Below are 72,089 nucleotides of genomic sequence, written 5' to 3' on the forward strand. Positions count from 1 at the left end.
GCATAGCCTGTTCCTCCAAGCAAGTGCCACCTACTGACAGGGACGGCATCCTGCACAGCCTTTGCATGGCACCCACTGACTCATTATACAGGGAGTGGTTGAATCTCACCCACAGACACCACCTAATGGCTCAGAAACTAAACAAGGTGTGTGAATACCCAAACAAAAACCTAAAGGAAAGAAACAACAACTGATCAAATGGGGAAGAAATCAGCGAAGGAACTCAGGAAATATGAAGAACCAAACGGAAAACACACCCCCAAAGAGGAGCACCAGCCCCCTAGAAACGGACACCAACCCAAATCAGCCAACCAATAAAACAGAGGAGGAATTTTGTATGTGCATCATAAGAACACTCACCCAGCTGCAACAACAACTCAATAACCAACACAAAGAAACCACAAAAAGCCTCTAGGACCTAGAAGAAAAGTTCAATAAAGAAATAGACACAATGAAGAAAAGTTTAACCGAACTCCTGGAAATGAAGAATCAATTCAGGGAACTACAAAATACAGTGGAAAGTCTCAAGAACAGGGTAGATCAAACAGAAGAAAGAATCTCAGAGATTGAAGATAACACCCTCCAACTAAATAAAACCATCACAGAGATAGAGCAGAGAAACAAGAGAAAAGAGCAAAGCCTACAAGAGATGTGGGATTATGTGAAGAAACCTAATGTGAGGATCATAGGGTTACCACAAGGGGAAGAGGACAACACCCAAGGGTTGGACAAGCTATTTGAAGATAAAATAGAGGAAAATTTCCCAGGCCTTGCTCAAAATCTCGATATATAAGTTCAAGAAGCTCAGAGGACCCCTGGGAGATTCAATGCAAACAGGAAGACGTCACAACATGCAGTCATCAGACTGACCAAAATATCAACTAAGGAGGCCCTTCTAAGAGCTGTAAGACAAAAGAAGCAAGTGACATACAAGGGAAAGCCAATTCGAATAACACCAGACTTCTCTATTGAGACTTTACAAGCAAGGGGAGACGGGGGCTCCATTATCACTCTTCTGAAACAAAACAATGCCCAGCCTAGAATCTTATTCCCTGAAAAACTAAGCTTCATATATGAAGGAGAAATAAAAACATTCTCAGACAAGCAAAGCCTCAGAGAATTCACCAAGAGAGGACCAGCCCTACAAGAAGTACTCAAAACAGTGTTACGCACAGAAAACCATAACAAAAACTCACAAATACAAAAACAACCAAAACCCAAAGATTAAAGGCCAGATAATACAATGTCTCAAGAGAGAAATCAAAGCAATAACATCCAACCCAACAGAATAAACAGTAATCTACCTTACCTATCAGTTCTCTCAATAAATGTGAATGGCTTAAACTCTCCACTCAAGAGACATAGGCTGGCTGAATAGATAAGAAAATACAGGCCAAGTATATGCTGTCTTCAGGAAACACATCTAACCTGCAAGGATGCATATAGACTAAAAGTAAAAGGGTGGAGATCAGTATTCCAGGCAAGTGGAAGCCAAAAGAAGGCTGGCATGGCAGTTCTAATTTCAGACGACTTAGTTTTTAAGCCAACAAAAGTAGTAAAAGACAAACAGGGTCATTATATAATGGTGAAGGGCACAGTTCAACAAGAAGAGATAACAATTTTAAATATATATGCACCCAACTTAGGTGCACCCAGATTCATAAAGCAAACCTTACTGGAGCTAAGCAAATGGATTAATAGCAACCCCATAATCACCGGAGATTTCAACACCCCACTGACAGCACAAGACAGATCTTCCAAACAGAAAATTAATAAAGAAATAATAGACTTAAACAAAACCCTGGAACAACTGGGTCTGACTGACATCTACAGGACATTCTACCCAAAATCCACTGAATATACGTTCTTCTCATCAGCTCACGGGACATTCTCTAAGATTGACCATATCCTAGGACACAAAGAAAATCTCAAGAAATTTAAAAAAATAGAAATCATACCATGTAGCTTCTCAGATAACAGTGGAATAAAACTAGAAATCAACCCTAACAGAAACTCACATTTCTACACAAAAACATGGAAATTAAAAAACCTCCTACTAAATCATTACTTCACAAATGAAGAAAACAAGATGGAAATAAAAAAATTCTATGAAGAAAATGACAATGGAGAGACAAGTTATCAACTCCTCTGGGACACAGCTAAAGCAGTTCTGAGAGGAAAGTTTATTTCCATAAATGCCTATAACCAAAAGCCAAAAGATCACAAATAGACAATCTAACGAAATGACTCAAAGAGCTGGAAAAAGAACAGACCAACCCCAAACCCAGCGGAAGAAGTGATATCAACAAGATCAAATCAGAACTAAACGAAATTGAAAACAGGGAAGCTATTCAGGAGATTAATAAAACAAAAAGTTGGTTCTTTGAAAAAATAAACAAAATTGACACACCATTGGCTAAGCTAACAAAAAGCAGAAAAGAGAAATCTCTAATAAGCTCCATCAGGAACAAAAAAGGAGATATCACAACGGATCCCAAAGAGATACAAGATATAGTTTATGAATACTACAAAAATCTTTATGCACACAAACTGGAAAATGTGGAGGAAATGGACAAATTTCTAGAAACACACAGCCTCCCTAGGCTCAACCAGGAAGAAATAGATTCCCTGAACAGACCAATCTCAACTGCTGAAATAGAAACAGCAAATAAAAATCTCCCTATAAAGAAAAGTCCCGGTCCAGATGGCTTCACACTCGAATTCTAACACACTTACAAAGAAGAACTAGTACCTATCTTGCAGAAACTATTCCACAACATCGAGAAGAACGGAAACCTCCCCGACACCTTTTATGAAGCGAATATTACTCTGATACCAAAACCAGGAAAGGATGCAACAAAAAAAGAAAACTACAGACCAATATCCCTAATGAATATAGATGCAAAAATTTTCAACAAAATCTTATCTAACTGAATCCAGACGCTTATCAAAAAAATAATCCATCACGACCAAGTGGGCTTCATCCCAGGGATGCAGGGATGGTTCAACATACGTAAATCTATAAATGCAATTCACCACATAAACAGAAGCAAAAACAAAGACCACATGATTCTTTTAATAGATGCAGAAAAAGCTTTTGACAAAATTCAACACCCTTTCATGATACGAACACTTAAGAAAATAGGCATAGAAGGGACATACCTAAAAATGATACAAGCCATATATGACAGACCCATAGCCAACATCATACTGAATGGGGAAAAATTGAAAGCATTTCCACTTAGAACTGGAACCAGACAAGGCTGTCCACTATCTCCACTTCTGTTTAACATAGTGCTGGAAGTCCTGGCTATAGCAATCAGACAGGAAAATGGAATTAACGGTATCCAAATAGGGGCAGAAGAGATTAAACTTTCACTGTTTGCTGATGATATGATATTATATCTAGAAAACCCCAAAGATTCAACCAAGAAACTCCTGGAACTGATCAATGAATTTAGTAAAGTGTCAGGATACAAAATCAATACACAGAAATCAGAGGCATTCATATACTCCAACAACAATCTAATTGAGAACCAAATCAAAGACTCAATTTCCTTCACAATAGCAACAAAGAAATTAAAGTACCTAGGAATATACTTAACCAAGGACGTAAAAGACCTCTACAGGGAGAACTATGAACACTGAGGAAGGAAATAGCAGAGGATGTAAACAGATGGAAATCCATACCATGCTCGTGGATCGGCAGACTCAATATCATCAAAATGTCTATACTACCCAAACTGATCTACAGATTCAATGCAATACCTATTAAAATCCCATCAGCATTCTTCACAGATATAGAAAAAATAATTTTACACTTTGTATGGAACCAAAGAAGACCCCGAATATCAAAAGCAATTCTAGGCAACAAAAACAAAATGGGAGGCATTAATATGCCAGATATCAAACTATACTACAAAGCTGTAGTAATTAAGTCAATATGGTATTGGCACAAAAATAGGAATATGGACCAGTGCAACAGATGTGAGAATCCTGATATAAAACCATCCTCATATAGCCATCTAATCTTTGACAAAGCAGACAAAAACATACACTGGGGAAAAGAATCCCTTTTCAATAAATGGTGCTGGGAAAACTGGATAGCCACCTGTAGAAGGCTAAAACAGAATCCACACCTTTCACCTCTCACAAAAATCAACTCACGCTGAATAACAGACTTAAACCTAAGGTATGAAATGATTAGAATTCTAGAGGAAAATGTTGGAAACACTCTCCTAGACATCAGCCTAGGCAAAGAGTTTATGAAGAAGTCCCCAAAGGCAATCACAGCAGCAACAAAAATAAATAAATGGGACATGATCAAACTAAAAAGCTTCTGCACAGCCAAAGAAAGTCATGAAAGTAAACAGACAACCTACAGAATGGGAGAAAATTTTTGCATCCTATGCATCCGATAAGTGACTGATAACTAGAATATACTTAGAACTCATGAAAATCAGGAAGAAAAAATCAAATAACCCTATTAAAAAGTGGGCAAAGGACTTGAACAGAAACTTTTCTAAAGAAGACAGAAGAATGGCCAACAAACATATGAAAAAATGCTCAACATCTCTAATCATCAGGGAAATGCAAATCAAAACTACAATGAGATATCACTTAACTCCAGTGAGAATGGCCTTTATCAAAAAGTCTCCGAACAATAAATGCTGGCGTGGTTGCGGAGAGAGAGGAACACTCCTACACTGCTGGTGGGACTGCAAACTAGTTCAACCTCTGTGGAAAGCAGTATGGAGATACCTTAAAGCGATACAAGTGAATCTACCATTTGATCCAGCAATCCCATTGCTGGGCATCTACCCAAAAGATCCAATGACACTCTACAAAAAAGACACCTGCACTCGAATGTTTATAGCAGCACAATTCATAATTGCAAGGCTGTGGAAACAGCTCAAGTGCCCATCAATCCAAGAATGGATTAATAAAATGTGGTATATGTATACCATGGAGTACTATTCAGCTCTAAGAAACAATGGTGATATAGCACATCTTATATTTTCCTGGTTAGAGCTGGAACCCATACTATTAAGTGAAGTTTCTCAAGAATGGAAAACAAGCACCACATATACTCACCAACAAATTGGTATTAAGTGAACAGCACCTAAGTGGTCACATAGGTACTGCAGTAATAGGGTATTGGGCAGGTGGGAGGGGGGCAGGTATATACATATATAATGAGTGAGATGTGCACCATCTGGGGGATGGTCATGCTGGAGACTCAGACTTGTGGGGGGGGGGCGGGAATGAGCATTTATTGAAACCTTAAAATCTGTACCCCCATAAGATGCCGAAATAAAAAAAAAAGGAGGAAACAATAATCCAGGAAATAATAGCACAGCTCTCCTAATGCACCATCTTCCAGTGGATTCCCTTCTCACTCAGAGTAAATGCAAATCCCTGCCCAGCCCATGAGGACATCCACAATGTGGCCACTGTTTCCCCACTGGGCCCAAGAGCAATGGTGCCCTCATGCATGGGGACCACCGAGCTCCATTCATGAGCACCTTCCCTGCTCAGAGACCCTGCACTGCTCATTCCGTGACCCACTCACTCGCTTCCTCCTGGTCTGCCCCACTCCACCCTGGCATGTGGGGCCTTCCTAGGGCCCCTATTCCACCACCTGCTCTGCTTGTCTCCACAGCAGTCCTCTCACAGAACACACTGTGTATTAATGCATTTGCTTGTTTTACGTGTCTTAACTACCCCATGAAGATAGGCACATTGTCTGCTTTATTCCCTAGTGTAGTGGTTCTCAATTGGGCAAAATTTTTCCTCAAAAAGGGAATTAGATGATGCCTGGAAATATTTTTGCTTTCTACACACAACTTGAGGGGAGAGGGGATGCTGTTGTCATCTAGTTGACAAAGGCCAGAAGTGCTGCTGAACATCCTACAATGCACAGGACAGAGCCCCACCCTGAACAATTGTCCGGTCCACAACGCCCACAGTGCTGAGGTGCAGAACCCTGCCCTATGGCATCTCGAGCATCTAGAATGTAACAGGTGCACAGTGAATATTGTTGGACGGGTGGGTGGGTGGATGGAAGAGTGAATTGAAGATAACTTTTCTGAGCTTAATATAGCCTATGAAGATTGAAAAAAGATAACTGACAGTTGATTTCATAACAGAGGAAAACAAATATATTTTCATAGATATTATGGCACTTTTTAATTGCATGTTTAAAAAAGAAATCATAGAAGTGAGGTAAAGAAAAATGTTACCAGTAAATAAACAAATAAAATGAGCCACAGCCTCTTCTGGACACTAACTGTCCAAGACAACACATTTATGTCTCTAGAGTTTTGTGAGAAACGACTGGACGCAACATATTTTATCCCCAGATAATGTTGCCATGTGTGGCCATGTAGGCAGGAATAAAAAGTTTTAGCTTTCAAAGTGAGTAATTATTCAGATGCACTTTGGTTCAATGAGTCAATAAAAGAATTCAAAGCAGGCAAGGATTGGCAGAGTAGACTGGCCCACAGCGGTAGTATCTGTGTAGCACCGAGCTGTGTAACTAGATATTGTTAACATGTGAATGAAACTTAATGCAAATATAAAAAGTAACCCTTGTACAAAAAAATAAACAAAATCTAAAATAAAATCTGTAAATAGCAACAAAATTGTGATAAAATAATCTAAACATAAAAGTAAAAGCATTACGAAAATAAGAAAATATGGCCAATATTAAACTGATCACAGGGAGGAAAACAGCTATCTAAATATTGATACAAACAAACAAATTAAAAAGGAAAAATTACAAACTCAGCTAGTCGAAATGTTAGGAACTGTGTGAATGTAAATTTTACAAAACAAGAGGCCAATTACAAACTAGAAAATACATGAGCAACATGTGGGTTATGTGTTTGTCTGTTTGTGTGTCTGTGTACGTACGTGTTTCAGGGACAGAGAGAGAGAATCTTGATATTCCTTAAATAATAGAAGTAAAACTTCTCAAAAATGAATAAGATGGCTGGGAGCGGTGGCTCACACCTGTAATCCTAGCACTCTGGGAGTCTGAAAAGGAGGTTTGCTGGAGCTCAGGAGTGCAGATCAGCCTGAGCAAGAGCAAGACCCTGTCTCTACTAAAACTAGAAAAAATTAGCCAGATGTGCTGGTGCGCCTGCAGTCCCTGCTACTCAGGAGGCTGAGGCAAGAGGATTGTTTAGCCTGAGAGTTTGAGGTTGCTGTGAGCTGTAATGACACCACTGCACTCCAGCCAGGGCAACAGAGCAAGACTCTGTCTCAAAAAATAAAAAATAAAAAACAGAAACAAAAACAAAAATGAAACAAATAGGATAATGAGCATCTCAGAAGAAAGTTGAACAGAAGAAATAAATACACACAAATTCAAATGATCAATAAATATTCTTAAAATGTTCAACATCTTCTAGTAATAATTATACTTATTCCTACACAATTTTTCTACATAAATAGAAAGTTTTATACCAATTGCAATAATTATTCTCAGCATCATGGCGCACAAGGACGGGCACGCCTGTACTGCGATGAAAGTGTAACTCAGCATGCACGGCCTGGAGGGCAATTAGGCAGCACAAGGAGAAAGCCTCAAAAACAGCACACGCTTTGATGAAGGAGTTTTATTTCTAGCAATTTGTCCTAAGGAATCAATCACGGATGCTTAAAAAGATGCATGTGCAACTCTGTTCTTTGCAGTATAATTTATAATAGTGATAAATTGAAAACAACCTAAATGGCTGCCAATAAGAAATTGGTTTTTAAGATATGGAACATATAAACTATGATGAAATTCAACAGAGTGATTAGCAGACATGTGTGAGAATACCAAATGAAATAAAAGATCAATAAAAAAAAAAAGGCTCAAAATAATTTACACTGTGACCTAAATTTCTCTAAAATATGTGAAAATATAATGTTGTTTTATATGTGAAAAGACATGCAAGGAAAAGGGCTGAAATTAAAGATAACATTGTTAATGAAAACTCTCTAAATCAACCACTCCAGAAAAGAACCCATACAGCCAAAGAAACCTTAAGCAAAAAGAACAAATTGAACAAAGCATCAATTTATCAGACTTCAAGCTACACTACAAGGCTATAGTCACCAATACAGCTTGGTACTAGCACAAAAACAGAGACATAAATCACTGAATCAGAATGGAGAACCCAGATATAAAACCATCCTCATATAGCCAACTGATCTTTGAAAAAGCAGACAGAAACATACACTGAGGAAAAGAATCCCTATTCAGTAAATGGTGCTGGGAAAACTGGATAGGCAAATGTAGAAGATTGAAACAGGATCCACACCTCTTACCTCTCACCAAAATCAACTTATAATAGATAACAGATTTAAACCTAAGATATAAAACTGTAAGAATTCCAGAAGAAAATATTGGAAGAACTCTTCTAGACATTGGCCTAGGCAAAAATTTATGAGGAAGAACCCCAAAGCAATCACAGCAACAACAAACATAATTTAATGGGACTTGATCAAACTAAAAAGCTTCTGCACAGCCAAGGAAACTATCACAAGAGCAAACAGACAACCTACAGAATGGGAGAAAATATTCTCATGCTATACATCTGATGTAGGGTTGATAATTAGAATCTATACAGAACTCAGGAAAATCAACAAGAAAAAAATCAAACAAACCCATCAAAAAGTGGGCAAGGGACATGAACAGAAACTTTTCAAAAGAAGATAACAAGCATATTAAAAAATGCTCAACATCTTTAATCATCAGGGAAATCCCAACACAATGAGATATTACTTAACTCCAGTGAGAATGGCATCTATCAAAAAGTCCCAAAATAATAAATATTGGTGTGGATGCAGAAAGATAGGAGCACTCATACATTGCTGGTGGGACTGCAAACTAGTACAACCTCTATGGAAGGTAGTAGGGAGATACCTCATAGAATTAAAAGTAGAATTACCATTTGATTCAGCAATCCCACTACTGGGTGTCTATCCAAAGGAAAAAAAGACATTCTATAAAAAGGAAAACTGCACTTCCAAAGCCGGCACTCCTGTTCCCCAGAGACACGTGCGTGCATCTGCCAGTGCTCACAGAAAGTCAGGCTGCGCACTGTTGTGGGATAGTAGGGCTATCTTCCTCCAAAGGCCTGAAGCTGTCATCCTAACTCACTGTTTTAATCTCTCCTACAGAGCTAGAAGCTGGTGAAACGATCACAGAGATGCATTGCTGTGCTCAACCTAGATGGCTCTGAAACAATCCGCACAACTAGGGAAACTGGGACCATCTGGGTTTCGTGGACAAAGAAGCTTCCATAACTCTATGTATCTAGTTTCCTATCTTTTCTCTTGGTGCCCAGCACTCTTGTTCTGTCACTATGCACTTTGATTATTTCTGAGACTTCTGGATTGAATTTAAATTTATCTATCAATTCTATTTGTGGCATTGCTTTTAGATTACAGGGTATCCACACAGACACAAGCTTAAGCCAAAATTCAAACCAAAAAAGTGCATCTGAAAACGTTTCTGCATCAAAGATCCCACTCACCTAGGTAAAGAGGAATGTACAACTGAAGACAAAATTCACAGGGCAAATCCAGCTGAGAGCAGAGAGGAGGGTGCGTGCTGGGCAGGGTTGCAGAGGAAGTGTCTGCGTGGATTTCCACTGGCAGCAATGAAAGCAAAACAAGCCAAAGCCAAAGCCGGCCATCTGCGCTTGAGAGGAGGATAGTGACTTCAAGCTGAGAGAGGAAAGAGAGAGGAAAAACTGGCAATAAAATGTTGAAAACTGTGGAAGCAAACAATCAAATCGAGCTTATAAACCAAACTGCATTAGGTCTAAAGTGCATCTTTTTCTCTCATCTCAATTTCACTCTCCCTCTGGCCTTTAAGTTGAACTTTTAAAATTTAACCATAATTAGATATTTTCATATTTCTGTAATCTAATTTTTCCATAGTTCTTTAGAGCTTCTGAACAACTGTTCTGCCATGCACTACAGTTTAGAGCAAACTACTCACAATCTCTCCCCACTTACTGGCACAAGGCTCCACCAGGCAGTGTTCAGGCGGTCGTGGTGACCCCTCGGCCTCCACAGCCACCGGCCGAACCGTGGGGCACGGGTGTCAGTGGGAGGAACGCTGTGCCATGGTCACCCCTCCACACCCCTTCCATGCCTGGCACATGCTGCCGTCCTCAAGGTGGACCGGGTCCGGCTGACTCAGGGCTCTCCACAAACACACGCCTGTATCCTCCAGCGGCTCCGAACCCACTGCCGGGGAACACTCACCGCAGCTCGTGGCAATTCAGAGAGGCAGAAGACACACCACTCACGCAATGGAAAGCAGTGCCCTCCCCCCAGCTGAAGTCAATGAAATTATTTGTCAGCATTTTCCCAAACACCTATCCCCTCCCTGAACCCCAGTCCCTCCTTTCTCAGCCATCGACTTCGAGCCCCACAACGGCCTCTAAGCTTATTCCCCAGTGTGTTGGGAGTTCTGATCACTGTTCTCATCTTAACATTTTACTAAGGTCATCAGCCTCTTTCATTAAGGAGAATACCTAGAACAGCACTGTTCAGTAAAAGCACACATGCCACATAATTTTAATTTTCTATCAGTCACATTGAAACACAGAAAGAGAAATTAATTTAAATAATATATTTTATTGAACCCAATATATGCAAAATATCATTCTTTCAATATGTAGTCCTACTTTTATTTCTAGTGATCAATGGCAACATGTGGCTAGTGGCTACCATATTGGTCAGGGAAGACCTAGAATATAATGAGGCTTCACTGTGTATGCAGGGGAGGGATATTTCACACTCATTATCTCAGTTTTTATTAATTCCACTTCATCATGAGAAAATGGGAAGTCAATGAAGTTATCCAACCTTACACAGCTTGTAAACTGAAGAGCTAGAATTTAAACTCAAACTTGACACCAAAGGGCATGCTCTTTCTACTGTACATCCGTACATCTCCCTACTTTCAAAAACAGAAAGGCTAGTCCCTTGGCCAGCTACTTCAAAGATGCAACAGCCCTGGGAACCCTATTCTCTCAAAATATAAATATACACCAACCTCAACACCCCCTCTAATCTCTCTGCTCCTGACACACACTCATACACACACACATGCGTGCACAGAGACAGGACCTCTAGAAATTCATTCTAGCCGAGTTCAGAAGCACTCTCAGAGCTCCTTGACAAGTTTGCTTTATCACATTGACCTCACAAGTCTTAACTTTTCTTAGTACTCCGAGTGCCTGTGTCATGTGGTTTATTTTTCTGCCACTGTAGTAAAACATTTTTTGAGGTCTCTGTTCATCTTTTTATGCCAAACCAAAAATTGTCATTTCTCAGTCTTCAGTCTCATGGAAACATTTTCACTCTCGAAAAACAATCTCATAGTTTTTTTACTCCCACAATAACGAGCACAGTATCTTACCAATAGGAAGTGCTCAATAAACATTAGTTGGCATTTTTTGGTACATTTTATGTACATGAAGTTCTTATTACTTCTAATGAAAGATGCGTGTTATGCTTCCACTTCAATTTCCTGAGCTGAAACTGGGCCAATTAGTGACAAATCCTGAGAGGATTTCTGGGGGTTTTTTTGGAAATGTCCCCCACGTTTCAGTGGAAATTATTTACTAATCTGCTATAATCTGTAAACATTTATTTAGAGAATGAACTAAATGAGGGTTCATTGGCAGTTTGTCTAAGTAAATGGTATAATTATTTTTTGTCTTAAATGTGGCTATTTCAACTATGGTTACACAACAGATGAATTTTGATAGAAAAAGATGGAAAAGTCCATTATAAAAATAGTTCCTAAAGCACCATGTTTTCCTTAAAATAGTCTTATACATACAGATAACTTAATTTTAAAAAGTGTCCTTCATTGTCTTTGCCTGGCTGCGTGTAGCCTTATGACGGCCTCATTACTCATCTGGAGCCCTGTGTTCTCAGAAAGGGGCAAGACTTCCATGCTGACAGGAAGCCACATAATTCTCAATGAGGACCACCTCATGGTGAGCGTCCTATACTTATCCTTCAGGAGAAAAATGCATGATCATCTTCATACCCAAACTCTGCTGTACACTTCAAAATGCCACTGTACTCTCATCAACTCAGTGACGACCAGGATAATGTGTCTCTATTTCTTCCAAAGGCAGAACTCCCCCTGGATTTGTTCTCATATAGCCTATAGTGTTGCTCCCATCAGCTTCTCTCTCTCTCTTACAACCTCAATCTAAATTTCTGTGATATTTTTAAGCCATTTATTTCCTTCTCAAAGAGCTTTTAAAAACGTTTTCTATTTTTAAATAAAAATTGTCTATATTTAAGATATACAACATGATGTTTTGAAGTATATATATGCGTGGTAAAATGATTACCAAAGTCAAGCAATTTAACATATCTGTCTTCTCATATAGTTACTTTTATTGTGGTGAGAGTGAAATCTACTCTTAGCAAATTTCCAGTAGGCAATATAGTGTTATTATATATAGTTAATATGTGGTGCATTAAATCTCTAGACGTATTCATCCAACATAACTGCAACTTTGTAACCCCTGGGTAACCACTGTTCTACTCTTTGCTTTTAAGTATTTGACTTTTTTAGATTTCACAGATAAGTGAGATCATGTAGCATTATTCTTTCTATGACTTCACTTAGCATAATATCCTTCAGGTTCATCCATGTTGTCACAAATGGCAGGATCCCATTTGTTTTTAGGGCTGAATAATATGCAATTTCTTTATCCACTCATCTGTTGATGGACACATAGGTTGTTTTCACATCCTGACTATGGTGAATAATGTTGCAGTGAACATAAGTATGCAGATATTTCCTCAAGACACTGATTTCATTTTCCTTGACTATATGCCCTGAAGAGACATAGTTGGATCATATGGTAAAGCTATTTTTAGTTTTGTGAGGAAACTTCATAATGTTTTCCATAATAGTTGTGCTAAGTTACATTCCTACCAATAGTGTACAAAGATTCCCTTTTCTCCATATCATTTGACTTTTGGATAATTGCTATCCTAACAGATGTGAGGTGATATCTCATTGTGGTTTTGATTTGCATTTTCCTGATGATCAGTAATATTGAGCAACTTTTCATGTCCCTCTTGGCCATTTATATGTCTTCTTTTTTTAAAAAAAATGACTATTCAAGTCTTGTGCCCATTTTTTAAATCAGGTTATATGGAGTTTTGCTATTTAGTTGTGTAAGTTCCTTATATATTTTGGATATTAACCCCATATCCAATATAGGGTTTGCAAATACTTTCTCCAAGCCTCTAGGTTGACTTTTCATTTTGTTGATTGTTTCCTTTACTGCGAAAAAGCTTTTTAGTTTGATATTGTCCCACTTACTTATTTTTGCTTTACTTGCCTAAGCTTTTGATGTCACATTTAAAAATCGTTGTCAAGACCAATGTTGTCAAGTTTTCACCCTATGTTTTTCTTCCAGGAGTTTTATAGTTTCAGGTCTTCAGTTTAAGTCTTTAAACCACTTTGAGTTATTTTTTGATATGTTTATTGTAAGGTAAGGGTCTAACTTCATTATTTTGCATGTGAATATCCAATTTTCCCAACACCATTTATTGAACAGACTGCAAGTATGATATACTTTCTCCATTGTGTATTCTTGTTGGCCTTGTGGAAAAATAATTGGCCATATATGATTGGGTTTATTTCTGGGCTTTTATTCTCTTCAATTGACCTATGTGTCTGTCTTTATATCTATCTTCTTTTGGTTACTATAGCTTTGCAATATAGTTTTAAATCATACTTCCTGATTTCAAACTGTATTGCTTTAAATTTCTTCTTTTTACTCAAGATTGCTCTGGCTATTCTGGGTCTTTTATAGTTTCACATGAATTTTAGAATTGTTTTTTCTTTTTCCATGAAAATGTCATTGGGATTTTGGTTGGAATTTCAATGAATCTGTAGATTGCTTTGGGTGGAAGACATTTTAATGACATAAATTCTCCCAATCCATGAACATGGGTTATCTTTTCATTTATTTGTGTTGTCTTCATTATTTTTCATCGATGTTTTATAGTTTTCAGTATAAGATCTTTCACCTCCTTGGTTAAATTTACTCGTTTTTGATGTTATGCTATTGTAAATGGCATTATTTTTCTGATTTTCTTTTAGCTAATGTGTTGTTATTATAAAGAAAGGCAACTGATTTGCACATGTTGATTTTTTATCCTGCAACTATACTGAAGTCAAATATTAATTCTAACAAGTTTTTTATAGTCTTTAGGTTTTCTCCATGTAGATTCATATTATCTACAGATAATTGTATTTCTTTCTTTATTATTTGAATGCTTTTTATTTCTTTTTCCTGTTGTATTTCCCTTGCTAGTACTCCTGTACTTCATTGAATAGAAGTAGAGAAAGTAGGCATCCTTTCCTTGCACTGGATCATAGCAGAAAAATTTTCACTTCTTCCTCATTGATCAGGATGTTAACTGTGGGCTTTTTGTAAATGACATTTATTGCATTAAAGAAATTTCCTTCTATACCTATTTTGTTGATAGTTTTATCATGAATGGATATTGAACATCATCAAATTCACTTTCTGCATTTCTGATATTGAGATGATCATTTTTCATTCTTTTTGTGTGGTGTAGCTCACTAATTGATTTGCATATGTAAAACAAACCTTGCATCCAGGGATAAATCCCATTTGGTCATGGGGTATAATCTTTTTGATGAGTTATTCAATTCATTTTGCTAGTATTTTATTGAAGTTTTTGCATCTATGCTTGTCAAACATATTGGCCTGTAGTTTTCTTTTCTTGTGGTGTTTTTGTTTGACTTTGGTATCAGAATGATGCTAGTATCATAAAATAAAATTGGAGGCATCCTCTCCACTTCTGTTTTTTGGAAGAGTTTGAAAAGGATAGGTATTAATTCTTCTTTGAATGTTTAGTAGAATCCATCAGTGAAGCCCATCTGGTCCTGGCCTTTTCTTTGTTGAGAAATTTTTAATTACTATTCCAATGTCCTTATTTGTCATTCGTCTGCTCAGGGCTTTCTATTGCTTCTGATTCAGTCTCAAAAGGTTATATGCTTCTAGAAATTTATCCATTTCTTCTACATGTCCAATTTTTTTGGCATGAAATAGTCATAATAGTAATGTATGGTCCTTTTTCTTTTCTGAGGCATCTGTTGTAATATGTCCTCTTTCATTTCTGAATTTATTTGAGGAAAACCTTATGATTCACATGGTTCTCTAGAAGGTCACTAGCAGCCTATGGGTTTCTTCTCGGCCTTTGATAGGCTTGCACTCTGCTTACCACAGTGTTCTCTTTGTGTTCTCTCCAGGGCCTTACTGAGTGAGTGCCTGGCACATAATTGGTACTCAAAAAATAGCTCTGGCCAGGCACGGTGGCTCACGCCTGTAATCCTAGCACTCTGGGAGGCCGAGGCAGGCGGATTGCTCGAGGTCAGGAGTTCGAAGCCAGCCTGAGCAAGAGTGAGACCCCGTCTCTACTATAAAAATATAGAAAGAAATTAATTGGCCAACTAATATATATAGAAAAAAAATTAGCCGGGCATGGTGGCGCATGCCTGTAGTCCCAGCTACTCGGGAGGCTGAGGCAGGAGGATTGCTTGAGCCCAGGAGTTTGAGGTTGCTGTGAGCTAGGCTGATGCTACGGCACTCACTCTAGCCTGTGCAACAAAGCGAGACTGTCTCAAAAAAAAAAAAAAATAGCTCTGGAATGAATCAACAAATAAATGGATAAGTAATTGATTGAATAAATTTATGAGATACTTTAAGATAAGTCTTTTATTTACCTTATGAGATACTCAATAATGAAGGGTTTCATAGACAAATGATTTTGGGATTATCCATCCTCACCATGCCATCTTAGGACAATGCCCAGTAGCATAATTGACAAGTCAGAACAGGCGGTCCTGGGTCAGTACAATTCAGCCAGTAAGCCACCAGGACCAAGACATAGGATGCTACAGTGTCGTAAGCACAGTAAGGGACAAACGTGGAAGGTGTTAGAGGTGCGTCCACAGGGCGTCCATCTATCCTCCACACTGATGCAGGAACGCCGAGGTAGATCACGCATCTTCCCTTTCAAAAAGTGTGCTTATCCCCCAGGGCACACAGACATTTCAAATCACCTCCAAGTTGGTTTCAAGACCTCTGTCTTCTGACCTAGCCTACATGGTAAGTCATGATACATTGAAGATCCACTGCATCATGTTTTAAGCTGCCATGTTCCCAGATCTGCCATCAGGCTACACAATAACACCAAGCCCAGAGAGCCATCCAGGGGTCACGCTTGCTGTTATTTGGAACGTCTGCAGTATGAAAGCATTAATTTGGAATTTTTTCCTTCACAGAAATAAGCAGTATATGTGTACAGCACATATGTCACAGGGTACATTATATTATACATATGCTATATGTGTATAGTGAGCATACATATGTGGGTACATATGTGTATATCTACATAGAACGTATTCTTAAAAAGCAGCATCCGCAAGGAACATTCTTCCCACTCCCTGTTTATTCTCATTTCCAGGATTAGACAATTCTTTTGACATTAGCAGGAGTCCTAATAGATGCCATTTTAAAAGAAGCTGAAAACAGGAAAATTTGATTTTACCACATTATGGTTTAATTCTTTCATGAAGATTCTATTGATTTAAGAGTATGAAATGAACTGAATAATTCTAATATTAAGTTGATAGGGAAAGCACTGAAGAAATACTTTTCAAAAAGCACCAGAAGTTTGATCAATTTAAAACAAAAACCTAAGCAATATAAGAAAACTATAGTCAAATCAGGCCACCTATAAGTTCCTTTCCTTTGAGAGATAGGCTAGGCCAGGGAGAGTGTCCACTTTTCTAAGAATTCAATTTGTAAATCAAAATGTAATTATTTTGGTTGTTCTCTGCAATAATATCTAATCATGGCTAAAAACAGTGATATCACCTACATGAAAAGATAGAGAATGAGAGGGTTAGAGAAGCTAGTCTGAGAAAAAAAAATAATGGAGAGGGTAGAGAGATAGGGAGAAGGAAAGAGAGGGAGAGAGAGAGAAGTCCTCAACAAGAAAAAAAAATTCATTTTTTCAATCTCTAGAAAATGCTAGACAGTAACTCTCAGGAAATAAAGAATATGGTGATACAATCAAGACAAAAGATTTTAAACAATGTGATGCATCTTTGTAGTTGGATGTGGCTCAGTATGATATTAGCTTAAAAGAAAATGAGGGAGAAAGTAACTTTATTTTTATCCTTAAGATGTACTTTTAATTCTTTCAATTAATTGATTCGAATGACAGTTGTGGATAACTAATGAGCTACAGATGTCCAACTCCAAAATTGCAAGCAAGAAACACATGGCTTATCAGTTCTTTTCAAGAAAGATAGAAGCTTATCTCCTTTCTTTTCCCATAAGCTCTGCTGTCTTTGTGAAATATCTCTGGCTCCATCTTCAGAGAAGTAATGTGTGTGCAGCCTTGAAAGGGAGGCTGTGGTCGGTGAAGGCGCAGAGCAGTTTATCAAAGCTGTTGGGCACACTGCCTCCCTGCACCAGGCAGCCCTCTGCCGGACTGCCTAGACACCAAGATAACACTTTATTTCCTAAATGTGGTTTTCAATGCTGAAAGCATTCTTGCAAGTTGATAATATATTCACTTCCAAGATAAACACACCAGCTATGTGGAAGGAATTGCACAGTAAGGTGTTGGCCGACGGGCACACCTCCAGTTTCCTGGGGTCTTTCAGAAGGAAAAACGAATAGCAAGGCAGGCCATTTGTGGGGGTGGACCGTGAGCGCCCAGGGCTAACCTGCCTTTGAATCAATCAGCGTTGAATGTCAGAGGCTGAACATTCAGGAGTCTGCTCTGATTCAGAATTAGAAATTTCAATTCTAGCACTGTCACCAAACACTGGGTTCAGAAAACGCACCCTGGGAGGGCACAGGTTAACTAACAACCGTGAGTAGCAGCCGTGAGTGCCCAGCTGGTAGGGCTCTCAGGTGTCAGTGTTCTGTGTTCTGTGCCACTGTCACACATGAGACAATTTAGCTGATGCTTTGACAGCTTGAAAATTATGTGGGGTCCTTTCCACAGGAATCAAGGTTTCTGAAATAAGGGAGAGGAGGTTGTTCAAGGTCAAAGAATAAAAGAGAAAGAATAGACATCCAGATTTCCTTTCCTCCTCATGCAGCCAACATCGAAACAGATTAAAACTGTTAAGCCCACAATTGCAAGGAGAGCATGCTTTTAGTGGTCCCTCATATAACAGACCAGGAGACTTTTATAGGATATCTTTAAAAAGCCATCCCACAGTGATTCACCAGATACTCACAGGCGACAATGAAAGTGCCTGAATGCCTTACTATTTCCAATAACCGAATTTAAATCCAAGAGAGTCAATAGTTAATTTATTTATGCTTCTCAATAAAAACTAATTAAAGATACTTAAGTTTTTAGCGATGGTCCGAGAAATGTAATTGAGCAAGTTCAGACATAGCAAGCCATTAATGGAGTTCTCGGTAAGGATCCGAATGGAGGCGGAATCAATCAATGGCTTCGGGATTTGAGCTGGCTGCGCTCAGTTCTCTGCAAGCAGGCTAGGAAGGAGACCTGGGAGTCTATTTTCTCTCCGCCTTCTTATCTCTCAGCCCTGAAAGGAAAAAGGAAATCTTTGAAAGGCGTTGTTAGCAGCTCTCAGAGATGGTGCTTGAGATCAGGTTTGTTTTTAATTTTTCAGCTGGATCATTATTTCTTGAGAATGAAAATGGTGGCAAATGCCAATCATGCAACTTGAAAAGAAGGCAGAATTAGCCACCAGACATTTAGGTCACATTTAGTTCTAATTCTTTTCCCTAATGCTGCCTGGAAAACACTGTAGCTCTATTTTAAAGATGTCTTTACATTCACAGAAAGCCAGCACACATGCTTGCTGCTGGCTGCTGTGAAGGAAAATTCAAATTCTGGCAAACTGCTGCTTTCATCTGATCCTTGAACAAAAAAGCTATTTTGAAATTCTGATGGCATCTTGGGGAAAAAAAGATATACCCCAAAATTTTGAAAATAAATTTAGCTTATTGCCTAACGCTCTGCATGTAACAGCTAATATCACCAAGGAAAGGTAGAGCTCTGGAATTAGCAGCACATACTAGAAGCTAGGATGATATGCAGATCAAACGCAGCATCTCTCCGGTGGATCTGTGCCCACCGGTATTGGAAGCCACGCCACGACCCACAACAGATTTCTCCGCTTCTCCCCAGGACGAGCACCGGCCGACCCGACAACATGGTGCGACAGGGGGAGAGGAAGGGCCCATTAAATCTCTGAGTAGCATATTTCAGGTTTGTTTTGCAGGATTTTACCCCAACGAAGATAGCTTCTCTTGCAGAAAATATGCTGTTACCTTCAGATCGAAATTATGATTCTTCCCTGATTGTCCATTCTTCTCCTACTCCACAGACAATCTCCTCTGTAGACCCACCTTTGCCCTGGTAACACCCGAATCTTCCTTGGCCCAAGAGAATCCCAGCTCCTGTCAACTCACTGGACTCTCTGTGTCTTTTATTTGGAAGAACCACGTGACAGCTGGTGACGTTCCTTCTATTGCCTTTGCTATCACTGGCACCATGCAAAGCTAAAGAGATCCTCACCAGCACGCCTGTCATGGCATGTTAAAAGCCCACCTGTCCCACTAGAATGGAAACAAGATGAGGCAAGTGACAATGACTATGGAGTTTGGTGTGTTAGCCATGGAAGCCTAGCACATGGCAGGAAAGCAAAAGCTATTCCTTACTTTTATGGAATTAATCATGAATTTTTTTTCCATGTTTGATTGAAAAATCCTTGACATTGATAACACTGTATAGCAGATTAGATAATTTTGTGTGACTGTTTAAATCAGTACACTATTTTGTAATATCATGTGCCCAGAAAGTGATTTTGATTGGCTATTTAATTGAAATTATTTCTCCCCATGGTATTCTGAAATTTTTTTGCTACAATAATTGTTCTAATACGGTATTTACTGGTGTAATAAATTCCCTCTATTTGGAAATAACCCCAGTAGTCCATGGTATTTGCAATCAGAAACATTGTTAACGCACAGATTGGATCTCCATGTCTGGGAAGCAGTGAGCAAACCTAGTCAGCCACCACTGTTTGCATCTCAGCAGGGTTTCCTTTCTGTCATTGCACATAGGTCCTCATCTAATTACAACAAATGCAGAGAATATAAATTAAGCGATATTTGCAAGTTTACTCTTGAAGGTCTTAAAAATGTCAAGGTTTTAGTTCAGTTTGTCTCAAACATAGCTAGATGCAAATAAAAAGCTATATTCTTTAGCGTGTAATTGCTTGTAGTTCTTTTCTATCTGAGAGACACATTTTGATTATTTTACTTACTTTGGAAGCACATAAAACATTATAAGCATGTAGTTGTTTCTTTTTTTATTTCAAAGTATTATGGGGCTACAAATGTTTTGGTTACAAGGCTCGCTTTTGTTATGCTTGAGTCAGGGTTATAAGTGTGCCCGTCACCCAGATAGTGTTCCTTGTACCCATTAGGTAGGTTTTCTCCTATCCCCCCTCCCCTTCTTGATTTCCACTGAGTTTTACTTCCCTCCGTGCATGTGTGCTCATCGGTTAGTTTCCATTTAATAGTGAGTGCATGTGGTGTTTGTTTTTCCACTCTTTAGGTACTACACTTAGGATAATGGTCTCCAGTTCCACCCAAATTATTACAAAAGGCCCAATTCATCCTTCTTCATGGCTAAGTAGTACTTCATGGTATACATATACCACATTTTGTTAATTCACTCATGAATCAATGGGCACTTGGGTTGATTCCACATCTTTGCAATTGTGAATTGTGCTGCAATAAATATTCGAGTGCAGGTGTCTTTTTGATAAAATAATTTATTTTCCTTTGGGTAAATACCCAGTAGTGGAATTGCTGGATCAAATGGTAGGTCTACTTTTAGTTCTTTGAAGAATCTCCATACTATTTTCCAGAGAGGTGGTATTAATTTGCATTCTCACCAATAGTGTACAAGTGTACCTTTCTCTCCACATCCGTGTCAGCACCTATTGTTGTTGGACTTTTTAACAAGAGCCATTCTAACTGGGATAAGGTGATATCTCATTGTGGAGATATCATTTCATTTGCATTTCCCTGACGATTAGTGACATTCAGCATTTTTTCATATTTATTAGCCATTTGTCTATCTTCCTTTGAAAAACTTTTATTTATGTCTTTTTAACAGGGTGGTTTATTTTTTTCTTGCTGATTTGCTTGAGTTCTTTGTAGATTCTGGTAATTAACCCTTTATTGGATATATAGCTTAGGAATATTCTTCCATTCTATAGGTTATCGATTTTCTCTGTTGATTATTTTCTTAACTGTGCCAAAGCTTTTTCATTTAATCAAGTCCCATTTATTTATTTTTGTTGTTGCTGTGATTGCCATTGCAGTCTTCTTCATAACTTCTTTGCCTAGTTATGAAGAAGATATCTAGAAGAGTTATGAAGAAAATATCTAGAAGAGTTTTTCCAATGTTTTCTTCTGGCTATATGGTCTCTTTTCTGGGTCTATACAAACCATAGAATTATTTTTTTCTAGATCTCTGAAATATGACATTGGTATTTTGATGAGAATTGCATTGAATCTGTAAATCATTTTGGGCAGGATGTACATTATAATGATGTTAATTCTACCTATCCATGAGTATGACATGTTTTTCCGTTTGTTGTGTCATCTGCAATTTCTTTCTTCAGTGTTTCATTGTTCTCGTTGTAGAAATATTTCACCTCCTTGGATAAGTATATTCCTAGATATTTTATTTTCTTTGTAGCTATGGTGAATAGTATTGAGTCTTTGATTTGACTCTCAGCTTGACTGTTATTAGTGCATAGCAATGCTACTGATTTGTGTACATTGATTTTGTAACCTGAGACTTGCTAGGGGTCTCTTGGTGGAATCTTTGGGTTTTCTGGATATAGGATCATAGCGGCAGCAACAAGCAATTGTTTGATCTCTTCTTTCCCCATATGAATACTGTTTATTTTTTTCTCTTTCCTGATTTCCCTGGCTAGGAATTCCAGTACTTCGTTGAATAGAAGAGGTGACAGTGGGCACGCTTGTCATGTTCCACTTCTTAGTGGGAATGTTTTTAATTTTTCCCCATTCAATATTATGTTGGCTATGGGTTTGTCATACACAGCTTTTATAATCTTGAAATATGTCTCTTCTATGCCTAGTTTGTTGAGGGTTTTTTATCATAAAAGTGTACTGAATTTTGTTGAATGCTCTGTATCTATTGAGATGATCATATGATCTTTACTTTTACTTCTCTTTATGTGGTGAATCATATCTATTGATTTACGTATGTTGAACCATTTTTGTATCCCTGGATGAAGCCCACTTGGTCATGGTGGATTCTTTTGTTGAAGTCTTATTGAACTCAGTTTGTTAGCTTTTTATTGAGGATTTTTGCATCTATGTTCATGAGGCATATTGGTCTGTAGTTTTGTTTTATTGTTGTGTCCTTTCCTGGATTTGGTATCAAGATGATACTGGCTTCATAGAATGAGTTGTGAAGGATTCTCTCCTTATTGATGTTATTGAATAATTTCTGCAGTATGGGTACCAGCTCCTCTTTGTAGCTCTACCAATATTTGGCTGTGGCTCCATAAGGTCTAGGTATATTTTATTGGAAGCTTTTTGATTATATTACTACTTCAAACTCATTGCTCATTATTGATTTCTTCAGGAGTTCTCTTTTTTCCTGACTGAGTCTTGAAATGTGCTTTTCCAGGAATTTGCTCATGTCCTCTATGTTTTCAAGTTTATGTTCATGAAGATTTTCATAGTATTCATAGATGACATTTTTTATTTCTGTGGCATCAGTTGTTATATCTACTTTTTCATTTCTGATTGGCTTTATTTGGGTTAATTCTTTTCCATTCCTGGTTATTCTAGCAAAAGTCTATCTGTTTTGTTTATCTTTTCAAAGAACCAACTTTTGGTTTCATTGATCCTTTGTATTTTTTGTTTTGTCTTCCATTTCGTTTAGTTCTTCTCTGACCTTAGTTATTTCATTTTCTCTGCTGGCTATGGGTTTGGTTAGCTCTTCCTTTTCTAGTTCCTTGAGATGTGTCATTAGATTGTTAATTTGTAATCTTTCTTTCTTTTTGTTGTAGGTATTTAAGGCTATGAATTTTATCCATAGGATTGCTTCTGCTGAATTCCACATATTTTGATACCTTATGTCCCTTTTGTCATTCAGTTTGAGTAATCTTTTGATCTTCTTCTTAATGTCATTATTGACCCTATAATCACTCAGCAGCAGGTTGTTTAATTTCTATGACTTTGTGTAGAATTGAGTGTTTCCCTGAGAGTTGATGTCTAGTTTTATTCCACTGTGGTCTGAGAGGATATATGGTATGATTTCTATTTTTTTGAATTGGTTGAGACATGTTTTGTGGCCTAAGATATGATCAGTCTTGGAGAATGTCCCATGTGCTGTTGAAAAGAATGTATATTCAGGAGTTTGGGTGTAAAATGTATGTTAGATCCATTTTTTCTAGAGTCCCATTTAAGTCCAGTGTTTCTTGATTTATCTTTTGCTTGAATTTTCTTTCCAGTTCTGTCAGTAGAGTGTTGAAGTCCCTGGCAATTACGATGCTGCTGTTTATCGCTTTGCTTAGATCTAGTAGGGTTTGTTTTATGAATTTGGGTGCTCATCTGTTAGGTGCATAAATATCTAGGATCTTTATATCTTACTGTTGAATTGTTCCCTATACCATTATATAATGGCCATCTTTGTCTTTATTTGCTACTGTTCATTTAACTTCAATTTTATCTGACATGAGAATAGCTACACCTGCTTTCTTTTAGTTTCCATTTCCATGGGGTATTGTTTTCTATGCTTCACCTTGAATCTGTATGAGACTTCGTGGGTTAAATCTGTTTCCTGGAGACAGCAAATCTTGGCTTGTATTTTTTCATCCATTCAGCCAGCCTATGTCTCTTGAGTGGAGAATTTAAAACATTCATGTTGATTGATAGAATGATATGTGGGATGCTGTTCTGTTTATCGTGTTGGGTAGTACCTTATTACTTTGTTTTACCTCTTGGCTAGTGTTTTATATGAACTCTCAGTGTTACCTTTTGGGTGGTTTTACAGTTTTGTGTGTCTATTTGCTGATCCATGTATAATGTGGTTCTGAGTATTTCCTGCAGGGCAGGTCTGGTCTTGAAAAATTCCCTCAGTATTTCCATGTCTGGAAAAGTCTTTATTTCTCCTTCATATATGAAATTAGTTTTGCAGGACACAAAAGTCTAGGCTGGCAATTGTTCCGTGTAAGAAGACTAAAGATGGGGCCCCAATCCATTCAAGCTTGTAAGGTCTTGAGAAGTGTGCAGTTAGACTGATAGGTTTTCCTTTGTAAGTCACTTGGTATTTTCACCACACAGTTCTTACCTCCTGTTGACTTTGGCCAGTCTGAGGACTGTTTATTTTGGTGATTGCCTTTTTGTGATGAATCTCCCAGTTGTTCATTGAGATTCTTGTACCTGGATGTCTAAATCTCTAGCAAGACCAAGGAAGCTTTCCTCAATTATTCCTTCAAATAGGTTTTCCAGCCCTTCTTCACCCTGAGGGATGACTGTGATTCTTATATTTGGCCATTTGACATAATCCCATACTTGCTATAGGCTTTGCTCATTCCTCTAAATTCTTTGTTCTTTATTTTTGACTGACCAAGTAAATTCAAAGGAGTTGTCTTCAAGCACTGATATTCTTTCTTCTGCCTGATCTACTGTATTCTTAAAACTTTCCATTGTGTTTTGTATTTCCTTAAGTGAATTTTTCATTTCCAGAAGTTCTGTTTGTTTTTGTCTTTTTTAAAATATGTCAACCTCTTCAGTGAATTTTTCATTCATTTCATGAATCGTTTTTCTGGTTTCTTTGAATTGGTTTTTCATTTTCTCTTAAATTTCATTGAGCTTCCTTACAATCCACATTTGGAATTCTTTATCTGTCATTTCAATATTTTCATTTTGGTTGGTATCCATTGCTAGAGAGCTGGTGTTCCCTTTTGGGGGTGTCTTTTCACTCTGATTTTCCATACTTTCAGACTTCTTTCACTGATTCCTTCTCACCTGAGGCAGCTGTAACTTTTTATTTTTGGATTCTTTTGTTCAGATGGGGCTTCCCCTGCTCCTCACTTTTAAAGGAATGTCTTTAGCATATGTTGGGTAAGAACTTTCGGATTTGCTTGTGGGACTTCCAGGTGAGTCTTTATTCTATGCCACAGAAGAGATAGATATAGGAGTGAGTGTGGGTCTAAGTTGGGTGAGCTTGCTGTCAGGCTCCCCAAAAGGTGGTAAGGTAGCTGCTTTGGCAGGGGTCAAAGGTCTTCTCCCACTCTTCTAGGGAAAGACACCATGGAGGGGCTAGGGTGCCTCCCCCTAACCCCCACCAAGCCCAAAGCCTGCTTGTGGAGATATAGGCCATCTGAGATTCACAATCTGGTTGCCAGGAACAGTTTCACTCTTCTCCCCCACCTCTCCCCTGCTCCATCGTCTCCCTCCAGCCCACAGGAGCTCAACCTAGCTGAGCTGCCCCATGACAGTGTTGTAGGACAGGAGCTTCCCTGCCTAGGATCCTACCTTGGGCTGAGATCATGGCCTTCCTGTGGGAGGAGGGTGTTCCGTGAATACACTGTGGCTGGTACCCATGCTATGCTCTCTTTTCAGGTCTGCTTATGTGGGCTCTCTTGCTTCCCAAGATTATTTCACAAATCTCCCCTCCATATCCACAAGCAACATGATCAAGTATTGCAGGAATGAGATCTGGCCTGCAGATCTCCAGGTCCCCCAAGATCAATACCTGACCATGCCAGGGAGAAGTGTGCTGGTCCCAAGTTGCCTATGAGATACTCAAGCAGGTTTGATGTCCCTCCACTTCAGGGTGTGCCCTAATCTGATGAAGCTGCCAGGTAAGCAGCACCAGGGAGATCCTGTGAGCAAGGTGCTCACAGTCTGAGCACTCCTTAGTCCTCTGCAGGTCTTTAAGAGGAAAGGTTTGAGCCCCACTCTGTGTGGAAGCTTCAATATGGTAGATGCACCAGCAGAGGGGAGGCAACTGCTTGTGAGAGGAAGCCTGTCCTCTCCTGGGAGCCCACGCCTCACCTGGACACGAGGGTCTGGGCTCCGAGGACTCAGAGTCCTTCCTGGCTCTGCAGTGCTGTCTGCAACTCACCAGCCTCTGCTCATTGTGCAATTAGAGCAAGCAGTCACGGCACTCAGTCTAGTTAATGATGTTATGTGAGCAGGACAGAGACGTCAGGCCATGAGGGGCTTATTAATGACCATTAGCATCTGTGCCTGCAGCCATGTACCTGCTCTGACAGAACGCAGACCCTGCTCCAGCTTCTCTTGCCATTGCCTGAGCATGGAACCTCATCAGCATGGAGTGGAGCCATCCAAACTGCTGTCATCACGCTGCAATCTGAACAGCTTTTGCAAACCTTTCTCCCCCTCCGTGGATGCTGTGCAGAGAGGGTAGGCTCTCGCTGCCCAAAGTGGGTCCTCGGGTCAGCAAATGGGTACAGCCCTGGAGCTCAGCAGCGACTATACAGACTCTTGGGCACTGCTCGGACACACTGTATCGGAGCCTGCATTTTAACGAGATCCCCAGTCGATGCATGGGCACGCTAAAGTTTGAGAAGCACTGGTTTAGGCCACAAGGCCAGCACCTTGCTGTCAAGTGGCACCATATCTCTCTGTGAGTCTTTGCTAGTCTGAATACAGTTTAACTCCCAATGCAAGCAGTTGTTATGGGTTGAATTGTGAGCCCCTCCAAAAAATTCATATGAAGCCCTAACCCCTAGTACCTAAGGATGTGACCTTATTTGGAAATAGAGCCGTTGCCGGTGTGATTAGTTAAGATGAGCTCGCGCCGGAGTAGGGTGGACCCTAATCCAGGACGACTGGTGTCCCTACACTAAGGGGAAACTTGGACACAGACAAACACAGAGGAAATGCCACATGAAGAGGAAAGAAGAGATTGAGGTGATGTTTCCACAAGGGGTGAGTGCTCGAGTTTGCAGCAAACCACCAGAAGCTGGAGAGAGGCACAGAGCCAGTTCTCACCCACAGCCCCCGGAAGGAGCCCACCTGCCAACACCGTGCACGGTCTTGGATTTCACCCTCCTTACCTGTGACACAAGGAATTTCTGTTGCTGGCACCACCTGGTTTGTGGTACTTTGTTACAGCAAAATAATATATTCTCCTAATTGATCTTGACTCCATGAGTCCAAGGTAGTCAATACCTAACTTTTTTCTTAGAGGTGCTGCTTTCCGTAAGTATCAGAGAGAAAATATGAGAATCCACCCCCCAAAATTAAAAAGAAAAAATCTTTCCTTTTGCTATGTGTTCTGAGAGGTGGTTTCTGAACCCATCTGGTTGGACGGCCTCCCCACGAGAGACTTCACCGCTGTCAGCTATCAACTTGTTGGCCTTCGTGGAGGCTGCAGATGAGCTCTGTTTGTATTTTCTAAATTAGCCTCAATCTCACAAAAGCCTGTTGTCACCTCAGCAGGATGGAGTCTGGGAGGGAACGAGACCTGTAAGAACCAGGAAATATGAAGTAGCAATGTCACAGACCAGGGCAAGCTGGCGGAAGCAGCTTGTATTAAAACAGTAAATGCTGCACATTTAAGAAACTCTCACTTCTCACCTCCCCAGAGGTGAATTTCTCAGTGGCCACTTTTTCACAATAACCCAGGACCCTCATTTACTGCTTATGTGGTTTGAAAGATGCCAGCTGTTTGCCATTTTTAAAAAGTTATCACACACCAGCATTGTGCTGGAGACTTTAAATATATGGAAAAAGTAATCCTTAAACCAAATCCCACAAATATATTTTTATACCCATGTAAGACATGAAGAATGGAAGATCAGTGAGATGAGTGAGTTGTCTGGAGTCCAAGAACAAGGACTGAAACTCTCATGTTCAGGGTTTCTTTCCCTGCCCTGCATCAATAACTGCCGGTCTTGCTTTTGTATACTCAGGCCCCAGCACCATTCTTTGCCCACAAAAGGCACCCGATATAATAGTGGTCCATGGAAATCAATGGATGGTGTTTAAAGAATGAAATGCCCTGCCTTTCCATCTTTTCTGACCTAGAGGAATGATAAAGTCTCACACAAGAATGGAAGGGAACCCAGTCAGAGCCATTGTGACCTTAGGCAAATGTGACATTTCTGAGCTACCAGCAGCAGTAACAGCCTCAGGGGCTTCAGGATTGGGTCATTTTAGCAAGTAACAAGGAAAGCCTGTGCAGGACAGAGACAAGGAGGTTGTTCAGAGGCCGTGGCCGCCAGGCCCTACTGCAGGAGCCTGACCCTGCCTTGCCAGGCCAGCACAGGGCACCCTGGAGAGACGCCAGAGTGTCACTGTTAAGGACACAGGCTTTGGCCTTCTGGACCTAGTTTCAGTCTCACCTCTGCAGTCACTTAACTCTTCTGTACCTCAGTGTTCTCACGTGTAAAATGGGGTCACAGTGGTATTCGCGTCTCATGGTGTGTCTGCACCGAGCCCGGCTCACCACAGCGCTCAGGCAGTGCCGGCCCTCCCGGCATTGCTGGTTAGACCCTGCCTTGGCCTTGCAAGAGGAACGTAGAGACCCCCAGTGGTGCCTGTTCCTGCTTCTCTGGCCCCACCAGGACGGCCTGCCTACCGTAGGGCCACTGCAGGGTCACAGGCCCTGAGAAATGGCCCCTGCAGGCCCTGCACGCAGCACATGCCTGCGGTGATACTTCAGACCCCACTCTTGCTGCTCCCTTTGGAAACGGCTTGAAAATGCTTTTATTAGAAACTCAACCTTTGATTCTCTCAAGCATGTCTGGTGATCCCAGACATCTCGGGGACCCACCTCCCCAAACACCCTGGCGAATTCAGCTCTGCCGCCCATCCCTCCTGGCTTCCTTAGACCTGGCCACCGCCACAGGCGATGTGTACACAGCTGTGTGGCTGCCTGCTATTTCAAATGACCTCATAGCTGCTTTAAGATGTGCTCCACAACTGAAATGTCCAAAGAAAAAAATGACTTACTGCCATGTGTATTTCATAAACTAGCACCAGCCAAATTCCCTGTGGTGTCCGCTGTTGTGTTTGTTAGATACCAGGAAAGCTGCCCTCCCTCCCTCCTGGTGGGCGCCCACACCCAGCCACGGGATGGGGCCGCAGCACTCCGCTGGCGCCACGGGCATGGTGTCCCCAGGGGATCTGACCCTTAAGTCTGGATTTTCAGAAGCAGTGAGCATTTAGTTCCTGAGAAAAACCAGTGTAATCTGTGGCATTGCTCTTGGGAACAGATTTAAATCCAACCAGAGATGTAGACGGCTTGCCAACAGCTGTCGGGAGAAAATGGTGCCTTCTCTCAGGCTCCTGAATCCTTGGATGTCCAGACACCGTTCCGCCCTGAAAGTAGATGCAGTATTGGCTTCTGACAATATAACTCAACATTAAAAAGCAAACAAACAAAAAAATCCCTTCTCTAAAAGAGAATTTTAATGTCCAGGTAGGATTTTCCCATTTCTGCTTTGCAGTTATATTTTTTATGAAACTTATTTCCCTAGCACAGGGACATAAACTGTGGAGGCAGAAAGATACTTCTTGAGTAAAATGGCACAAGTTAACGTGAATCAAAATCACCTTGAATGTTTGTGCTCTTTTATCATAGTACGTTCAGGAAACATTTTTCTTCATGGAATATATTTAAGCTTGTCAGCAGATGGATTCTAGTAATACTAGATATTATTGGGTTTTCCAAGTAGACAATAACTTCAGCAGTGCCAAAATTTATATCCTTTGGCTCAATTCAATCTGATCTTCAAAGAGTCCTTGTATAAAAGAACGGTGGCCCATAAAATCAGATCTTCCTCCAGAAACGTCAGCTAGAGAAGGCGGCGAGCTCACAGCCAGTAAAGCCTGCTGCAGCACTTCTGGGCTCCCGTGGAAGGAGCTGCTTAGCCCTGAGTCCTGGGTCTTCCCCTCCTGCTCCATAATCTCTTAGACACGTTCAGAAAGCATCCTCTGTAAATAGACACGTGGTTCTGGTTTCCTTCATCCTCCCCATCCCTTACAGAATCCCAATCCCTTAATACAAAACCATGAGATGTCTCTCTTTTATAATGTGTGTCTTTTCTAGTCTTTAAGGAGGTATAAAGCCTCCCTTAGCATATCATATGCTTTCTGGTACTTATTTGTACTTATTCAAAGTTTTCTGCATACTTTTCATTCTAAAATCCAAGCTGTTACAAAATTAATATTACACATGACCTAAACGATACATTCTCTTTTGCTAGGCTTGCCAGGTTACAGAAAGGCTACAAGGCCCCACACGAGGCCCGGCGTCCACAGACCGTGACGTGCTTACACAGTGGGAGCAGCTCCATGAGCCTGACTCGGGCTCACCCCCAAAGCCAGGGCAGACCAGGGGGCCCTGGAACAGCCACTTAACCCAAGTCTCAATGGACTAGCCTTTTGAATCCATGAAATGATGTATATGAAATATGTAATAGTTTTTTTTCACATATCATACAAATATTAAATATATATTTTACAAATCATACAAATATAAAGTTATATAAAGTATATATATCTAAGGAATAGTTAGGTGTGTGTAGTTCTCAATATTAAACCAAATATACCATTCCATAACATCATAGATATTAATATTCCGTGACTTAGGGGGAATGACCACAAATAAATTGTAATCTATAAAACACTCAGAACAAATGTTACATTTAGTCATGTTTCTAAATTTGACTTTAAAACATTATTGATGTGAAATGCCTCACTAACTTTGAAAATCATTGGTAGTCACAAAACAGTGTACAAAAGCTTACAATTTTATAAGTTCTAGTTTCCTGTGAAAGGAACAGCTTACAAACATAACGTGCATTCTCTGACCTAAATTCCAAATCAAGTCATGTAATTAAGATATAAACTTACTTTTCTATACAATGTTTTTCAAGTCTAGAGATTGATGGCAATGGTCAATGTTTTGAAATTAATAGCTTGGAGGATAAAGACATCTGTCAAGTTCCACCAATAGCTTTCTGAAGTGAAATGCTTTACCCGGGGACAATGACTAATAAATGTCAGATTCACTGTCTGTGCCTTTCCTCACCTGGACCCGGTGGCTGCCTCTGGGGTATGTGACATTTAAAACCATCTCTCCTTCCTTCTTAAAAAAATCCAATGAAAGAGATACAAGTCCAGTGAGAAATTTTATATTTAACAATTATTTTTTCTGTAACGTGTCTGCTTGCAACAAATTAATAAATCAAATAAATTCACTGGTTTTACCAAGTCTGTAAAACTATACATATAGGCAAAATTTCCAATCTGGCAGCATAAAACATCTGTAAGTGTGACACTCAAGAAACCAAATGCCTGATCTTTGAGGGAGCCGTAGCCTGTCCTGAATCCAACATGCCCCTCCCACCCAGGCAGCCCTTCACAGGGCCTCGGGCACCTTCTGGGAAAGGCCACAACTTCCCTTTAGACCTGAAGACTGGTGGTGACAGAAAACGATGATGTAATGCTACAGATAATACTTTGTATCAGAAAAGGCTGGTTTGGTGATCCAATGTGAAGTGCCTGACTCTCTTATCACATGCTTCCTTGTTTTTGCTCCAGACACTGCAGCCACACGGGGGTTTTGGAATTCCTTGAGTCCACGTGCCATCACAGGGCCGTTGCACATGTAGTGCCTGCTGCCCTGGTGTTTGCTCTTCCTCGTGCTAATTGCTAGTTCCCACTCACGCAGCTTGGCATCATCTTTCTGTCAGGTTGGGCACCGCTTCCTAACATTCCCACAGGACACTGCACTTCCCATTGATCCTACCTGCCAGACCAGTAATTACTGCTTAGCTGTCTGTCTTACCCACCAACAGGCCCAGCTCTGCCTACAGCCAACGTGCAGGAAAAAAGACCAAACTCCTAGGCCTGAGTCCAGTCCTGGCACATGGTGGGCAACTTACCATGTTGAGAGAAGGAAAGAATGAATGAACAAATGATTCAAGTTTCACAATCTCTGGCTATGACTTTGAAACTAGTGCTCAGCTTCTTGTCCTTCTCAGGGGTCCTTCCACTCTTCAGAGGTAATATTCCCGAGGCCCAACGGGAACTTGGATTAGGTATATCTCTCTGAAAACATCTTATGAGCCACACTGAGTCCCAAATACAACAGAGGTATGGAAGGAAACCATGTTTGAGGCAAGAGGATGCAAGTGGCATTGACAAGCTGGTTCTGAGCAGTGTTTGAGGTGCCCAGAAGAGCATCAATGAAGGCAATGTCCTTGACCATTCAGGTGCCCAGAAGAACCTTTATTTTCCTTTATCTTATTTTCCTTTATTAACCTTTATTTTCATTTTCCTGTCACATGTAGAAAATAGACCTTTTTGACTGCCCAACAGGTATGATCCTCACACTGATACACTGATACTTCAATTTTAATCCAAAACATTTTGAAATACATGGAGGAGTTTAGGAAGACACTGGTGTCAGGTGGAGACGCAGGGACAATGTGGGACATCCACGTCGACTCTTAAGGTCAGCAGTGGTGGCTCCGCAGTTGCCTGAATTTGGGAGTCTCTTCACTCCTCAGCCCCCAGCATTCTCATGCTGCAAATGAGATGTGTGTGTTGTCTTAGGACTGGGGGAGATGAATCCTAAAAAAATCACTAAGATTCTTTCCTAATCTAATATTGAACAATTTGTTACCCTTTCAATAAATGGAATCAATCTGAGTCATGGTAAGTCACCGTAAGTGTGAACCAATACCCCTTTACTGCTCTGTTGCTTTATTCTGTGCACCAGATAAGAAATTTGATAGCCCAAAATATATCAAGGAAAACAATAATTAAGGACCCTTCAAAAATCTCCCCAGTTGTACAAACACCTTGACTTAGAGTATTTTTTACAATAATTCCCTTTGGAATGTGTGCAGCCATGTGATCTCTGTTGAGCCCTCCAGGCAACTGTCTTTGATTTGGGGTATGCTTTCCTAAGAGAGATTTGAAACCACTTTGATCAAAGCCTAAAAATGCTGCTGCTTCCAGTGACAGTATTAAAACCAAACAATTAATACTGCATATTACCATATTGTATATGGTCCACGTATTACAATTTATATTTGAAAATGAAAATATTTGAAGACTTTCTTAACATGATAAAGAAGAGGCAAGCAATAAAAAGCACTATATAAAAGCCAGCTTCATTTCATAAAGAAGATATTTTCTTGCAATGATTTTCTGACAGAATTAACTAATGCCTGAACCAGAGCATTAAGAAATAATGTAATTCTCACCATGATTCTTTCTGACTAGGATAAGACTCTCCATGTGACTTTTCCTATGGGAAGATAATTCAGCAGCTGAAAGATGTAGGCAGCTATATTTTTCACTTTATAATAATTAAAATTTTTTTGTATTTCTTCACAAAGAATCAATGGGCTTTTTTATTAAATTTAATCTTACAAAGCAAAGAGGAAAAAGTTATTTTCTTACTAGCCTTACAATAGGCTTCTAGATTTCCTTGAGTGTTCTCAGCCCCCTGGTGAACTTGGGAAGAATGACAAATGGCTTGACACCAATCTCGCCCTTACCGGGCCTACATACTCTGGCAAAGGCAGAAGCCACACACAGGACTCAAGAGTGTGTCTCCAATAGCATCCCAGAGCGGGGTAATCCATCAAAGTTATTCCAAAGTAGGAAAAACTGACAGTTCAACCTCACATCAAAGTCCTTGAGGGAAACCTGATTGCGTGATAATAAATACTACTTGCTTTTTATTGTATGTGTGTAATTGATGTGCTGTGCTCTCTTCGTAATAGCCATAAAGCTATTTTAAATATGAGGATGTTGAGGCTCTGAGCGGTTAGAACTCTCCAGTTGTATGGTAATTTTTAAAAGTTAAATCCCGGTCTCTCTGCCCCGCTGTGTCTCTCCAGTGTGTGATGTCGCCTCCCCTAGATGGAGCCCAAAGCGCAGGAACCGGCGGAGAGAGGAGAGAGGACCACGCACTGGTGCATCAGGAAAATGCAAACCAGTAAGAAACGTGTAAGAAAGGCCTGGGCCAGTTGCTGCAAAGGGGCCTGAGAGGCCTCCTCCGGGTCATTCTTATCCGCGAGTCCCAGTCCGGGACCTTAGGCCGAGCTTGGACCCCAGGCTCAGTGGCCAGAAACACACAACTTGTGTGTTTTAAAAGCCAAGCAGCGACCTGCCGTTGCTGTCGTCGTCTACTGAACAGGTACCTGGGGCTGTGAACCTCACAGGAGTTGGGTTAGGGAGAAGGAGTAAGAACTAGCAGTTCTAAACACTAATCAGTTATTGAAACTGGTTTTACAATCGCTGAGCCCTTCATCTTTCTGTGCGGGGAAGGCTCTTCTTCCCTGAAGTCTGGAGCAATTACCAGCCCAACGGTCGTGGTTCTGTTCTGGGAGTACAGAAGTTTCACATATAAAAGTCCATTTACCAAATTCTTTTATCAGAACCCCTACTAGCTGCTCTCCTTAGACATTAAAAGAAAGAAGACTGAAACATGGAATGCTTTGAGGTCAGAAGAGCCAGCAACGCACAGCTAGCTAAGATAGATTATTCCTGGCTCAGGTCCCTTGAAACAAGAACTCTTCTGCACTATATCTGTTTAAACTAAAGAAAATACTTCCTTTTTTCTCCTTTTCCTTACAATAAAAAAAAATAAATATTCATTAGAGAAGAATGATGAAACATAGAGAGCCCAGAAGAATGACAGCAATCAGATGACAGATACCCACATGCGTACCTCTCTGACACGCTGCGACAGTGTGCTTCCCGGTTTCGGGTGTGTGCCTTCATCTCTGAAAGGTACGCATATGTGCCCAAGAGAGCCGTCAGGGGAAGGAGCGCTCCGCTCTGACGGTAGCTGGTGAGAAGGCTCCAGGGGCGCACAGCCATGGAGAGCCTTCTGATGCAAGCACAGCTGAGCAGTGCTGGCCAGTATTTTTAAATTGTGTATTGCCCACAGCACTTCTATTATCACCCTGCCTTCAGCAAAACCCCTTCTGCACGGTGCCTTCTTTATTGGTATTTTGGCTGGAAAGAAAGGGGAAAAGGCATCATGATAAACTCCTTGGTTGAAGTCAAATGGAGAGGATTGGACACTCTCAGGAGCAGAGTTGCAGAGCGAGTTGCAGATGGAAAGTTCAGTCAAGAAATCAAAGAGCCTGGGAAAACGGAAAGGGAAAGCCCTCAAGGATCCTTAGTGGCTTGGGGAAGGAACCTGGCCTTTTTACAAAAGAAGTACCTGAAGATAAAGTTCTAAAAGCATGTGTGGGAGGACGGCCCTGCGATGGTGCGGGATTTGGGAGCACACACGTTTCTGAGACATCTGACCTGGTCCCACGCGGTCCAGTGGCGAGTGTGGCATCCCACTGCAGAACACAGCCCAGCAGTCCAGCGACCCAAAGCAGCCTAGGCTGTGTTAGGTGTTCCTGCAGTCTTTGAGAGTTGTGGCCCCCAACCCGCCCCTGTCTGCAGTCTGTTAGGTGCAGACCCCAGAACTCCCTCCTCCAACCCCCCAACCCCGTCCATGGAAAAATTGTCTTCCATGAAACCAGTCCTTGGTGCCAAAATGTTGGGGACTGCTGTTTTAAAGCAATGCCCAACAGGGTGTAAATCTGGGCTGTAACCCTGGTAGAGTTCATCACCTTCTCTGAACTTCCCTTCCTCCTCTGTGACATGGAGATAGCCACACCTCACCTGGTGGCTGAGCAAGCGTGTGAACTGGGAGTGAGCACAGTGCCTGACGAGTGTGGATCCCCACGTTCCCATTGGTAGCACAGGTGCTGGGCTTTTCTAATGCCCGTCTGGCTCCTAGCAGTGTTCTTATAATTGCCGTTTCTCACATTGGAGTTTCCTGGTGTGAACTTTCTAGATTTATTTCTCACCTCCTTTGGATCAGCTGCTCAATACCTTGCAAGAGGGTGATGTCATAATTTAGTATGTTTGTCAGCAACAATTTGCCAGGGAAAGAAAGCTTTAGCAGAACCTCAGGGGCTGTGGACCCCCCACGTGGACCACTAGTCTGTTCACCTTCAAATCCCACACTTTGGAGATATCTAGACAAGCTGGAGCAAGTTCAAAGGAAATAACAGTCAGAGGAAACTCCCAGTTTTGCTGCACATGAAATAGTTGCAGAGATTGTGCTGAGGAGCGAGGAGGTGAGAAGATTCAGGAGACTAAATAATCATTGTCTGTAAGGGCCAGAGCTTGGGATTGCTTTTACAGTGTTTTAATATTCAGTTCTTTTCCACAGGGGTACTGACAGTGTTCTAGAAGAGTGCATGACACCTACACTCCGGGGGTTCTAAGTACCAGAGCAATTTGGAATCAAGGACTGATGGCCAGTGAAACACCTTAACAGTGCCCAGAAACCCGGGGTCGACAACCTGGTCGTCCATGGCATAAAGGAAGCCGAGCTGTCCGCACCGTTATCCTCCGGTTTCACAACAGAAACGTAGTGCTGCGGTGGCTCACACCCAGAACCCCAGTGCTTTGGGAGGATCACTTGAGGCCTACACTTCAAGATCAGCTTGGGCAACATAGTGAGAGACTGCCTCTACAAAAATAAAAATAATTAACCCAGCATGGTGGTGCATGCCTGTATTCCCAGCTGCCCAGGAGGCTGAGGCAGGAGGATCACTTGAGCCCAGGAGTTCAAGGGTGCAGTGAGCTGTGATCACACCACTGCACTCCAGCCTGGGCAACAGAATAAGATTCCTATTGATTTTAATTACATCCTAATTCTGTGAATCATTTTTATTCAGTCTCCAAATAAGCAAAGACTGAGACTGAGGCAAAAAAATAAATAAATAAATAAAACAAAAAAACAAACAAAAACCTCTTACACAGAAGAAAGAGGAATTTTAGCTTGATTTATATTATCTTCTTGAGGACTAAAACTAGAACCACTGAGTACAAGCCATAGGAGGAAATGTTCATGTTTTATGTAAAAAAGATCCAAAACTGGAAAGCTAGGCCAAGTCATCCGAGCAGGCAGCAAGCCCGTCCCGGACCCGCCAGCGGAGGCGAGGGACCCTGAGCGGGCATGTGGCAGGCAGCACGTAGGGCCCTCACAGGCCCGGTTAGATAACCCTGAGGTTTCCTTTGACAGCTGAGAAGTTATATGATTCTAAAAACTGTGCTGTAAAAATAGGGGACTCACCGAGGGACAGCTCAAAGCAGGTGGCAAGGGAGGACCTTAGGGACACAGGCCACTGCTACAGGGGTCTTTGCCCTGTCTCGATCCTACGGCCTCCCGCAAGCCACACTGCTGCAGTGAATAGGATCGTTTGCAGCCACACCCACTTCGTCTACACTCACTGACTCTGGGGACCATGTGTCAGAAAGTCACAATTGATACCCACAGTGCAGGACAAAGACTAACTCCCCGGCTAACTCGCTCAGGAACTTGGGGCCAGAGGAGCCAGCACGTCCCTCCCTCTGAGAGCATCGCCGTGGGCTGGCCTTCCCCGTGCTCATCTCCAGCCCCAGCGCGCAGCGGCTGTAGGAAGGAAGAGCCGCGTCCGGGAGCCACGGAACAGGCGGGGTTCCTCAGTCGCCAGCCAGCGGGAGAAGGAGGTGACTCGCCTCCTCTCAGGGACGCAGCCTGGTCTGCAAGTCCCGCCCTGCCTCAGGGCCCGCTCGCGCGGCATGGCTCTCCTGCCCACGTCCTCAGCGCATCCCGAGCTGCCCACCACACCATCTGGGGGGGGGGGCGAGGTTTGCTTTCGCACCTGACTGAATGCCGCCTTGTTGTTTGCCATCATCAGCATTTCAGGAGATGTTAGGCTCATCCCTGCCTCCCGCACGGAGGGAGGTGCTCACTCTCAGGTCCTGCGGTGCCCGTCAGCAGGGCGCTCCGTGGAGCACCAGCTCTCCTGGGAACCTCAGAGAGCCTGGCACGCAGCGCGGGCTGCAGTCTGCCCACCCCCCAGTGTCTCCCCTCTCCTCCCCACGAGTGTGTCAACAACCTCCAATGGCGGGGGCAGAGAAGCTACCAGAAGGAGCCAAGACGGCTGCACTGCAGCTTCGCCTCTGCCCGTGCCGAGGCGGTGTGCGGACAAGGCGCCCCCCACCCCGCCCGCCCTGCTCAAGCACACAGCTTCCGGGAGACAAAGCTGTCGGTCACCTCATGCAGTTTTTAAATAACTCTACTTGCTTATGAAACGTGGCACACGTCCAGCTCTTTGTCCTTGTTCTCAACAGCAGCATGAATATATCGTTCCATTAGTCCAAAGCTTAGAGCCGATTTCACTATCATCCGTTTAGGGCTTAATGGTGTTTACTGAGGCTTTCGCAGAGTTCTTTGTGACACGCGGCAGAGCCAGCCTAGCAACTGTAGCTAACAGGCTGGGAGCCGGCCTGTGCCAATGCAAAACCAGTGGCTTGCAGCATCTCAAGGCATTTGGCTGCTACGCTCTGAAAAATCAAAAGGCTCTAACAAAATAAAATAAAATACACTGCTAGGGACCAAGACGGACAAAGGAATAACAAGCAACATATTGGGAAGCATTACGGTTTTCAGCAGCCTTGGATGAGAAGGAGGAGGGAGAGGAACGAAGGTGATGTGGCTCATTCGTCAGACCCCAGTGGAGCCGGTGTCAGGACGGCGTCGGCAATTCGTGCTCGCCACCCACGGGCACTCAGTGAGGTGCAGAGACGTCCGAGCCAGGCCAGAGGATGCAACGGACGTGCCCCACTGCCCGCCCCTGCGGCCATGGGGACTGCCACCTGCACAGGGCCGAGGCTAAGCCCGCAGCGTGCAGTGCTGCCAGCCGCATTCTGGTCTCGCCTACCCCAACCCCTGCCCCTCGGCTGCCCAGCATTCTTGAGCTAACTCCCCAGTTCTCCTCACCAAACCCCATTTGCCAGCTAGATTTCCAGAATATTCACTGTCACGATAGTGCAAATTTAAATTTCTTCTCTTTTCCAATAGTTGTGTTGGAAGCTGAGGACAGAATGGAAGGACACCTCAATGGCAATTTCAGACACAAACAAGCCTGTGCTTGGGGACAAGAACTGGGCTGTAATTCTGTGTATGAAAATGTTAAATGCCTCTGTTCCAATGAGTCATCCGCCCGCCCTGAATCCACACTAATTAAATAGGAGTCTTCTAGATCATACGTTATTAGCTGTTTTTCAGGTTTTTCAGGTGTTAGATTTTTGTTGCTCTTTGCCTCGTTGCTATCCTGCCCGATTCTGAAGAGACAACTGCGTCTTGGCAGTTGAGGTGAGCCTAGGGTCCACACTGTGTCCACCATGATGACGAGTGCGCTTGGTTTGAAATCCTCGTGGGATGAAAGGGCAGGCAGGAGCCGGGGGCAGTGCGGACAGATGGTTGTGGCCTTTGCTTCCTCCGCCGGCCTCAGGCTCCCGGAGGCGCCCCTGGCGCACCGCGTGAAGAGCAACGCCCTGCTGGGGAGGCACGTGGCCCCGAGCGCTCGCTCTCTGGGTGCTGGACCAGTTTGAGCTCCGCAGGAACGCGGTCGTGGCATGTGCAGAAGACGGTTCTGTTCCTTGGGGTGCCTTTGGATCTCTCCGCCTGTTTCTCTGATTCAGTCTCTCTGTGTCAGCTTTCTCACCATTAAAATTGCAGTAACAACAGGCCTGCAGCTCGCGTTGCTGCCTCAGCTCCGCGATTGGCCCGCGCCCTGGGAGACGTGGGTGTGAGTGCTGGCACACCGGAGCCCCACGCAGGTGCTGTCACAACCCAGACCGTCCGCACACCCGCCCGCCCTCGTCTCCCACCCGTTAGTGACCTTACTCACCTCACAGCTCTTCCTGCTCTGGTTTCAGGCTCCATTCGCCTCCTGCCTCCAGAGGAATTTCTGTTACAGGCGGACGGGACTCTCATCCTGTCCCCAGGGGGCGGGAAAGCCCTGCAGGTTTGGGGAAGAGGATCTGATCCAGCGCTGGGCCCCAGGCTGGAGGGCCCGCAGGAAGCCAGGACTCTGGTGGCACACTGCCACCTACCATGGGACCCCTAGGACCAGGGTCCTGTGGGGACAAGCTGGGTGTCCTGCTGCTTCCATCTGCCTGCCCCTGTGGGACAGAGTCCCGGGAGAATGAGCAAGGGGTTCCATAGCGGGTCTGGCCCAGCAGGGGCTGACACTCTGAGGTCCCTGAGGTCTGACATCTGATCAGCAGGTAGCCACTGCATGCAAATGTCCACAGCAGGGCACAGCTCTTACAAAATCTTGAGCAGTTTCAGCCCCAGGCAGGTGCACTGGTCCTGAAAGGCAACTGGAAAGGTTGCTGGAAGGAGGAAGGGAAGCTGAGGGCAGGGACTTAGGCCCTGGAGCCAAGGTGACCAGGAGCCTCGCAGTTGTGCAGGTCAGGGGCTGGGCTGGCCGCCGTGTGGGAGCTGGAGCTTCGGGCTCAGCAGCTCTTGGGGATTGTGGCTCCCTGCAGGAAGTGGGGCGGCACTCCTGCTTTGGGTTGAATTGGGACTCCCCAAAATTCATATGTTGAAATCCTAAGCTCCAGAATATGACCATTGAAAATGGGGTCATTGCAAAAGTAATTAGATAAGATGTGGTCGTACTGAACTAGGGCGCATCCTAGTGCAATGTGATTGGGGTGCTGCATGAAAGGGGAGCTTTGGAGAGAGAACCAGGCACAGATGGAGCGACGCTGCCCCACCAGGGAAGAGCACCAGGGAGGGCACCCACTGCGCAGGCTGACCTCCCGCTTCCAGTCCTGCGAACCGGAAGACGAGGCACTCAGTTGTTTATTTAAGACACCCAGTTTGGGACGCTGTTAAGGTAGCCTGAGCAGACTAATCCAATTTCCAAGACTGGGTCGATGACTGGAGCCAGGTTCTGGGACGGTGGGTGAGGCTGGCATGGACACGGCGGTGGGACGCTGGGAAAACGTTACCATGCTGTGGGACACAGCACCCCAGACACGAGTCGTGAAACAGCAGTGCTGGGTTTGCTGCACCGAATCTGCGTCGGGGGCAGGACTGGGTGGCGACAGCGTCTCTGCTCCCCTGGGGTCACGGGCAGGGCTGAAGCCTGCAGAGGAGCCGTCTGAAGGCGCCTCACTCACGCCCACCCCTCGGTAGGGAGGGGCAGGCTTCTGGAAAGGCATCTGGGACCAGAAATACCATTTTTTGAAAACACCATTTGCCACAGACTAGCCTCTGGGTGTGATAGAGTTTCACTTAGTGAACTAATTCATTAACATATTTTTAAATGGTGAGTGGATATTGGAAGTATTCAGTGCAAAGGTTTTAGAAAAAGGCTTTAGAAAAATTTGCTCTCTTAAACACAGAATAAATGAAAATAATTAACTTTATTTAGCAAAGAACAAAAGATACTGCCACAGTCCTGTTCTGGCCCTTTTTCCATGAACAATCAGCTCTCATTGTCCATGCGTGCATTTGTCATTGTGCCTTATTCATGCTAAACCTCACTTCCAACTTCTTTTTCTGTGCTATGTCATTTTTAAACAATTCCCCCCTTGGTCAAATACTGCAATAGAATAAATGCAATGGGCTGTCAGAATGATTTGGTCAATCCAGATACATTTACTTCCAAATTATACCAGGAATCAAGACACCTGTGCAGTCTTGAGTATACCAAGCTTAATGTTTGGATGGCAGCATGTCAGCAGTATTCAAATTCAGTGAACCCATTTTGCTTATTATTACCCTAAATTATATCCTCTGGTTCAACAAGAGATTAAAGAAAGTTTGCATTTCCCAGCGTGTAGTCCCAGGCATGTGGCAGTGACCTGACACCAGTCCCACCACTTCCCCTGCTTCCTCCTGCCAGACTCTCCCAGGAAGAATCAGCCGGTGAGCAAAACCTGAAGGCAAGCAGAACATGTCTGTACTGTTTCCATAGATTTTTCATGGCACGAAATTTAAAACATACATACGGATATATAGAGGAATAGAAATCTCCCTTCCTTCCCTGAGCCCCAACCCAGTGGCAGCAGTGTTATTAGTGATAAATGCAGGAAGATGTGCGTGTGTAAACGTATACATCTTTTTACGTAAATGAGAATGTTTTACTCACTGACCTGCTCCAGTTCGTCATTTTGACAAGCCCTAGACGCCCCCATCCGTGTTTACTTCAATGGCTCCTGGACACCCCTGTGTGGACCCCCCTGGCGATGCTGCCGGCCCCAGTGGACGCTCTGGTCGTTCCCCTTCCTCTGCTTTGTTGGGCGTCACCAATCTGAGTGGCGGCACTTTCCCAATCGGTGGGGCCTGGCTGCGACTGGGAGCACTGCCCCGACGACGGTGCTCCCTGCCTGTCGCCGTCGTGGCGCTGCAGGGCAGGAGGGCTGGCCTGCTCACTGCTGCCCAGGGCCGCGCCGGCTCCCAGAATCCGACAGCGCCTCGGAGCTGCCATGCTCCAGACGGAATACCGCTTACTCTCGAATTCTCTAAGCGGCTGAGGAACTGTCCACCTTGGCACTGGTCTGTATTGGACGCTAGGCACACAAGGCTCAGCGCATCAGGGTCCTATTGTCCATCTCTGCAGACACTTGGCACAGGCACCAGTGCCAGGGGCAGGGCCTTCCTGCCATCCTCTTCCCTCTGGCTCTCTGCGGGAGTGTCTGGACTCACAGAATTGCAGGTGCCGTGGGGTGGTGCCTCCGTTTCCTCTCCTAGCAAGGCTGGGATGGAAGAAGAACGATCTCACCTTCCCGGCATGGCGCTGTCTGTGAGCACGAGCTACAGTCCGTGGCTCCCACAGTGTCTGTGGGGCAGGGGCAGGGTCGAGCGGGAAGGTAGTGACTGCGCAGTGTGTGCTCTGTGACGCCAGGAACCTGCCTACCTGCTCCGAGTCGGAATGACAAGAGGGGAGAATTGAGGAAAAGAAGCCCACCTGAGAGACCCCGGTGTCACATCCTTCTTAAACAGGCATTGCCAAATCAGTCACACCTGGCCGTAGCATTGACAGTCAGCTCGGAGTAACTCAAGGTGACAGGATTTCTTCCTTTGCTTGTCTGGGTCCGTGGAGCAGATCTTGGATTCAGACTCTAAGGTTACATTTATGGCTGCCGAGTTCTAAGTGGTTTTGCTAAGCAGAGCTCTGTGAGCCATATCAAGCCTTTGGTTTGTTGAGCACAGAATTTAAAAGTGTACATTTAAATCTTTGCCTGTCTTGCCTGTCCAATTCACATGAAGCCCACAGTCCCAGCAACTACAGCAGGTGCTTCCCACAGGTAGCCACCTGCCTGGCCCCGTGTCAGCCACTAGGATGGGCTCGTCCTCTGCTCCCCACCTTTCCCAGGGCTCAGCAGGACGAGCGTCTCAGCACATCCCTGCACAAGCTGTGCTGTGAGTGTTGGGCCGCAGAAATGTACAGCCCGTGTGGGGGAGAGACGACCGCTCAAAAAGACTCAGAGTCCAGAGACTTGATGCAAGAGCAAGAGGATTTATTTTCCAGCGCAGCGCAGGGGCAAGCAGCACCACCGAGCTAGCGAAGCTGCCGCGCCGACCTTTTTTTTCTTAGGATTTTTATAGGCAGAAACCACACGCAGGTGGCTAGGGATCACAGGGTGGGGGGAAATTCCATGGGCTTTGACCTTGCACAAACATGTACCAGATGGGCTAATATCGGGAACTTCTAATCTTGGTCAATAATTTCCAAGGACTAACGGCAAGCAGTTTTTGGGAAGTTACAGAGTGGCGCCGGCAGGGGAGGGAGTAGGGTTGAGCGAGCGGAGGGGCGCCAGCGGGGGAAGGGAGTAGGGTTGAGCGAGCGGATTTTACAGAAGCAGAACGGCGGGTTAGATTTTTCTCCACATGAGCTCCAGCAGACTTCCGTGCAAGTGGGTGGCTTTGGTAAGCACACAAGGAACGGAAATGCTGATCTCTCTCAAACAGAGACAATAGCACCTACTTCCCAAGGCCCTTGTGAGATTCGAGATAATCGGGTAAAGGGCCTGGTTCCGAGGCTTGTGTGATGGAGGGAACAGTCCGCTTCCCTCATCCCCGCTCCAGCAACGGTCAAAATGCTTCAAATTAAACACTGTGTTCTAGTATCTATCCTACAATCCCACAAAACCTCCCTACCTCCAAGTAAAACTATTACCCAGGCAACTTGATACAAGCCTATGTTCTTTGCATAAAGAAATGCAATTAAAGAAAAACACGAAAGCTAAAAATTCAGCCCTGAGCTGTTCTCTCTTCCAGCTTGGAGGCAAAAAATCTTCTGACACATTATCGCTTAGACCACAGGAAGCAGCAGAGCAGCTGCTGGCATTTCAAAGGGCTGGTAAACGTTTTCCTAAGCTGCCTGGCCATGCAGAACGGCTTTCTCTCTGTGCTAGAAGGCGCTGAAGCTCCTCTGGGTTTTGGGGAGAGCCAGTGCTGCCTATGCAGGCCCTATGAGCTCCTATCCAAGTGCTGCTCCTACTAGAAATTAGCTAACTCCAAATTCCTGGAAATACAGCTAGATAAGGGAACTTCACAATTCTTTATTGTAGGACCCCTCACAGGGAAACTGATTAAGTTTGGACTCACTGTTTGTACCCAATTTCCTCACACTGCCAGGGATCTTTCTTTCTAAATTAGGTCTTCACCTCTTTCGGGAGGACGATCCTGAACCGCCACGACGCAGCATTAGAGCCACAGGGATTGCAGTGGCCATAGAGCGGGATGGGGTGTGAGAAGTGAGACGCCAGGTGCTTGTCACTCGCAGGCACTGGAGTCTGTCGTTGTGAGAGGCGGGGGTGGACCACGTCCCCGCCGCTCCACTGCTCACCACCTGGTTCTTTGTGACTCAGCAGGCCGGCGAATGCTGCAGGCGGGGGACCAGCCCCCAGCCGCCTCCTCCGCCTCAGTCGCTATCACACTCTCTCCATTCCCGTCCTCTCCTCTTCCCACCCAGGTTATATCACCCTCAGCTGCAATGGTTTGCAGTCTTGTAACTCAAATTCTCAAGGAGGCGCCTCACACAAATTGTCTTGTATTTAAGCAATTTTCTGGTAATCTTATTTTAAGCAGCTGCTCCTAAAACAGTGCCATTCAAGAGAGATCTAGCGTGAGTCGCATGTGCATATTCCAGAACCATATTTTAAAAATTAAAATGGAACAGATCAAATTAATCTTAATAATATATTTAACCAAGTATGTCTGAAATGTTATCATTTCAACATGCAATAAATATAAAAATAGAACGATCTTTTTACCACAAAAAACACTAAATCTAAATTCAGTGAGTATTTTACACTGAGGGCAGATCTCAGCTTGGACTGGCCACACTCTTGTGCTCGGGAGCTGCCGGTGTGAGCAGCCGTGCAGCTCGCCCTGTAGAAGGCATCGGGTTTACAGGAAGGAACATGAGCCCAGAGTAGGGCAGGAATGAGGCCTTGGAGAAAGGGCCACGCCGATTTGAGCCCTGTCTCTGCTATTTAGCAGGTTCGGAACCTACTAGATTCATTTATGTCAATACTCTGAGCCCCAAGTTTCTCACCTGTAAGAGAACATATGTGTATGACAACATCTTATGTTGTTAACACACACCTCACAGACTTGTTGTAAAAACAAGAATTAGAGGGGATAATGTATCTGGCTCAGACATTTTTAGTAAAATGTTCCCCTATTTCCCATTCCAAATCCACCGACTGGTCAACGCTGATCTCAGGATTTGAATTCAGCCCACCAGGCTCCGGAAGCTCCGAGCTGTCCTTGGATTCCGAGGCTAAGCACGTCAGAGAACCAGGTTCCAGTGCACCGTGCAGCGCGGCCGGCCGGCAGCCTCCAGCCCCGGCCACGCGCCGTCACGGACAGGGGGACACGCGTGCCAGCTGGCGCTTGCTCTCTCTTGTGTTTACAGTTCGCACGGCTTTGCGTAACGCTGCCCTGGAGGGGAAGGTGTCAGGTTAGACTTACTGCTGCCAAAGACAGTAGTCTTTGGTAAGCGGTAATTATTCTGAGATCAGCACAGAAAATTGCTAATTCCTATGCCTGGTGACAACTGCACCGTTGCACACAGCTTATACACTCTATGCACACATTTGTCTACTAGTTCGTATAATTGCAAGCTTTTTACCCACAATATTCTGAACAAAGTGCTGCTGGACAAACAAAAATTAATAATTTTTTAGATAAATTTTAGTTGCAAGCCTAGTCTCATTCTCATTAACACCGGGGATCCTGGCCCAGCCACCGTCTTCACGGAGTACAATGCCAATGCAGGCTCCTGCCCCTCGCCAAGCCTCAAGTCTGTCTTCTCATGTTATTAGACTTTGCTGCTGGTTTTCCATCCCTTCTCTCACCTTCCAGTAGGTTTGTTCTAATCTGTAGAGCATCTGTAAACAGAGAAATGCTCTCCCAAGAGACACGAGCTTTGACTATTTCCTCTGTTTATGCCCTGTTCATCCAAGGCCATGCTAGTTTAAGTATCTTATGGCCACATGTGCACACACACACACACACACACACACACACACACACTCTCTCTCTCTCCACACATTCACATAGATACCATTTTTGAGTGTGTGATCTTTGAGATCTGGTCCATATGTTACAGCTGAAACCCTTTGACACTGAATTAAAATACTTAATATTTGTGTTTCTCAGTTTCCTTCTTTGCAAACGAAAACAGCAACGCCTGTCCCAAGAGATCGAGAGGAGGTTTCCACAAGATGATGAGAGTAAACTTCTAATACAGTTCCTCCTTTACACCATCCACTCAACTAGCTCTCATTTTTTGGTACAATTTACTAATTTTGACTTAAAATGCACAACTTACAGAGTTCAGGGACTCAGAAAATGAACTCTGAAAGTCTCCCTCACTGAGACGTGTCACATGCTTCTCCGTGCTGCTCATACTCATTATGCACATGCTGAACTAAACAATAAAAATAACATGAAAATGTCAATCAAATAAAACAGAACAGGCCAAGAAGGGACATGTACTGTGAAGTATGCTACCACAGGCAAAATTTAATTCGAAAACACAAGCAGATGGACACAGTAATTGGGAAAGGTGTGGATGTTTGTGGATGGAGACAAACGCTGCGTGGGGCCCAAGGGTGCTCTAACAAACTACAGTGGATCTCCTTGTACCACGTGGCATTATTCTGAAACTCATTACATAATGCTGGCCATATAACTTGCTCCAAAACAGAGTGACCACCCGAGAATCAGGAATATAAGAATAAAGATGAACATTAGTCCCGAAAGAAGTTCCAGGAATTACAGCTCTAATTTGGTAGGCTGGACTTCCAATAATTTTCAGTCACTTAGGGATAGGTGAGAGGAATCAGCTCTCCCCAAATACTTCCCCACCTATTGATTGACACACTCAATCGCTCTGTCAAATTTGTTCCCAGCACCACCCTGCCTGCCCCAGCCCTGATCTGTAACGCTCATGTGACGTACTGGCTGGTTCTGCCGGGGACTCTGGCTGGTGACCCCTGGGGCACGATGCTCATGATGTCCTCCTTTTCTGCATCTTCACAGGCCTGGCGCAGCCCCGCTCTGCCTGTCATGCCCAAGCCCACACGGACCAGCCACAGCGTCCCTTGGGTGGGAGGTGGGCAGAGGAGCCCTGTACTCGACAGGTACCTCACCACGTGGCAGCTGGGCAGGAAGGTTACTCAGAACAAGCCAGAAAATAGGGTGAATTCACAGTGACACAGCTGACCCTGGGAGTGGACGGAGCGAGAGTGAGGGGACGCAGTAGCAGACAGCGAGGGTCTCTGAGCCCGGACCAGGGCAGACCAGTCAGAGGACAAGCTGCGGCTCCCGAGCACGCGACGCAGTGGAGCGCGTGACGCTGGCAGGAAGCCCAGGGACGGGGAATCAGAGGGCTGCTGGCTTGTCTTGGGGTTTGACTTGTTACAAAGCTACTGAACCCCTCGTGCTTAGTCACGAATTGACTGCAAGCATGTGCAGACTGCCGTCGCGCAGATGCGCCCGGAATGCCATCGGGCAGCCCGCGCGTGCTGCGCTCTGCGCCAGCAGGATGTCAGCGCAGGGCCCGGCGCGCAGGGACCCGAGCCCGTGCGAGTGGGGAAGCGTGGACACCCACGCAGGAAGGCAAACGCCACTGCTTTCTTCTGTGCTTTGAGAAAGTGGCACAAAACACGACAGAAAAACGGCATTTTAGTCCGACTTCTGCTTGGACTGGCGACTGTCTCCTCATGACTATCTTCCTCTTATGAGTCAAAGCTGCGCCGCCCACAGTCCGTGAGGGGCCTTCCCGGGACCAACAACAGCGCAGCAGTCTGCAATTTCCCACTGCCTCCTACGCCTGGAAACCCGTGGGAAATCGTGAGACCCTCGACTACCACGGGGGAATGTTGTTCCTTTCCCTTTGAAAGTAGGTTGAATTATAAAAATTGTAATGACTTTCATTCTTTTTTGAGTAAGTGCCACCAAGAGCTGGGCAGCCCTGTTTTAATGACGTAGACCTAGACTAGGAAAATAGAGAGCACAGCACAGGGGGATTTTTCGTCAGTTTTCCGAAGACTGTTAACCGCGTGTTTTCTATGTTTCCTCTAGACTAGACAAGAAAAAGAAACTTGCCTCTCCAGGCCAGGAGACGAGAGAGACAAAGAGGGTGGCCAGGCGCCCACCCCATCCACCCAGAAGGCAGCTGGGCCGCATCTGAGCCGCACCTGTCACCAGCCCTGGGGTCTGCCCTGGGAGGCCCAGCCCCTCAGCGGAAGGGAAGCACCTGGCTGGGCTGGAGACGCCCTCCCTGGGCTCCAGGCTGGGGCTGTCCGTGCAGTACCTGGCTTGTACGTGACATCATCTCAGGGAACAGAGAGGTGGCACGAGCCTTACAATTGAGCTGTCTTGGTTTCCTGAAACTTCTATTTCCCTAAAAATAGATCTTCTTCATGCAGACACAGAAAGAAAAATACTGCATGATCTCACATATGTGCAGAATCTCATTTTAAAAAGTCTAATACATAGAATCAGAGTGGAATGGTGGTTACTAGGGGTGGGGAGGGGGAGAAAATGGAGAGAAGTAGGTCAAAGGGTACAGACTTGCAGTTGGGGAGGACGAATGAGCCAGGACCTATTGCACAGCATGAGGACCATGAGGACGGCAGCTCATAGCATCGTGTTGTATACCAGACATTTGCTAAGAGGGTGGGTTTCTGTGCCCTTACCACATACACACAAAGAAATGTAACCATGCAATGTGATGGATATGTTAATCTGCCTGACTGCAATAATCATTTTGCTGTAGATATGTATATCAAAACATCATGCTGTACACCTCAAAATACACAATTACAATCTGTGCTATCACACACACACATACTCACTGCCCTGTGAAAATTAGCTTTAAATTTGGAGTAAATGCTTTTCTTCAGTAAAGCTGTTTTCTATTAACCTTCAACAAATATGTATGTGTGTGTGTGTGTGTGTGTGTGTGTGTGTCTGTGTGTGTGCAGTCAGCCCTCCACGTCCATGGATTCCAAATTTGTGCATGCTGCTAACCAGGGATCAGAAATATTTGAAAAAACATTACATCTGTCATATGTATTAAAATGTACACACTATTTTTTGTCACTATTCCATGAACAATGTAGGTTACACATAATTACCACATTAGGAATGAGGAATTTGAGTATCCACAGATTTTGACACCCTTTGGGTCCTCGAACCAGCCCCCCAAGGGTCCCAAGGAACGGCTGAGTATGTACCCAGTCCTCCTTCACCCAGCTGTCACCCTCTGGGTCCCTGCCACTGCAGTGCAAGCTGCCATCATCTCTTCCCGGGCTACAGAGATGGCATCACAAGTGTCTCCAGGAGCCTGCCATCCACACAGCAGCAAGGAAGGTCTTTTAAAAATAGAACCAGGAGCTTTGCGCAGTGGCAGTATCGTAGCCAATGAGGTTTATCCGAGGCGCGATTATTGCTAATTGAAAACTTTTCCCAATACCCCGCCATGACGACTTGCAATATAGTCGGCATTGGCAATTTTTGACGGTCCCCACGGGGACTGGATAAAAAAAAAAAAAAAAAAAAAAAAAAAAAAAAAAAAAAAAAAAAAAATAAAAATAGAACCAGGATCACGTCACTCATCTGCTCAAATCTCCTTTGGCTTCCATCTGACTTAGGGTGTTGTCAAAGTCCCTCCTCCGCCTCCGAGCAGAGGTTCCATGGAACCTGCCTTTTCCACGACCCCACGGCTTTGTCCCTGTCTTCCAGCGCTCCCCAGCTTCCTCTGACCCAGCCAGAGCTGCACAAGCCAACATCTGTCCTGCTGGGGCCACACACTGCCTCCCCAGGCGCTCCTCACTCCTTCAGCTCGGGTGCAAACTTTGTCAGAGGGGCCTCCCTGCCCATCTGGGAAGACCACACCCTCCGCTACACCCTCTCTACTCTGTCCCGATTGTTCTCCATCTTCCCACCTCCTGGCACCCGACCTCCTAACAGCCGGCGTTCATTTCAGTGCTCACTGTTTGCTGTCAGCACCGCAGTCGTGCCTGGCACACGGTCAGCACCCAGCACACACTGGAGAAGGTGGCAAAGGAGAGATGGGGAAGGCAGTGGGAGGTCATCCACAAGGGCCTGGCCAGGCTGCCAAGGGTTGGTCCTTCATGTGACTGAATCGCTCAGTTCCACTCAGTTTTGTGGGCTTCTTAGTATACTTCAGTGAATTTCGTTTTTAAGAAAACCAGACTCCGATTAGGTGATCTGCAGCCAACGACCCCTGATGAACACACAGTCCATACGTGCTCTCCTGCTCAAGGCACACTCTCGTGGCATGGCAGTCCCTCTTAGCATGTGCCTTCCTGCCACCTGTGCTTCTCCACCCCTCTACCAGTCACCACCCAGGCCCTGCCACCCACTGCTGCGTCTCCTTGGAAGCTGTGACAGTTCTGGCTGCAGCTCACCCTCGGTACCATGGAGATTTTGATAGCCTTCCTCCCAGTGTTATAACACCTTGAACATCTAGGGAAAGAACACGTAAATAGAGAGCTCCATAAGAATGAACTATCACGCCAGGTATGCAAGGCTTTCCTTTAAGAAAGAAGGAAAGAAAGAAAAAACAAGAGTCACGGAAGACAGGTGAATGGAATCAGGAGGCTGGAATTTTCCACCTTGTATGTAGTTCTATCAATGTTAGCATTACATATATGATACCTAATTGCATACATGTTAGCTAAAAAGCCTCTGTTGCCATGCATCTAAATTTTTACCATTTAAATGAGACCTTGGGTCGACATTTAAAAGGGTTTATATAAAGCTCAGGAGTGTTCTTGCAGAAAACCAACATCTCTTACCGTATTTCCTTTGGGACCTTCCTGGATTAAGGCAGATGAGGACAGAGGAATCTCAGTTTTGGAATCTCATCCTACAAAAATGTTGATGTTATTAGCATTTCATTTATTGAAATAACTAATGGGTCGTCATCAATTTACCTTTCATCACAACTTCTAGGTAGTCTCACTACACCCACAGAGGGCTTGGAGTGAGTGCAGAGACACTGGTGTGCACCGAGAACCTGGATTCCCGCAAAAATGACGCACTGAACCACGTGCTTTGAGCATTATGCCTGCTGTCAGATACTGCCTCGCAGTAAACGTGTCTACAGACGGCCGACGCCGTTTCCCCAGCCCACCAGCCGCGCTGCGTGTCCCGAGCACTGTAAATGCCAACACACGTGGGGAGACTCTCCAGCACTGGAAGAGATTCCGAAGGAAAAGGAAGTTCCAGCACCTGCTCTGCCCCCTCCGCCCCCCGAATCCTACTGGTCTCCTAATTTAAGAAAGAATAAAGCTCTCTGGACTTACTTATCAAGAGTAGATTTGGCTGGAGACCATGCAATATCCTACGATAATAACCCTCTTGACCAAGAGTTGGAAAACGAAGCCGTCCAAACCGATCTCAAGGCCTGAGTGAGCACGTGAGACAGCCTCCACCGGGAACACGTCTCTGCTGTCGCCAGCTGCCCCCACTCCCGGCCAGGGTGATTTCTCCTTGGTGCTGGCCTCCTAGAACTACTGCTTCATAAGTAGGCACAAGGGGAGGGCGAGGAAATAATTGTCTTTGGCCCCAGTGGCTTTTCTTGCTGAGGGTGAACAGAATTGCCAATTTAGAAATCAAATTCTTCAGAATGTGGGGCTTTTACTGCCCAACTTGCATCCCTAGACACTGAGCAGGGCCCATGAGAGAGAGACAATCGTATTCTGCGTGATAAATCTCCTACTCACAGTTAAACATGTTCTACCTTTCCTCAAAGCCAGAAAAAGCCAAAATGTTCTATAATAACAAGATAAACTTGAAAAAATATTCTCTACATAAATTTCCAAAGAAAAACAAAACCATCTTCTATGCCAGGCTTTCAATTCTCAGGAGAACTAGATCTGTTCCTTCCCAGGAGGGAGCCAGGAGGGAGCAGAGCATCAAGGAAACCGATTGTGAAACAAAACAACATTCATTAAAGGTTGTTCGAGTAAAGAAACAATTCTTTCTGAAGCTCGCCCGGCTTCTCCGTTCCCTTTAACATGGGTGCAGTCAGCTCCTGGAACGTAGCTGCCGGCTGGAGTTGGGTTTGGCAGCCAAAGGCAGCTCAGTCAAATTAAACAGATTCATTTAACAATTCAATGAACCGACTGGCACCAGCAGCCAACAAGGGAATTAAGGCGAAGCAAGTCTCTCTGAGCAGGCACCAGCCTCTCCCATGTGGCTGGGGCATCCAACAAGGCCAGCCCTTTCCCAGGAAGGCCTGGCCAGGCGTGTCGACCTATCTCTCCCAAACCTGGCCCTGCATTGTTGGAATGCCCGGATATACCCCGGGCACTCCCCTCAACCCGACCAGCCAAAGGACACACAGCCATAGCTCACAAAAGACAAGAGGCACCTAGAAAACCAAAGCCCTGTTTGTATTCAGGATTAGCACCATGGAATATTGCTTCAACATATGTATAGCAAGTCAATGACCTTCCCTCAAAGAAACAGAACAGTTAGCTTTGTGAAAGAAAGTAGTGAGGGTTTGAAAGAACAAAGAGGTATTTCACTCTTATCTTTGAATGACCTCCCCAGCATTCCAACCAAGATTTTAAACAGGAACATGGCCACTTAGACTGCTTCTTCTCAATGCAACTCTTTCTGTCTGCTGTAGCTCTATGAAAACATGCTTCCTGACTTTGACTTGAAATTGCTCTTGGAGTGTCACTGTTTTCTCAAACAGTGAATCTCTCCTTACTTCCATCATGAATTTTTAAAAATTGCATTTTTAAGAACTTTTCAAGATGTTTAGCATTCACTAATCCAGATCATTCAAAAATACCTCTCTTTGATCACAGGGCACCTCCAGTCTCTTATAGGACTTCTTGGTTCTGTGCCCTCCGATTGTCATGCTCCCTCCCATGGGAGGTATTAGACAGCTCCTGTATTAGGTAGATCCCAACAGGAAGCAGGATAATTCAAGGAAGGTTTATTTACAAAGAGGACCGATCAGGAAAGTGTAGGCCTGGAATAGGGAATTACAGGGCCAGGCAACAGCAGAGATGCTGCCACCCTCAGGCTGGGAAGGATGGCAGGAGGGAGAAGTGATCAGATCCTTGGGGCCCAGGAGATCATGGCCTGGATGTAAGCGGTGACACGTAAGCGAGGGGCCTACAATGCTGGGGGCACCAGGGAGATAAATCCCCGCCTGACTCTCCTCCCTCCTGCTGGTCTCCTGTGGGGGAGGAAGTCTGTTTTGTTTGTTTGTTTGTTTGTTTGTTTGATTGATTGATTTTAATTGAAAAATAATAGATGTACACTAGTCCCCCCATATCCAAGATTTCACTTTCCCAGGTTTCAGTTTCACTTGCAACCAAGGTCCGAAAATATTAAAATATGAGAGAGAGAGAGAAAGACCACAGTCACATAACTTTTATTATAATACAGTTTTGTAATTGTTCTATTTTATTATTAGTTATTATGGTTAATCTCTTACTGTGCCTACTTTAAAATTTAAACTTTATCTAAGGTATGTAAGTACAGGAAAAAACACAGTAAATACAGGGCTTGGTGCTGTCTGTAGTTTCAAGCATGCTCTGGGTGCCTTGAAACATATCCTCTGTGGATAAGGGAGGAGTGCTATATGTATATTTATGGTGTACACATGGTATTTTCATGCACATGTGCATTCTGGAATGATTAAATCAACCCGGTTAACATATCTAGCACCTCATAGACTTATCATTTCTTTGTGGTAAGAACATTTAAAATCTATTCTTTTAGCAATTTTGAAATATACAATACATTATTATTAATAGTCACCCTGCTGTACTATAGATTATTAGACCTATTCCTCATGTCTAACTGAAACTTAGTATCCTTTGACCAACATCTCCTCTCCCCATCCACTCACCCTCCACTCCATCCAGCCTCTGGTAACTACCAGTCTACTCTCTACTTTCATAAATTCAACTTTATTAGATTATACATATTAGTAAGACCATGTAGCATTTTTCCTTCTGTGACTGGCTTATTTCAATACATACAGAAGAATAAAATTGGACCTTTATCTCATTCCATATATAAGAAACAATTCAAAATAAATTAAAGGTGTAAATGTAAGATCTGAAACTATAAAACTACTTAAAGAAAACCTAGAGGGAAAGTTCCACAACGTTGGTCTGGGCAATGATTTTTTTTGAATAGGACCTTAAAATACCTGCAACAAAAGCAAAAATAGACAAATGGTATTACAACCAATTAAAAAGCTCCTTTACAAGAAAGGAAACAATCAACACTGAACAGACAACCTATGGAATGGGATAAAATATTTGCAAACTGTATATCCAACAAGGGGTCAATATCTGAAATATATAAGAAACTCCAACAACTCAATAGTAAAAAAAAAAAAAAGTAATCTGATTTAAAAATGGGCAAAAGACCTGAATAGACATTTCTCAATAGAAGACATAAAATGGTCAACACATATATTTTTAAAATGCTCAATATCACTAATCATTAGGGAAATGCAGATCAAAACCATGAAGAGATATCACCTAACAAGTATTATTATAGGATAGTTATTATTAAAAAGATGAAAGGTAAGCATTTGGTGGAGAAGATGTGGAGAAAGAAGAACACTTACATATTGTTGGTGGGAATGTAAATTGGTATAGCCATTAGAAAAAACAGTATGGAAGTTTCTCAAAAAACTAAAAGTAGAATAACCATATGATCTAGCAATTCCTCTCCTGAATATTGTTCAGAGAAACTGAAATCAGTATGTCAAAGAGATATCTGCACCAGCATGTTCACTGCAGCATCATTCACACTACCCAAGATAGAGAATCAAGCTAAGTGTCCATCAACGGATGAATGAAGAAATGAAATGTAGTTTATGTACACAATGGAATACTATTGAGAGATAAAAGATAAAGGAAATTCTGTCATTTTTAACAACATGGTGGATCTAGAGGAAGTCTACTGAAGCCACACATGACATCTAATCCTAAGACAGTGAGGGAGGAACAGACCTGGGGCAAGTACCATGTATGGACCCTGGGCTCAAGGTGCCTGTCCTGGTGCTTCCACTGCAGCTGTTTAGTAAAATTCCCTTTTGATGATCTTCTCACTCTGCCGGCATCTTGCCCTCCCATCTTAATATCCTTCCTCAGAGTCCTGTCTGCCTATTCTGGGAACTTTTTGAAATGTGTCTTCCTACAATACTGGTGACTCAACTGAGGGGTCCCCCTCCCCTAGCAATGATTGCAAATCCCAGTTTTGCACAGTCACATCATTTTGTCACTGCCAGTAATGCTGGCAGAGGCTAAGGTCTGAGGAACAAGATAGCTGTGTCCTAACCAGACCAAGGTGAGCCTGGCCCCTGCAAGTGTGTCAACCATCCTGGGAGCCCAAGCACCTGAGTCCATCTAAAGGGAGGAGGCTTTTGCCTGAAAGAACAGAGCATAGGACCTCAGGAGGGACCTCAGGGAGGAAGGCAGGGGCCCCCACTCTGGCAATGCCCCTGTGCTCTAGGTCTCAGGACAATGAAGAAATGGAAATTAGGGTTTCCGTGACGAGCTCTGAGAGAGAGTATGTGTCACAATTGGAAGGGTCAGCAACTCTGCTTCTGTGAGTACACAAAGCACCGACCACAGGGCCCTGTAGAGAAAGCAATGGCCAAGTGGCAGTATCCAAAGGGATCCAGGTGGAACACATGAGAGACCACCACAGACTGGAATGAGACAAGAGCTTGAACAGAACAGCTGTGACAACAGAGAATCCACCTGCACTGGCAGGCAGGCAAATTAGAGAAATCTGTGCTGGGCTTCCTGTTCTTCAGGATTAAGCCCATGATAACAGCATCCCTCACTTGTCATTTGAGGTGGTGGTGGTTGTTTGTTTTATTCTACGTTTGGGAGAAGAAATGGGCACTAAAATGACTTACCGGTGAAACCTTGTCAGATTTCTCAAGGTTACCCGAAGGACAAATCTACAGTCTAAGATCTAATGTCTCCCACCTCTTCAGTCACTCTTCCTCAGGACACCCGGTGTGATCTGAGCACTAGCACCGTGGAAGCCCTCCTAAAACATTCACTACACGTGGTGGTGAATTTTGCATTTCCTCAGTTTTCAGAGCTACTCTCCTCCCTGTGAAACAAGCCAGTTCTTTGAAGAACAGCACCTCCTTCCATTGTCACACTCTGGGCCTGAAAGTCATTCTCCCCAGTTCAGTGGTCACTCTGTGCCCTGGGTTCTGGTGGGCTGTACTACTCGGAACGGCTCATTTGCTCTCCTTGGGACCTGAGTTCCCATGGCCTCAGTGCTGTGGTTTGAATGTCCCCCCCAAAATTCCTGTTGAAACTTAGTCTCCAATGTGGCAAGTTGAGAAGTGGGGCCTTTAAGAGGTGATTGACTCACGAGGACAAGAATGGATTAATCAATTAATGGCTAATGAATTAGTGGTTTATCACTCGCAGTGAACTGGTGGCTTGATGAGAAGAGGAAGAGAGACCGGAGCTAGCGTGTGATCACACTCCGCTCCTCGCCACGTGGCACCTGCACCACCCCAGGACTCTGCAGAGCCCCCACCAGCAAGAAAGCCCTCACTGGATGTGCCCCTCAAACTTGGACTCGTCAGCCTTCATAATTGTAAGAAATAAATTCTTCTTCTTTATAAATTACCCAGTTTTAGGTATTCTCTTATAAGCAATGGAAAATGGACTATCACACTCAGTTTCTACCACAATGAACTGAAAATATATCTTGGTCTCTGGCAGGGAGACCCCAACAGCCCGACTTTAGAAAAGCAACTTAACACCTAGGTTTCCATTTCTTATTTGTAGAATCAAAGAATTCCACTCAAGGACCTCCAGTGTACAGAAATGATGTGAAAACAATTTCTGCCTTCCTTCCACACTCCTGCCCCATAGGCAACACCAGGTTCCACTCCCAAATCCACCTGCAAAACTAAATTGAAGTTGATGACTTGGTGACTCCCACCACAAAAGGAAGAGGCAGGGTTGTGCCTGTGGGTGTACCTGTGGGTGTGCCCCTGTGGGTGTGCCCAGCAAGATGCTCGGCCTGGAAGGCTGCCGACCAGGTGGAGGAGAAGTCAAGGCAATCACTAGCTTCCTCACGGGGCCTCCCTGGTGGTGACAAGGTATTCCTCTCGTTCCCAAAACAAATTTGCCATGTGACATCCCATAATCTCCAGGATGCTGCTGGCTTCCTCACAGAACTCTTCCCAAGGCTTAGCGATCCATTGTCCTTTCGCCCAGGGAGCTGCAAAGCTCTTGAAACACCCACACCATGGAGCCCACCCACAATGGCAGGAAAACTTTACCAAAGAAAGCATCTAGAAACTCAGGCAAAAGCATACAGAAAGAGGCAAGTGCATATATTTACCCAATTTCTCTTGCCATGAAATATTTTAATTTTATTTCTCTTCTTCAGAGAGGAAGACTCTCAAGGCTGCAAGCCAAGGTCTCTCTGACCTCCTGTCTCCTCTGCTGCTCTCTTCTCTGCATGTTCCCGTGGGATACGGCTGTGGCCACTGGATTGAGGATTGTCTGACAGAGCTACTGAGGAAGGAAATATGCAGGTCAAGGAAAACACACCCTTCAGTGTTTTGGGACAATCTATGTGTTTCTCTCATCTTCAGCTTTAATAAAACCCACTTCATAATGGCAGGCACGTCAGAGCCTCAGAAAATAAACAAGTCACCAACAATGGGTGGCAGCTGCACAAGAGACTCCAGTGCCCCCTGGGCTGCAGGAGGCCTCCGGGTTATTCACACATTTGCCTATCCAAAGCCCACGTGCTTCTCCTCGAGTGCTCCCTCCCCAGCTGACCGCCAGAGCTCAGTGTTCGGCCCCAGCTCCGTCTCTGTCCCAGCGCTGCGTTTCCACCTGCCTGCTTCTGTACTGACTTTCGCTCTTTTTAGCCAAAGCATAGACAGTATCACATTTTCTACCTTTGGTTAAAGATGCCCCGTGGTCACATCACAAGTGCTTTGACCTCTTTCTTTTGCTTTATTCCTGCCATTTAATGCAAGGCTTTTGTGAGACCTTTTGACATTTCTCCCACAAGTTTTCCACTTACCTTACAAGGTAGCAGCCTTTTTAAAGCTCTGCAGAGTGCTGAGCACGGTAATCACTTCTCTGCTGCGTATATGTTTGGGTACAATGAAGGCTCTTGTCAAGAATATATAAATGCCTTTCCAAGCCTGGCATTTATAATCAATTTCTGTCGTTACTAAACAAGGTCATAAGCTACCTGTGCCCTTTCTTTTTCCATCTCATACAATTCATGTTGCTGGAAGTTTTTTTCTCACATCATGAATAATACACCAAGGGTAATAGACTAGTTTCTGGGTTTTTATTTATGAATCTTGGCTTCTGGCAGGAAAACAGCTTAGTTCTTCTATAGAAGAAATACCCACCCTCGTGCATGCCTCCACTATTCCTAGTCCCACATGCAGCTCACCAGGAAGACAGACACGGCCTCGTCCCTTCCCACAAGGAGCCAGACAGCACTGCATGCTGGGAAAATCCCCAGGGATGTTTAATGCCATCCTCACCAGAAAGGAGCCTTGTACAAATTTTGAAGACACAGACAAAGGTTTTCCCACATTTCATGATTGTAACTTGTTACAGCAAACACACTACACTTGGAGCTGGATCACAAGTGAAGTCATGTTTTAAGAATAAAAATTAGGCAAAACACAAGCTATAATGCTGCCCGGTACACAAAGGTGTTCGGAGCTTTGCTTCAGCTGTCCACTTCTGCTGTCCAGTGACGGCTCAGAAACGAATGAGTAACCACCTCGAATCAAAGACTCAGTCCACGATGAATTAGCTGAGACCATCAGACCCCAGATTTGGAAATCAGACCCCAGCTGGTTGGGTCTTTTTGTGCCTTAATCGTCAAGGTAAGTGGACGACATTTGGTTTCACTTCAGCTGGCCCAAGGAGGCCTGAGTGCAGAGGATGCCGCGCTCTGCTGGAAGCTTATAAACAAACTGAGAGTCATGTCTTTCCTGGCAAGCTCTGTTCTGTTAGCAGGGTCGGAACACAAGGCTGCATGCCCGGCTCTGACAGTGACCCACAGCCACACACCGCTTGCCGGGCAGCACTGGCAGCCGCTGCTGCAGACCCTGGAGTCCCCACAAGGGAAGGAGTCTTAGAGGCCGAGAAGCCTGCTGCTGGCTGAGGCGCAGAGGCCGGCTTTTCCGCCTCCCTGCGTAGACAGACTCGGGGTAGGCAGGCAGCCATAAGGCGCAGGAAAGAACCAGTCTTGATCCCTCCTCATTCACCCACAAAAGCCAATAAACGGAATTCAGCACGCATGACAAGAACACTCTTAGAGCTGACATTTCCAGTGTTCAGTGGGCAAAGGGTCCAGCAACAGAAAAGCCCCAGAACTAAAAATCTCCCCCCACGTGCCCTCCCGGTGGCTCCCGGTAGGGGCTCCAGTCACGATCCCATGCAAGCGGCGACAACTGAGGCTTCACCGCGCCCAGAGCAGTGCTCTGCAAAGAGTGCCTGGTGGCCCTCCTCTTCCTCTTTATTAGGGTTCACAGATCAAGGTGGGGGTCTGTGGAGATTTTACGGGAAGAAACCCAAATGGTCATTTCCTTTGGATGTGCTTGTCTGCGGTGACTGGGCCACGAGGCGGCAGGGCCGGCCTTCCGTCGGGAGCTGTGGCCCGGGCCCTGGCCCTGCCGCGCCGCCGCCCAGCGAGACCGCCTCGGCCGCCCCACGAGCTCACGCCCCATACAACCGGGTGAGGGGACAGAACCGCCGGGGTCGGGGGCGGCCGCTGCCTACGCTCGACCTCGAGTGACACGAGCGACTCGGGTGAAAGGGCCGTCTCCCCCGAGGCCGCTGCAGAAGCGCCGGGAGAGCGCGCTGCAGGCTGGCGGTTGGGCCCGCGTCCCTGACTTGCGGTCTGCGCAGGAAGCGCCGCGGCGTGAGCATGCGCAGACTCCCGCGGATGCTGTGTTAAGCGGCGCCCTCGCTCCCTGGAGCGCGGTAGGAGGATGAGCAGGCGTCCAGACCCGTCTCGGAGGACACTGATGCCGCTGGTCTGGGCCACGCTTTGAGAACACTGGGCTGGATGCTAAAGGGGGGGGCTGGCTGTGGAGCCCCAGCGTTTCTCTCTTCTCCTGTTGCACAGCACACCTCACCTCTGACCGGCAGGCGGGCAGAGTAACATGCTCATCGTCAGGAGTGGAGCGGGTGAGGTACAGCTTTCGCTTCTTGCACCATCTTATTTCCTCCTTTCCCTCCTAGCCGTCCGGACGCTCCACCACGCACATAAACAGTCTTACCTCCTCTCTCTCCCCTGCTGCTTACGAGAAAGCTCATGCAATGTGGCTCATATGTAGAAATTCATTACATCACCGCAACTAGCAAAGAGCAACTCCTAGGGAAAGGGTAAGGATTAGTTCAAAGGAATTAAGCAATAATGGAAAATTCTCAATCATCAGTGGACAAGAAATTTGGGAGCTTCGTCCTACTGACCCCAGATGAAAACACAGTGGTACCATATCTGCTCTCCGGATTTGGCAACACTCATAGAAATAGAAAGCCACACATGGTTAAAAGTAGTAACTAATCACGTATTACAGAGATAGGAACATTCCTACATTGCTGGTAGGACTGCAAACTGGTTCAGCCTCTGTGGAAAACAATATGGAGATACCTTAAAGAAATATAAGTAGATCTACCATTTGATCCAGCAATTCCACTACTGGGCATCTACCCAAAAGATCAAATGACACTCTACAAATGGGACACCTGCACTCGAATGTTTATAGAAGCACAGTTCACAATCGCAAAGGTGTGAAAACAACCCAAGTGCCCATCAATACATGAGTGCATTAACAAAATGTGATATATGTATGCCATGGAGTACTATTCAGCTTTAAGAAACAATGGTGATGTAGCACCTCTTGTATTTTCCTGGATAGAGCTGGAACCCATTCTACTAAGTGAAGTATCTCAAGAATGGTAAAACAAGCACCACATGTACTCAGCAGCAAATTGGTATTAACGGATCAACACTTAAGTGGACACATAGGAATAACATTTATCCGGTGCCGGGCGCATGGGAGGGGGAAGGGGGGCATGGGCAATATATGTAACCTTAACATTTGTACCCCCATAATATGCTGAAATAAAATTTAAAAAAAATTTTAATTAAAAAAGTAAAAAAAAAGAAAATACAGCAGCTCTCTACTGAAAATACACACAATGATGGCCAGTGTCTGCATCCTGTGTGAAACCAAACCAACTCTGCCCTCAATACTGTTGTATTATCACATGTGCTTTCTCACTTTCTTATTTTCCTTCTGCATTTGCACTTCATGTGATATTATTGTTGACAAACATTTTAAAGTCTGGATTATATTATTTAATCCTGTTAATGACTTCCATAAATCATCTGTACAGCTGTTATCTTTGATACAAAGATGATTTGACATATAGGAGTTACTCACCCATGATTACTTGTAAGCATGGGCCAGCTGGCTTTGAATTTGGGCCTGTGGCTTCTACCTCTTCACTTCTACTCTTGTCCACCTACAAACTTGTATAGAATAAAAGATATTTGTAGCACTATGGCCTTCCCTATTGCCCCACTGAGAAATACATTTTACTACAGGCAAACTTTTTAAAGAGCAAAGGAATGAAAGCAAATCCTTGACTTCTTGTATAACACAGTCCTGCCTTTCATGGAAGATTTCAAAGAGGGTTAAGGGAGTGCTCAGAAGCTAATTGACATATGTGGAAACTGGGCACAGGACAGAGATGATCCCATGTGCAGTGGGAAAGGAGAGTCTTTGCAGCAGATGACACAGGAACAAGTACAAGTGCATTTCTAAAATGTGAAGTGGGATCCTTGCCTCACACCATTGATCTCTAATGTGAACAACATCGATTCATAAGAGGTTTCATAAAAAGAAGGTAATTCATTTTTTTAATGACAGCATATTACAGGGGCACAAAGGTTTAGGTTACATATATTGCCTTTACCCCACCAGAGTCAGAGTTCAAGCATGTCCATTCCCCAGACAGTGTGTACCACACCCCTTTGATGTGAATATGCCCATCATCTCCCTTCCCCTCCCATCTGCCCCACGCGATGAATTTTACTGCTAAATGTGCATATAAGTGTTGATCAGTTAATACCAATTGATGGTGAGTACATGTGGTGTTTGTTTTTCCATTCTTGGGATACCTCACATAGTAGAATGGGCTCCAGCTCCATCCATGATAATACAAGAGGTGCTAGGTCACCATTGTTTTTTGTGGCTGAGTAGAACTCCGTGGTATGCATATACCACATGTTATTAATCCACTCATGTATTGATGGGCACATGGGTTGTTTCCACATCCTTGCAATCATGAATTGTGCTGCTATAAACATTCAAGTGCAGGTGTCTTTTTTATAGAATGTCTTTTTCTCCTCTGGTAGATGCCCAGTAAAGGGATTGCTGGATCAATGGTAGTTCTACTTGTAGCTCTTGGAAGTATCTCCATATTACTTTCCACAGAGCTGTACTAGTTTGCAGTCCCACCAGCAGTGTATGAGTGTTCCTATCTCTCCGCATCCACGCAAACATTTATTGTTGTGGGACTTTTTGATAAAGGCCATTCTCACTGGAATTAAGTGATATCACATTATGGTTTGGGTTTGCATTTCCCCAATGAATAGAGATGTTGAGCACTTTTTCATATGTTTGTTGGCCATTAGTCTATCTTCTTTTGAAAAGTTTCTGTTTGTGTCCTTTGCCCACTTTTTAATGGGGTTGTTTGTTTTTTTCTTGCTAATTTCCAGAGTTCTACCTAGATTCTGGTTATCAGTTCAGCACCTTATCAGATGTGTACAAGCAAACATTTTCTCCCATTCTGCAGGCTGTCTGTTTACTCTGGTGATAGTTTTTTTCCTTGGCTGTCCAGAAGCTTTTTAGATTCATCAGATCTCACTTATTTATTTTTGTTGTTACTGTGATTGCCTTTGGGATCTTCTTCATAAATTCTTTGCCTAGGCCAATGTCTATAAGAGTTTTTCCAACATTTTCTCCTAGAATTCTTATAGTTTTATGCCTTAGGTTTAATTCTGTTATCCATTGTGTGTTGATTTTTGTGAGAAGTGAGAGGTGCAGATCCTGTTTCAGTCTTCTAAAAGTGGCTATCCAGTATTCCCAGCACCATTTATTGAATAAGGATTCTTTTCCCCAGTGTGTGTTTTTGTCTGCTTTGTCAAAGATTAGATGACTATATGGAAATGGTTTTATTTCTGGGTTATCCATTCTGTTCCATTGGTCTATGTCTCTGTTCTTGTGCCAATACCATGCTGTTTTAGTTACTACAGCTTTGTAGCATAGCTTGAAGTCTGGCAAACAGATGCCTCCCAGTTTGTTCATTTTGCTTAAGGTTGCTTTATTTTATTGGGTCTTCTCTGGTTCCATATGAAATGTAGAGTTATTTTTTCTAGATCTATAAAAAATGATGTTGGTATTTTAATAGAAATTTCATTGAATCTGTAGATCAGTTTGGGTAGTATAGACATTTTAACAATGTTGATTCTGCTGACCCATGAGCATGGTATGGTTTTCCACCTGTTTACATCCTTTGCTATTTTCTTTGTCAGTGTGTCATAGTCCTCCCTGTAGAGGCCTTTCCTTTCCTTAGTTAAATATATTCTTGGGTATTTTATTTTCCTTCTTGCTATTATGAAGTGCATTAATTCTTTGATTTGGTTCTCAGTTTCACTGTTGTTGGCATATAGGAATGTTGCTGATTTCTGTACATTAATTTTGTAACCTAAGACTTTGCTGAATTTGTTTGTCTATTTCAGTAGTCTCATGGCAGAATCTTTGCGATTTTCTAGATATAAGATCATATCATCAGCAAAGAGTGATAGTTTGACCTCTTCTGCTCCCATTTGGATGCCCTTGATTTTCTTCTCTTGTCTGATTGCTCTGGCTAGGACTTTCAGCACTACATTGAATAGAAGTGATGATAGAGGGCAACCTTGTCTGGTTCCAGTTCTAAGTGGGATTGCTTTTAATCTTTCCTCATTCAGTATGATGTTGGCTGTGGGTTTGTCATATATGGCTTTTATCAGTTTTAGGAAAGTCCTGTCTATGCCTATTTTGTTAAGCATTGTTATCATTAAAAGCATGCTGAATTTTGTCAAATGCTTTTTCCACATCTATTGAGAGGATCATATGGTCTTTATTTTTACTTCTATTTATGTGTTGAATTACATTTATAGATTTCCATATGTTGAACCATCCCTGCATCTGTGGGATGAAGCCCATTTGGTCGTGATGGATTATTTTTTGATAAGCACCTGAATTTGGTTTGCTAAGATTTTGTCAAGAATATTTGCAACTATGTTCATAAGGGATATTGGTGTATAGTTTTCTTTTTTGTTGCGTCCTTTCCTTGTTTTGAAATCAGGGTGATGTTGCCTTCATAAAACATTTTAGGGAGGATTCCTTCCTTTTTGATGTTGCAGAATAATTTCTGTAAGATAGGCACCAGTTCCTTGTGGGTCTGGTAAAATTTGGGTGTCACACCATCTGGTCCATGACTATTCTTTTTAGGAAGATTTTCTATCACTGCTTCAATTTTGGTATTTGATATTGGTCTGTTCCAGAATTCTATTTCAACCTGACTGAGTCTAAGGAGGCTGTGTTTTTCTAAGAATTTGTCCATTTTCTCCACATATTCAAGTTGATGTGCATAAAGTTTTCAAGTATTCATAGATAATATTTTGTATTTCTGTGGTATCAGTTGTAATTTCACCTTTTTCTTTTGTTATATAAGTAATTTTTTTTATTTCAGCATATTATGGGGGTACAAATGTTAAGGCTATGTATATTGTCCTTGCCCCCCCCTCCTGGAGTCAGAGCTTCAAGCATTTCCATCCTCCAGATGGTGCACATCCCACTCATTATGTATGTATATACCCCTACTCTCCTCCACCATCCCATCTGCCCAATGACAGATAAATGTTGATTCTATATATGTAATTAGGTGTTGATCCATGAAACCAATTTGCTGGTGAGTACATGTGGTGCTTATTTTTCCATTCTTGGAATATTTCACTTAGTAAAATGGGTTCCAGCTCTATCCAGGAGAATACAAGAGGTGCTAGATCACCATTGTTTTTTGTGGCTGAGTAGAACTCCATAGTATAGATATACCACATTTTGTTAATTCACTCATGTATTCATGTGCACTTGGGTTGTTTCCACATCTTTGCAATTGTGAATTGTGCTTCTATAAACATTCAAGTGCAGATGTCTTTTTTATAGAATGTCTTTTGTTCTTTTGGGTAGATGCCCAGTAATGGGATTGCTGGATCAAATGGTAAATCTACTTGTATACCTTCAAGTTATCTCCATATTGCTTTCCAAAGAAGTTGCACTAGTTTTCAGTCCCACCAGCAGTGTATGAGTGTTACTATCTCTCCACAATCCTGACTGAGCTTATTAGAGTCCTTTCTTTACTGTTTCTCATTAATCTTACAGTAAGAGATATGCTATTTTTTAATTTTTTTCAAAGAACCAGCTTTATGTTTTATTAATCTTTCATATAGTTTTTTTGGTTATCAATTTCAATTAGGTCTGCTCTGATCTTTATTATTTCATTTCTTCTGCTGGGTTTTGGGTTGGTTTGCTCATCCTTTTCCAGTTCTATGAGATTATTAATTAGATTGATTTGTGATCTTTCTGCCTTTTGGCTGTATGCTTTTATGGATTATCAATTTTGCTCTCAGGACTGCTTTTACTATGTACCACAGATTTTGATAACTTGTGTCTCCTTTATCATTTAGTTCAAAATAATCTTTTGATTTCCATCTTGATTTCCTCCTTAACACAATAATTGTTCAGCAGAAAGTTGTTTAGTTTCCATGACATTATGTAGAGAAGGGAGTTTCTGTTGGATTTGATTTCTAATTTTATTCCACTGTGGTATGAGAAGATGTATGGTATAAGTTCTATTTTTTAAAATTTGCTGAGACATGCTTTGTGGCCTAGGATATGATCAATCTTAGAGAATGTCCCATGAGCTGATGAGAAAAACATATATTAAGTGGTTTGGGGGAGAATGTTCTTTAAATGCCAGTCAGGCATATTTGTCCTAGAGTCTTGCTTAAGTCTATTGTTTCTTTGTTTTTTTGTGTGTGTTTCTAGGATCTGTTCTGTTTCTGTCAGAGGGCTATTGAAGTCCTTGGCTATTACGGTCCTGTTGTTTATCATTTTCTATATGTCAATTAGGATTTGCTTTATGGATCTGGGTGTACCTGAGTTAGGTGCATAGATATTTATAATTGTTATGTCTTCTTGTTCAATTGTAACCTTCACCATTATATAGTGATCATCTTTATCTTTCATTACTTTTGTTGATTTGAAGACTAAATTATCTGAAATCAGAACTGCTATACCAGCTTTTTTTGGCATCCATTTGCATGGAATATTGATTTTCATCCCTTTTCCTTGAGTCTGAATGTATCCTTATGGTTTAGATGTGTTTCCTGAAGACTTCATATACTTGGCTTGTGTATATTTATGCATTTGGCTAGCCTATGTCTCTTTAGTGGGCAGTTCAAGCCATTCACATTTATTGAAAGAATTCATAAGTAGGGCAGATTCCTGTTCATCCTGTTGAGTTGAACTTTGTTTTCTCTCTGGAGCCATTGTGGTATCTGGTCTTTGACCTTTAGATTTTGGATGATTTTACACTGATGATTGTTTATTGTGCTGATCCATGTGTAATGCTGTTCTGATTAATTCCTGGAGGGCAGGTCAGGTCTTGATGAATTCCCTCAGTCTTTGCTTGTCTGGGAAGGTCTTTATTTGTCCTTCATATAAGAAACCTAGTTTTGCAGGTATAAGATTCTAGGCTGGGCATTATTCTGTTTGAGAAGACTGTGAATAGGGCCCCAGTCTCTCCTGGCTTGTAAAGTCTCAGTTGAAAAGTGTGCCATTATTCTGACGGGTTTTCCTTTGTAGGTTACCTGCTTCTTTTGCCTTACAGCCTGTAGGAGTACCTCTTTTGTGTGTCTGTTAGCCAGTCTGATGACTATGTGGCATGGTGTCTTCCTATTTGCAATGAATCTTCCAGGAGTCCTTTGAGTTTTTTGTACCTGGATATGTAGATTTCTAACAAGGCCAGGGACATTTTTCTCTATTATATCCTCAAATAGTTTATCCAACCCTGGTATATTTTCTTCTTCACTCTCATCAATGTCTATTATTCTCATGTTAGGCCTCTTCACATAATCCCAAATTTCTTGTAGGCTTTGCTCTTTTCTCTCATTTCTCTGCTCTATCTCTGCAACTGACTTGTTTATTTGAAAGGAGTTATCTTCAATCCCTGACATTCTTTCTTCTGTTTGATCTACCCTATTCTTGAGGCTTTCCATTGTGTTTTGTAATACCTTGAATAAATTCTTCATTTCCAGTTCTGTTTGGTTTTTATTTAGTATATCAATTTCTTTAGTGAATTTTTCTTCCCAAATCCTGGATTTTTTTTTTTTTTTTTTGGTTTCTTTGTGTTGGGTATCCATTTTCTCTTGCATATCATTGAATTTTCTTACTATTCATGTATGAAATTCTTCTTCTGTCATTTTAGCTTTCTGAATTTGGTTTATATCCATTACTACAGAGTTGGTGTTCCCCTTTGGGAGTGTCCTTTCAGCTTGATTGTTCATACTTCCAGAGTTCTTCCATTGATTCCTTTCATTTTGAGCAGTTATTGCTTCTTACCTTTGGATTTTCATTTAGATAATGACATGCCCAGTTTAGTCTCTGAGCCAGTATGTGGTGCTCAGGTGGGTGAGATTTGATGTGTGATGAGTCAGTAGGTGCAGTAAAAGGGTGTGCAGAATGACCTCTCTGTCAGTAGATGGTGCTTGCCAGGAGTAGCAAGCTGCAGTGTTGTTTTGGGACCCTGTAACCAGCTCTCTTTCCTCTTTAGAGGCACTCTAGTACCTCAAATGGTTGTTGGGGCCCAGCGACTTCCGGATGTGTTCTTATTCTCCACCTCAACAGGGTGGGTTGGAGAGTGAGGATGGATAAGGCTAGGTTGGGTGAGCTTGCCCTCAAGCTCCATAACTGCTGATATCAGGGGTCAAAGGTCTCTTCTCTGTTTCTGGGAGAAGCTTCCAGGAGGGACTGAAATGGCCCCACTCAGCCAAAAAGTCTGTGTGTGGTGGTGGGGCTGTCTGCAACCTGCAGTCTGGAGCAGGCATTGCTCTTTTTCACTCTCTTCTCTTCCTGGGCCTCTGCTGGCCAGCAGTATCTCAAGCCAGAGGGTCTCCCTTGACTTTGATGTGAGCCAAGAGGTTCTCTGCCCAGGATCGCAGCCTGAGTTGGACCATGGCCCTCCCGTGGGAAGTGTTGCCCTTCAAGAATGCTACAGCTGGGACCCGAAGACACATACACCTCGGTAGATTAGTTCACAAATATCTCTTCTGTGTCCCCATGCAATGTGACCGAAACCTGGGTATATGGAATCTGGCCTGCAGGCCTGTTTCCTGGTTCCCAGAGATCAATCCCTCACCCTGCCAGGGAGAAGAGTGCTGATCTCAAGTCTCCCTTGGGGTGCCTAAGCTGGATCAATGTCTCTCTGTCTCAGGGTTTGTCCCACTCTGCTGGAGTCACCAGGCAAGCAGCACCTGGGACGTCTGGCATGTAGGGATCTCACAGTCTAAGTACCCCAGTCCGCTGCAGGGCTCCACAAGGAAAGGTCTCATTCCCTGTGGATGACTCTGTGTGGTGGCTAAATTGTCTCTTTAGGCAGTTGCAGGTATAGGAGGGGAAGGGGAGAATGAAGCAATATGGCACCTGGCACTCAGCTCGGGTCTGCGAGGCAGAAGGTGCCCTGAGAGAGCTGGGAGTCTGGTGCCTTATCTGCAAGAGGCTCTCTTCTCACTGGCAGCATCCATCTCTCAGCTGCTGTTGTCAGGTCTCTCCAGTAGCTCAGGAGCCCACTAGTGGTCCAAGATGCAAGGGAGGGGAAATTTAACCACTCCACCTAGCATTGTCACTGGTCTCCAAGCCTCTTGGAGTTTAGACTCTGCTGATGCCTTTCTCCTTACAGTTCTGCTCTGCAACCTCTTCCCATGGAGTCTCCTGTACGTTCAGGCACCCTTCCTCCAGCCCTCATCCAATCTACGTTTATCTGCCTGTTTTTTGTTTTTTTTTTTTCACTTTCATCTAAAAGCTTTCCTTCTTGCAGAGACACTATGGCTGGAGGTGTTTCTTGTCATCTTGCTGGTAGGTTAATATAATTCAGATCATTAAGTAGAAGATATTTACTCTATGTTAAAACAAAGAATTTATATGTGGAATATGTGAAGAACTACAAATCAATTAAAAGAAGACAAATAAAAAATGGACAAAATATTTGAATTGGTTTTTTACAAAAAAAGAAAATCCAAATGACGAATAAGTACATCAAAACATTTATAACCTTATTAGTAATAAATGACATACAAATTTAGACTACAATGAGATACAACTAGACTCCTACTAGATTCATAAAGTCCAAATTGTCTTTCAACACTAAGTATTCATAAAGTTATAGAGCAATGTGAATTCATATCTAATGCTCCTGGGGGTTTAAATTGGTATAAATATTTCATAAAAATTTTGACCTTTTCTGGTAAATTTGAAGATGCATATAACCTATAGCCAAGTGAGTCCATATTTTAATATATAAAGTTATTTATCCTAGAGAAACTCATAGGCAAATGTACTCAAATATTTATAAAATTTAATAGTATTCAAAATATCCAAAAATTGAAAGTAGCCTATATCTCCACCTGCATTAAAGGGGAGAGATACATTGTGTTATGTTCATGCAATAAAATAATATAGAACAATGATAATAAAAGAACAACACACAACAATATGGGTGAATCTAAGAAAAGCAATATTGAAGAGAAAGTAATCTATCTACAGTGCGATTTCACTTCTATTGTGTAAGCTCACTAAAAACAATGAAATCAGCCTTCTGCATCCATGGATTCAACCAACTATAAATCAAAAATAATTGGGGGAAGAAAATGTAAAAAATAACAATACAATAAAAAAGTACAAATAAAAATGCAATATAGCAAACATTTACATAACATTGACATTGTATCAGGTATTATAAGTAATCTAGAGATGATTTAAGTATACAGGAGGATGTGCATAGGTTATATGCAAATTCTACGCCACTTTATATCTGCTACTTGAGCATCCCTGCATTTTAGTATACACTGGGGGTCTGGGAACCAGTCCTATGGCTGCTGAGGGAGGGCTGTGTTGTTAGGGATGTGCACAGGGAGGTAATGAATGCACTATAAAGAAAGTAAGGAATTGATTGACATAGACGTTTAGGACAGCGAGTATCTCTTGTGAGAGGAAGGGTGTTGTGATGAAAAAGAAGCACACAACATCCTCTATTCTGTGTTCTTATTAGGGCTCTCACCGGCTGCAACCTATGTACTCACACAAAGCCCACTCTTAGAAGACCTTGAGCTTGGTTCTGTGCTCTGCTTCCATTGCCTTGACATTTTTGATACGTTTTGAATAAGGAGCCCCTCATTTTCATTTTGTACTGGGTCCACAAATTGCATAGCCAGTTCTGGTTTTCATTACAGGGTATTTGCAATATAAACTGGCCCTTAGTGTTCTATGCACTTTAGGGAATGTGTGTTATATTTCACAAAAGAAGAACATTAGAAAAATGTTATTAAAAAGTGATTGGGAGCAGAAGGCTCATTGATTATACCATAGATATAGTGCCAGCAATGTCCTATCAACTGTCCTGAAAGTTTTATCACCATAACTTTCTTACTAATCTTTTCTTGGTAAAGGGTTTTGGGGCAAGTTGAATTATTTCTTGAGCTCTACCAATGTGCAAACTATACTCTGCATCTGATTCACAGGAATTTTTAAACTTTAATTCTCAACTGATAATTATTATGTCTTAAGTCCATTCCAGAGCAAAGTGGGGAGAAAGCACAAGAGATAAATCATCGACAAAATGAAGATCACGAGCACCCCAGGAGAAGAGGGAGATGTTGTTCCACAATACCTTGAAGGGTTCGGGATGGGTCTGAGAACGTGTCACTGAACAGACAGCTTTTCCCCAGGGTGGGAGCTCAGGGCAGCAGGCTCTAGACGGTGGAGAGGCACCACGGGGCCTGGAGAGGACTTCTGAGCAAGGGTTGCCAAGGGGAGCAGGAAGGATGCAGGGAGTCCAGTCCATCACCGCAGGCCGGGGACAGGGATGGGCCAGGAGTCTTAGCGCTCTAGGATGTGCAGGTGAGAGCCAGCCTGCAAAAGGTCCGACTTCACTTGGGAGCACAGCATCTTTACCTCCAATGTTAGGGAGCCATGGTGGGTCCACTTGAGCTTAGGCCGTGTCCACCCCTGGGATTCACACTCAGCCCAGGTGCAAGGGAGGTGGGTGGTGGTGCGGCAGCCCCACCTGTGTCGGGTGAGCTGAACTGAACGGGGACGGTGCTCCCTGATGTCTTCTCCACACCTG

At 43.4% G+C, this 72,089-nt stretch overlaps 1 non-coding gene across 1 annotated transcript; it reads left to right on the plus strand.

Moving 5' to 3' along the window:
• The first annotated feature begins 49,924 nt into the window (after positions 1-49,924).
• Positions 49,925-50,065, plus strand: LOC142873106 (U4 spliceosomal RNA). The gene has a single exon (XR_012921158.1). It is a non-coding gene; the product is annotated as a U4 spliceosomal RNA (small nuclear RNA).
• The last annotated feature ends 22,024 nt before the right edge of the window (positions 50,066-72,089 follow it).

Source organism: Microcebus murinus, chromosome 9 (assembly GCF_040939455.1).
Source record: "Microcebus murinus isolate Inina chromosome 9, M.murinus_Inina_mat1.0, whole genome shotgun sequence".
NCBI classification, from domain to species: domain Eukaryota; kingdom Metazoa; phylum Chordata; class Mammalia; order Primates; family Cheirogaleidae; genus Microcebus; species Microcebus murinus.